The following is a 57500-nucleotide window of genomic DNA, read 5'->3' as shown; positions in this document are numbered from 1 at the left end:
TACTAAGATTATAAAACACTTTAAAAAGTTAGATATGATTATTTTAATGATAACCATTACCATTTCAAATATGTAGATACTATTGTTAGCGTATACAAACAGCTGATTTACACACCACACACCCACCACTTGTATTATAGTTGCTAATCTCCTATTTTAAGTGTTTAAATCCCAGCGCTCATTCACGAATACAGTTATTTCACAGTAATTACGTCGAGTCTCAGCCCAGATTCTTCGGGTGAGATGATGTCGTGTTATATTTAGTACGATAAGAACACAAAAACCCTTCTGTGTTGTTCATTAACTCAGGCTTTGGGGAAGCGACTGCATGAAGCGGAACAGGAAGTGTGGTGGAAGTTAAAGAACGACAGTGTGCTGCTGCCGCGTGGGACATAAACCGGTGGATTCAACAGACAGGACGGATCGAAGCTGCGATCAATCACCAGCTCGCCCTCAATCACAGCCTGCTCTCTAAAAAAAACAAATTCACAGCGAGCAGCAGGCGTGAGCCGGGGAACACGCTCCTTCATCACGCTCCTTCATCACGCTCCTTCATCACGCTCCCCTCTTACTGCCGCCTGCTTTCTTTCTTCTTCTTTTTTTCCTGCCTGTGTTATTTAATTTTTTTTCTTTTTTCATCTTACTTTTCTTGTCTCACTGTGGGCGGTTCTGGTTTTAGGACTGTGAATACCAGCTCGGCCTACTGTGGAGCTCAGCGGGCTCGTGTTTGGATTAACGACATGTCGAGGCTCGCTCTGCCTTTGTAGCTCCATCAAACACCTCCAGTGTTGCAGCCTGTCAGAAACCACACAGCAAAAGAAAAAGAAAAACCACACAGTGACGGGGGACAAAACAAGTACTGCAGCAGAGGCACAAGTAGGACGCTCTGATGTTGTGGTCGCATTTTATACCCAGTTGTGCAGCTACCACAGCGGTTACGTAAGGCCGTGACATTGACAGACATGACCTTCTTCACCACACGCACACACACGGGTGGAGCATGCAGCAGTTATACAGACAGTTGTAGCTTTGTCTGCAGCATTATGGACAGTGGAGGAAATCATTATTTGATTTCCTTGATTTTGTAAGTTGGCCCACAGACAAAGAAATGAACGGTCTATAATTGTAATGGAGGTTTATTTTAACAGTGAGAGACAGAATATCAACAACAACAACAACAACAAAAATCCAGAAAATCACATATAAAAGTTATAAATTCATTTGCATTTGATTGTGAGATAAGTCACAGGGGTCAGATGTTTCTGGTAGTTGGTCTCCAGGTTTGAACATCTCAGGAGGGATGTTGTTCACTCCTCTTTGCAGATCCTCCAAATCCTTCAGGTTTCCAGGCTGTTGCTCGGCAACAGGAAGCTTCAGCTCCCTCCTCAGATGTTCTCTGGGATGAAGGTCCGGAGACCGGCTCGACCTCTCCGTGACCTTCATGTGCTTCTTCTTGAGCCGCTCCTTTGTTGCCTCGTCGTATGTTTTGGGTCATTGTGTCCACGACCCGTCTTCAGTGTCCCGGCTGAGGGAAGGAGGTCGTCCCCCAAGATGTGCCGGTACGCGGCCCCGTCTGTCCTCCCCTCGATGCGGTGAAGTCGTCCTGTCCCCTCAGCAGAGAGACACCCCCAAAGCAGAATGTCTCCACCTCCATGCTGGACGGTGGGACGGTGTCCTCGGGTTCTAGTCAGCGTTTCTCTTCCTCCAAACACGGCGAGTCCAGTTGATGTCAAAGAGCTGGATGTTGTTCTCCTCTGACCACGTCACCTCCTCCAAGACTTCTCTGAATCCTTCAGGTGTTCGTTGGTAAACTTCAGACGGGTCTGTCCATGTGTCTTCTTGAGCCGGGGGACTTCGCAGCGCTGCAGGATTTTAATCCATGACGGCGTCGTGTGTTACCGATGGTTTCCATGGTGACTGTGGTCCCAGCTGTCTGGAGATCATGAACAAGTTCCTCCGTGTAGTTCTGGTCTGATCCCTCACCTTCCTCATGATCATCGATACCCCACCAGGCCAGATCTCCATGGAGCCCCAGACCGAGGAGATCCAGACCGAGGAGGTCCAGACCGAGGAGATCCATGTCTTGTAGTCCATTCCAGCCTCGTGCAGGTCTACGATCTGTCCCTGACGTCCTGAGACAGCTCTTTGGTCTCCATGGTGGACAGGTTGGAATCTGATTGATTTGAGTCTGTGGACAGGTGTCTTTTTATACAGGTGATGAGTTGAGACGGGTGTCTTTTATACAGGTGGCCAGTTGGGTGTCTTTTATACGGGTAAGGAGTTGAGACGGATGTCTTTTATACAGGTGACGTGTTGCGATTCAGAGAACTTTCTCAAAGCGAGAGGATGAATCTAACCGTCTGTAGGAGACAGACGTCTTCCTGGTTGGTTGGAGATCAAATACTTATTTCACAATCAAATGCAAATCATTTTATAACTTTTACATGATGTGATTTTCTGGATTTTTTTATTTTTATATTCCGTCTCTGTTAAAATAAACCTCAGTTACAATTATAGACCATTCATTTCTTTATCAGTGGGCAAACTTACAAAATCAGCAAGAGATCAAATAATGATGTCCTCCACTGTATGTGAACAGTAAATCCTTCATGCACCAACGGTGACTGATTTCTCACCAGATGTCAAGGAGCAGCATAAACTTTATTTAATGTGTCTCACTTTTTTCAGTTCACTTTCACTTAAATGGGGTCAAACTGGAAAATACACCAAATACATGATGACTGGTACATTTTTATCTTTACTTTTGCTTCCAACCACAATATTGTTTCAGATGCACAAAAACCTGCAACAGTCTGACCCCCCCCACACAAAACCAGCTGTTCCTACATGTCGTGTGCCTCCTCCATGTGGGTGTGACGGACTTTTAAACGTCTCAAAGTGAAAAGTACGAAACCCGGAGCAGAGTCACGGTTCTGCTCAGCGTTGAACAGAAGCAGCTCTGTGTTGGTTGAGGGTTTTCCGGTGGGGGTGCAGGTGTCTGACGGGGTGACAGGAGCAGGAATATATCTGAAGTCTGTTCCTCAGACATCAGTGGAAGCGGCGCCATCTTATCCTCTTTCTGTGACGGCGTTTGTTGTCGGGATGGACGTGTTGCTCAGCTGCCACTGTTACTCCACCAGAATATACTGAAGTGGATATGATGATGGACTGTAACTGTGCGTGTTGTCATAGATAAGTGTCGCCATGGTAACCCTGCTTTTGCTCACGTCTGACAGCAGGTGACCCTGGTACTCATCATCATGGCTCCCTTCTTGAGGATCGCCTTCAACTCGTTCGAATTGGGCGTCCTGCCTCCTCTGGCCGACCCGCCCTTCTGCGCCATCAAGATGAAGGAAGCTCTGACGACCGGTGAGAGAACCTTCGAATCTCCCGTCTTTTACAGAAGCTGTTATTTCTGTGGACAAAGTTATCAGGTCAAAATCTTGTCGCACTTCCTGTCAGAACGAGGTAAGACCCTGGTGCAGCGGAAACCCACCATGTACCCGGCCTGGAAGGCCAGCTTCGACGCCCACATCTACGAGGGCCGCGTACTGGAGGTGCTGCTGATGAAGACGGCAGAGGAGCCGCTGGCGGAGGTCACTGTCGGCGTCTCCGTCCTCGCCGAGCGCTGCAAGAAAGCCAACGGCCGCGCTGAATTCTGGGTAGGACGCCGCAGACTGTCCTCTGTGCTGTATGGCGACACCTCAAGGTCTTCTTTAACTGTGTGTGTGTGTGTGTGTGTGTGTGTGTGTGTGTGTGTGTGTGTGTGTGTGTGTGTGTGTGTGTGTGTGTGTGTGTGTGTGTGTTTGGTGTTCAGGTGGATCTCCATCCTTCTGGGAAGGTGATGATGGCCGTGCAGTATTTTCTGGAGGGCGTGGATACAGGTGAAAGGAAATAATAGTTTTTGTAGATTTCCCATCTTTAATGTCCGAGATCCCCTTTTAATAACCAGTTAAAACATTGTGTAGAAATAAACCTATCAGCCACTAATCGTCGTGTTCCTCTCCTAATTTAATGAGATCATTCTCAAGCCTTCACATCCCTACGCATCCCCACAGATCATCACCAAGGCTGTCAATCTGTAACGACCATAAACCGACCTTGTTTCTCCTTCGCCGTGTTGTGCAATGACCGATCTGTGTTTCTCTCCCTGTGTGTCTGGAAGAGAGTAAGCTGGCTGTGAAGGAGGAAGAGGCTCCGACGCTGAACCGCAGACGAGGGGCCATCAAGCAGGCCAAGATCCACTTCATAAAGAACCACGAGTTCATCGCCACCTTCTTCAGACAGCCCACTTTCTGCTCCGTGTGCCGAGAGTTCGTCTGGTCAGTCGGAGTTATAAACGCACCTTGAAGGCAGCTGCAGCTCCCAAAACCACTGGTCAGATAACAGCTGACAGATACAGAGACATTACAAACATGGTGTTCAGGAAACTCCTGACATTTGGCCCCGTTTAACATTATCTCAACTCAACTCTCCAACCTCACACTCTGATTGCTCTTCTGTTTGGACCTGAGAGAGTGCAGGACATGCCTCTTCTCTTTGTACACTTATTGAAGTGTTTGTGTCGCATTTTTAATATGAACAACCAAAAAGCAACATTATGAATATCTGAGAGACCATAAACCAACGTTTGTAATATAACCAACAAGGTTGTGTTCATCCTCCTTTGATTACCACAGAATTATTGGCTTTGTGGCCCATTTTGGTCCCACTTGAAACACAAATCAGGATGCTGCTCTTTATCTGTTCTTTATCATTAATAAGGGATTAATCAGCAGAGTATTCACGTGACCTGAGAATAATACAAATGGACTCGTATCTCTCTCTCTGCCTCCCACAGGGGACTCAACAAGCAAGGCTATAAATGCAGACGTAAGTATGATGGTTTAAATAAGAACCTTTGTAAAAAAAAAAAAAGCTCCGTAAAATAGCAGCCCGATGCATAAATAGTATGAATTAAAAATGTGCACTTGACTGTAGATAAAAACACCTTTTCACTGCAACCTGCTCAACACTGAATCAAAGTGTACAACTCTGTTTTATCTTTGCTTTTCCTCAGAATGTAACGCAGCCATCCACAAGAAATGCATAGATAAAATCATCGGCAGATGTACCGGCACCGCTGCCAACAGTCGGGACACGGTGGTACGTCACTCACGTTTCTGCAGCACATCGTGTACTCTGACTTCACACGAGCAGCAGCTGTGCTCATTTCCTCAGATAAAGCAGGGTCAGAGGTTTGATACGAAGATATCAGGGAGCTTCCACTTCAAATAAAGCTCTATTAGTGGAGGAAGATGATGACCTGGCTGACCGAGATAATAGAGAGCAACCATACCCACGGAGGGTGATACCAGAGGGGGCGTGGCCTCAAGCAGGCATTTTAAATCAGACCCGGGAAGAAACGTTTTAGAAACTTTTTATCCACAGCTGCTAAACAAAACACAGAAAAACAAAGATGAGGCACGTGGACCGGGCTGCGAGACGTTACAGGCCACTGACCGGGATCCAGTTACCGTCCATCATCCATGGAGATAATCAATCCTCTTTGTCCCCGCAGTTCCAGAAGGAGCGCTTCAAAATTGACATGCCGCACCGTTTCAAGATCAACAACTACATGAGTCCCACTTTCTGCGACCACTGTGGCAGCCTGCTGTGGGGTCTCGTCAAACAAGGCCTGAAGTGCGAAGGTACGGTGCAGATACGGTCAACCGGATGGTCACTGCAGTGCCTTTACACGTTTTTAACAGGCCGGTTTTATTCTGTTGGTAGATTGTGCCATGAATGTCCATCACAAGTGTCAGGATAAAGTAGCCAACCTGTGTGGTATCAACCAGAAACTACTCGCTGAAGCACTCACACAAGTCAGCCAGGTGAGTTCATGGAAAACACTCACTGCATGTCCATCAGGTGTTTTAAGAGTTTAACATAAAGTCAGAGGAAAATATAAGAATGAGTCTGACTCAAGTATCATGCTACTTAATTAAATCACAGCATGGCTGTTTGCAGGTATCTGATTACATTATCTGTCTCTCAGATATGAATAAACTGAGATGGGTTTGAAAAAATTCTCATGAAACAATTGTAGATAAGCCCTTAATATATTTGAACGTCGTGCCACAAATAATACGATTTTTAGCCTATTTTCTGAAACATTTGTTTTTACAGAAATTGCATTGTTTTCTCTTTAGGAGTTGTTTGTCTGGAGGCTGGAGTTTGGTAATACTTACTTAGATGTTATCCAAGAGTTTCATGAAAGCCAAAAGTATAATAAAGATTTCACAATAGTTCCACTTTATTATTAATAAAGCAATAATAATTTTTTTTAAAAAAGGTCAATCAAAACATAATATTAATTGGATATCTGCATCATATGATCTGCTAAAAGACTCATGTAAAAAGTCCTTCATGCATTCTGCAGATGCTTTCAGCCTCGATTATGTGTTTAACTTTCTCATATTTTCCTAAAATTATAATTTGCTCCTCGTTTGTAAAATATGTCTCTCCGCTGCCAGCACACGTGTCTGTGTTTGTGATTGTCCAGAGGCTACAAACTCCTCCCCTTTTATGTGAACGCGCTCAGGGCTGGATTGGGAAACTCTTGAGTTGAGTTGTGAACCAGCTCCGTGTAACTGTGTGCGTCTTTGTTAGGTTTTGTTAAACCAGATAATGGAAAGATATCCTATGTTTGTTGGACCTGTTCTAAGTACAGCTCTCTGGAGAAAGATTTTACAAAACACAAATGTCCTGATGTCGACCCGAACTGTGATCTTAACTGTGATCCTTCTCCTGGCTGTAAATTCACTTTTTCTCACAGCCTGTTTTTTGTTTTTTTAACATTTATTCCAAATCTGAGAGCATTTCTCACCCAGACTGAGCGTCAATGACAATATCTTTATTACAACTATATTATTAACTATCAAAAAACTAACTGTCCAACTGAGTGTCACTTGAATGTGAAACTGCTCATCACCCGTGTGAGTTGACTAATAGTTCGGTGACACCTGACCTCCACGTTAACCTGAGCTTCCTGCTCTGCTGTGTTTTAACGACCGCTTTGTTCTGGAACTTCTGTGGTTTTAAGGAGAGTGTTCCTCGGCTGGATGAGTGAGCCGTGCTGGGAAACTGTTTGCGTGGCGGTTTCCTGCTTATTTTTCATTTTTCTTTCTCTGTTTTTGCCAGAAGCCTTCGACTCGTCGCTCAGATCCAAACCTGCCGAATCTATCCGATATTGGAATCTACGATGAAGTCAGCAAGCTGGCCGGGCTGGACATCACCGGTCCGTTTTTAATGTGCTCTCACTGACTGTGCCCTGATAACACTTACAGAATAATACGCAGAGCTTTGAGGTGATTCTGTCAATAAGTTATTTCTATTGGTGGCATTAGATGGATCTCCTTATGGCCGACTGTGGGAGGGGTCCAACCCACGGCCGACGTCTCGTATCACCCATCTGACCCGGCTCAATGTGGACAACTTCATCCTCCACAAGGTCTTAGGAAAAGGCAGCTTCGGGAAGGTACGAAGAACAACGTCAGACTGATGTCTTAAAAACTCCAGAGGGAGAGGAGAACCATGAGTGAAGCAGCAATACTCTCCTCTTCCTCCTCCTCCTCCTCCTCCTCCTCCTCCTCCTCTTCTTAGGTCCTCCTTGCTGAGCTGAAGGGGCGTGGAGAGTATTTTGCCGTGAAGGCTCTGAAGAAGGACGTGGTGCTGATGGATGACGACGTTGAGTGCACGATGGTGGAGAAGAGAGTCCTGGCTTTAGCGTGGGAAAACCCTTTCCTCACACACCTTTACTCCACCTTCCAAACCAAGGTAGTCCCGTCACGCTGTCTCCACCTCGTTGGTTTGAACTCTGACCTCGATACTAACAGTGCAACCTGCCCACAGGAGCATCTGTTCTTTGTGATGGAGTATCTGAATGGAGGTGACCTGATGTTTCACATTCAAGAGAAAGGACGCTTCGAACTCTACCGAACCACGTGAGTCTCACCTGTCAGTTACAATAACGTACATCAGGGAGACGGAAACCACCCACAGTGAGACACACAGAGATCAGAGGACAGAAACACAGCAGAGGTGGAGCTCCGCCCACAGTGAGACACACAGAGATCAGAGGACACAAACACAGCAGAGACTCTCACACTGAGCTGGAAACAAACGGCTGCTCACAAATGAGATCAATAACATGAATACAATATTGTTAGCTGGACCGCAACAGCAGGTGGGCGGAGCTATAAAGAGAGTCTGACACTGAATGAGTAAACAAAGTTACACCGCAGGTCGGATGAACGCTGCGACTTTTCAAATTAAAAACATACAGAAAATAATCATGCACATGCTGTTGAATTTAAGCTGTTGTGATACAAAATGGATCCGTTTGTTATTGTTCACATAAAAGAAGCTGATTCAGCTGGTTGGGTGGAGCTCAACTATGTGAATAAATGTTATTAAACAATGAGTAAGACTTTGATTTTGTCAAAGTGGCTCTCTCACGTCTGACATAAACTGACTGGAAACCGAACACACGATCACGGCTGAATGCTAACATGCTCGTGTTGCTGCTCACAGAATGAATGAAGTGGATGGAAAGCAGAAACATAGAGAAGAGCATGTGTTTACTTTCTCTTTGTCCGCCTCCCTTTATGCTTTTCTTTGTCATAATGTACAGCAGTCTGATGGAGGGGGGCCGGGCTGACATCCTCTACCTCCTATTCACTAGCTGACAGGCCTTGTAAGGAGTGAATAGAGTGTGTGTGTGTGTGTGTGTGTGTGTGTGTGTGTGTGTGTGTGTGTGTGTGTGTGTGTGTGTGTGTGTGTGTGTGTGTGTGTGTGTCAGTTACCTCCACCCACCTCTCATTGAACTGTGGGAATCCCTCCAGGAAAAAACAACAGCAGGCGGGTAAAAGAAAGTGTTACAAAATCCACCGCCAACTAAACTTTTAGAAAGTCGCACTTTTATAAACCTGCTAACGGTTCTTAGGAATAAAGTTTTAAGAAAATAAATACAAGAGTAATGATTGTGTTGTGTGATAATTAGAGGACAAAATATTTGCTTTTGGAACTAGTTTAAAACAAGGAAACGGTACGACGGAGTAAAAGGGACACTTTTTTTATTTTGCATTTCGACAATAAAGTAGAAATGTTAAGAAGAAAGTTGAAATGTCGGGAAAAAACTAGAAATGTCGAAAATAAAGTTGAAATTTTGAGAAAAAAGTTGAAATTCGATTTTCGTGGATAAAGTCAAAATGAGAATCATACGAAGCGTGTTTGGACCTCTTAGTTAGTTTGGTTTGACAGTTGGTTGCTGTGTCGGTTTAAGTTACCGGTTACCGTCACTTTTACGAACCTTTACTGCCTTCAGTGTTAAAACAGCCGTTTGATCTCCGGTAGTTAAACCAGCGGCTCCGTCTCCGACCCGTCGGACCACAGCAGTAATTCTCTACTTTACAAACATGGACATGTGATCCTCCTCACTCAGTGACCGTAGTCATCCTGGATCATTTACTCTCTGTGAGACGGGACGGAGAGAGTGGACGGTTTCATCATCTCTCAATGCATTCACTTATGTGTTTGTTGACATATGTTACATGTATTTAAATGAAAGATGTCACAACACCAGAATTATGCTCGAAAACCAAACCATTGAAATTCTACGATTCTAAATACCGAAAATAATAAATCTATTAAATGAATGTGTTTCAGCATTAATTTGAAAAGTTGCAGCGTTCATCCGACCTGCAGTGTAACTTTGATCTCTCACTCAGTGAGACTATTTATAGCTCCGCCCACCTGCTGCTGTGGTCCAGCTGAAAATATTGTATTTTTGTTATTGACCTATTTTATAAGCAGCTGCTTGTTTCCAGCTCAGTGTGAGAGTCTCTGCTGTGTTTCTGTCCTCTGATCTCTGTGTGTCTCACTGTGGGTGGAGCTCCACCTCTGCTGGGTGCTGAGCAGACACGGGTGGAGGGAGCGAGGGGAGATCAGATTAAAAAAATAAAAAAAGCCAAAAAGTTTGGATAAATATACCTGCACACTGTCACGTTTTCAGAGTTTTGGCATCACGTTGTTGTTGTGACATCCCTCATTTAAATTTTTTATTTTTTGGGGGATTTTATACACTCTATTAATCCCCGAGGGGAAATGTCTTCACTACAGCAGGGGGGCTCTCAGGGGGGAGCTGCTGCAGCAGGCTGCCACTAGCGCGGCGCCAGGTAACCTGACCTGAGGTGCATGTTTTTGGATGATGGGAGGAAGCCGGAGAACCCGGAGAGAACCCACGCAAACACAGGGCGAACATGCAAACTCACACAGAAAGGCCCAGGACCGGATTCAAACCAGGAACCTTTTTTGCTGTGAGGTGACAGTGCTAACCAATGTACCACCGTGCCGCCCCAAAAATGTGATAATCTCGTGTGCTGCTGCTCGAGCTGTCACTCAAATGGTTCGTGTCTCCTGGATTGAGTTATGCAACGTTTCCTCGGGCAGTGAGTGAACTGCAGAGTTTCAGGTGACCTCTTTACCAGGCTGAGGCCTTTTCTTCCAGCAGCTCTGCTGACCATCACACAGAGTCCAGTTCATCATCTCAGTGTCTCTCACAGCAGAGCCCAACTTACGTACACGCTGCAAACTCTGAACACTTTCTACTTTCTGAAACAAGAGCTGTGTTTCTAACGCCGTTCAGTGGGAGATAATAAGTAGATAAAACCCGTCAGTGGGCCGTTTACAGTGACGGACCAGGAAGTGGGTTCAGAGCTGCGTCTGCTCTCAGCACTCAATCGTTTCACTTGACACACACGACGAGAGAAGCAGGTCGGCGACAGGCTAATCCTTCGGCTCCCGGCGGCTCTCCGGTTTCACATTATGAGAGTGTTATTCACCTGTCTGCTCCTCCATACAAATGTCCTCGTCAATAATTCAGGTCTACACTGAGACGAGCGTGCGATGACGCCGGCGTTCAGCTGCCAGCTCCTGTAGTCAGATATCTGCAGCTTCCCGTCAGAGACGAGGCGCTGACATCCGTCTGCTTTCTGTCCTCCCAGGTTTTACTCTGCCGAGATCGTCTGTGGTCTTCAGTTCTTACACTCCAAAGGAATCATCTACAGGTCAGAGCGAAGACATCAATTACACCTGAATGTGCCGTAAAAAATATATTTATATTATTTTCTTTACATCACAGCAGAACATTTTGTCTGAACTCGCCAATATTTCAGTTTATTTACAAGTGCAAAGGAAAAATGAACCTGCAGAGACCCTAAACTTACTTTGTTAGGTAATCCCACAAATTTTCACACTTCATTATTGTGTGGGAATGCAGCTGAGAAAGGTCTGTTTATAAAACTGTTGCAGTGAGTGCACTCCAAATATTCTACGAACAAAACATTTAATGTAAATTAGTTCAAGTCTTATCGTAGAAGAAGCTGCTTTTAAAATGTAAGAATTAGTGCTTTCAACTTGGGAACCACGTAAGAATCATTTCTAATGAATTTACTCACAATCATCGAATTATCTGAAGAAAGTTTAGAACTTTTCACATCACAGTGGAATAAACTGACACCTGCCTGGAAATAAAGGTTTCATGAAAACAGTTATCGATATGACAACTTTACATAAATACAGCTTATAATTTGTGCATAAAATATAGACAACCAGCGGTAAAGTCCTTCTAAACAGGCTGTAAGTTGTGAGTTGGATGGTTGTTTGTGGCTGGAGTGAGAAGGCAGTGGGCATTTCAACATTTCACAGTCCAGCTGGTCAAAATTTAAATTAATTGTAAGGTCTTAATTTTGTGTTTTGCCTTTAATTCTGATAAACAACAAAATAATAGTGAAATGAAATATTGTGAAAATGTGTCCGATGTGTTTCCAGTCCTTTTGTGCTTGTTCTGTGTGCAGAGATCTGAAGTTGGACAACGTGATGCTCGATCACGAAGGTCACATCAAGATCGCTGACTTCGGCATGTGTAAGGAGAACGTGTTCGGGGAGAACCGCGCCACCACTTTCTGTGGGACTCCGGACTACATCGCTCCGGAGGTGACGCTTCACACTCGCTCTCTCTCGGCCCGATACCGTTTGTTTTGTGTCCTTCTGGGATTTCCAACCGTGTGTTTGACCTCAGATCCTGCTGGGACAGAAGTACTCCTTCTCGGTGGACTGGTGGTCGTTCGGCGTGCTGCTGTACGAGATGCTGGTCGGTCAGTCGCCGTTTCACGGAGACGACGAGGACGAGTTGTTCGAGTCCATCCGCATGGACACTCCACATTATCCCCGCTGGATCAACAAGGAGGCCCGAGACCTGATGGAGCGGGTCAGTACCGCTCTGCTCAAACATGAAACGTATTCGGAGAGTTGAACTATCAGCAAACTTCCACGAGCTTCATAAGTGTTGAATAGAAAAAAACTAATATTTTAAACTAACACAAATAAATCAGGTTGTCACTTGAGAAAGCTGGAATGTACCATCCCAACGTGTTTGGACAGCGTTCATGTGATGAAGTTCACAGCTGTTACTCAGCCAGAGACTCCAGTGATTCACATGATACATAAACTATAAATCTCACAACAGGTTTGTTTAGTTTCAGTTTTGCACAAAGGCCAAACTATGACAGAGAAATACTGCAAGTGACATTTAGTGAGGCTACTGTTGGTCCAATGCATTTCTACCTGCATTCTTTTAATTGTATATTTATTTTATTAGCTAAAACTTACCAGACTTCTTTTTGGAGTTATATTTTGATTGACAAGTGATGTTGTTCCATCTTTCTTCACAATAAATGTCATTTCATGTCACAAAAAAGTAACATTTTAAGTGTGAAATGTATTTAAACTCACCTGGATAATTCACACGTCTCCAACTGTAAAGCTGTTGTGTTTGAGATGTACGTTTTATCTTTCTCTTTTAACCTTCCTGACTTTGCTTCCCTGCAGTTGTTTGAGAGAGACCCGACTCGCCGGCTAGGAATCGTGGGTGACATCCGGTTACACCCCTTCTTCAAGGCCTTTAACTGGCAGGCCTTGGAGAGGCGAGAGGTCGAACCCCCCTTCAAACCAAAAGTGGTACGGCCCACACACACACACACACACACACGATTAAACTGTGACGGATACCTGCCTCTGTTATCACTCATGCTGACATTTTGTTTGTGGTCGATTACAGAAAGCGCCAAACGACTGCAGCAACTTTGATCGGGAGTTCCTCAGCGAGAAGCCTCGTCTCTCCCACAGCGACAAGAACTTCATAGACTCCATGGACCAGTCGGCGTTCGCTGGGTTTTCATTCATTAACCCCAAGATGGAGCACCTTTTAGAGAAGTGAGCTGATCCGACTGCGGTTCCTCTGCCTACTGATTATGGGTCGGTTCTGCTCGCCTGCTCCACACTCAGCATTCATATAAACTTCATTTCAAGCACAAACTCCTCGGGTACGTGTAGAAGTAGAGACGCGCCCCTCGTACTGTACATATAGATGTTATCGTGTTTGCGCGCATGCCTATTAAGTGTCTCGGCTGTGAAAAGGCCTGTATGAGTAATTAATCAAATCCTGACATTCCACTTCTGACGTCACTGCTCACCATCAGCAGCCATTTTGTGTCCCTCTCACGTTCAATTCAACCCAAATAATGCCGAGGTAAGAATAAGTGTACTGTGTGCTTCAGATGTCTTGATGAATCAAAAGCAGAAGAATAACTGAATGGTGCCATGTAAAGATCAAACAGCTGAGTTGGCAGTGGGGGGGGGGGGGGCAGACAGTGATGTTACATGACTGTAATCAATGAGCCGGAAGAAGTCACTGACATGCTGTGTATATAGAACATGTATATGTATATTGTTGTAACATGTATATTGGTTTGCTGAGGATGTACTTTTTTTACTGTCTCCATATTTTACATCTGATTAAAAAAAAAACATCATCTCCCAGCTCTGTGATCAAGTTTACATTTCTGCATTTTACTTTGTTTAAAAAAAAAAAAAAAAAGGGACTTTTCATTAATAATTCTGTCATTACTAATGAAAGATTCTGCAGGTCATCAGTTGAATGTTTGATATTGTTGTGGATGATAGTTTTCAGTTTAGTGTGTCGTCTTATAATTCACATTTTAACAGGCTGTATCTGCTATAAAAGTAGTCGTGGTCCTTTGGTAACAAAAATGGATCTCTGGTGCTTCATGACTGCATTAATTAAGAGTTAGAGTTAAGAGTTGTATATGAGGAGAACAAGTACAGTAACATCCGTATTTGTGGACTCATTGTGGTGAGGCTGTAATTTATTCTAATTTATAGTTTTGATTAGGAGGAAGTGAAACTGCCCTACTCAGGCCTGCATGGAGACTTCTTGTACTCTAAAATGAACTTAAGTGTGTCGTGTCCTTCGAGCCTGAAGTGTTTTTATTGGCCTCAAAGTTACTGACTGAATTAAAAAAATATTACGAGTGGAAATTTCAAAGGTTTTTTTACTGTGTCAACTTGTTTTTCACAATAATACTCTTCTTGGAAACAAATATTGACACGTTAATCCTTTTATGGGGGCTGAATTTTGTAGATCTATAAATGAACAAAATCAATAATCACTGTAAAGAACACAGAAGGCAATTTTACAGTTATTCTACTGACAAAAACGATCCTTAAATAGACATCATACAGAGCCACTGAGCTGTTGGAAATATGCAAACATGCTCATTGTTGGCAGGACATTTAATCAAATTCCTCGTCTTTAATTTCAGTTATTTTATTTTATGAATGTACCCATTAGAATTATTATTATTAAAATATTAGAATTAGAATTATTAGAATCATTAGAATCAGCTTATCGCGAACGAACCCGGGATGATTACGTAGAGATGAGCGTTCTCAATACGAACCACAGACCTGTTGCTGTGCCGCACCAATCGGAAGGAAGGTTCCGCCCTCTAGCGGCACCCCGGTGAATAAACATTCTCTGACGTCATCGCGTAACGTAACTGCGTACGGATGTGTACGGAAGTACTTTGACTCCCCGGCTTCGAGTCTCGCTGCTGCCCAACTTTGTCAGCATGCATGCGGGCTGTTGTCGGTTTTCAGGCGGGCACGCGGACGGTTTTCGCGGCAGGACCGGAGAATGATTTCTCTCCGTCGACTTCACACCTGACGGAAGTTTGAGGCGAGTCAGAGGGAAGTCCAAAATGAGCTCCCGGGATGTCCTGAAGAACGCGTCCACTTCGGCGTCCTATAATGTGCTGCTGCAGGTAAGTCGAGACACAACGCAGGTGTGCGTGACGCGCTGCTGCACGTGCTCACGTGGTATCTCCTGTTCGTGGTCTCAGGTGATGTTCCGGCTGCTCACCTTCCTCCTCAATGCGTTCACGCTGCGGTTCGTGTCCAAAGAGCTGATCGGGGTGGTCAACGTCAGGTTTGTTTGTTTGTTTGTTTGTTTGTTTGACACATTGTGGGACGAGTCCAAATAAAACATTACATAATGAATACAAACTAAATATCTTCTTTGGGTCTCGGTAAAATGCCAGTTAAATAATTAAAAATAGTTTAATAATTGTGAGCGTCTCCACTAAAACACTTCCTGTTTACAAACAGGGTGGTCGTGTTGTTGTGATGTTGTTCATGAATACAGACACGTTCTTATACTTTAGTGACTTGCTGCTTTATTCTGAACCAGCTGCAGTTGTTTTGTGTTTTTGTCTGATTTACATGTTTAACAGTTTGTTGTTTCCTGCAACTCTCACAAGTGTTTCTCATTTTAGTTACACATTCCTGTATTTGTTTGTCCCATAATAATTTGTTGTGGACGATTGTTTTCTTCTACCTGTTTAATTGATATCTTGTTTGTACTGAAATCTAGATTTGGTTTTGAATATAAAGAATGCTTTGATCCGATTACAACGCTGGTTGTTTCAGACGCATTCAAAATGAATGAATTACTGTTGATCTCCATCTAAATTGTGTCTTATGGTAAAAATATCACGGAGTCGTGTGGAAGTCGTGAAAGATGCCGGATGTCATCAGCTGTTTGTGCGTCTTCGTCCTGCAGGCTCACGCTGCTGTATTCCACGTTGGTGTTTTTATCCAGAGAGGCTTTCCGGAGAGCTTGTCTGAGCGGAGAAACGGGAACGAACCGCAGCTGGAGACAAGTCGTCAACCTGCTGTGGCTGACGTGAGTTCACCGAAGCGTTTTGTGCGTCGCGTGTTTGTCTCCGACGCTCATCGCCCGGCGTCTCCGTCCTTCAGGCTGCCGCTGGGCGTGTTGTGGGCCGTCCTGCTGGTCTGCGTGTGGCTGTGGCTCCTGGAGGTCCCGGACGCCCGGACCGTCCCGTACTACGGGCCCGCCGTGGTGCTGTTCGGCCTGTCGGGGGTGCAGGAGCTCCTCGCCGAGCCCCTCTGGGTTCTGGCTCAGGCTCACATGTTGGTGCGGCTGAAGGTGGTCGCGGAGAGCTTGGCGATGATCGCCAAGTGCAGCGTGACGGTGGTGCTGGTGGTGTTCGCCCGCGGCTGGGGTCTTTACATCTTCTCTGCTGCTCACGTAAGAAACCAGCTCAATTCTTCCGCGTCCTTTCTCTAAATCCGTCCTTCGGCTTGTGCTGATTTGACCCTCGGCTCCTCTCAGATGGTCTACACCGGCTTCCTCGTCTTATGCTACGCCGTCTACTTCATTCGTTTCTTGGGGTCTGAAGAGGCGGAGAAGAAGAGCTTCCCTCTGCGTCGTGTTGGAGATCTGCTGCCCCGCAGAGCCGATGGAGAGGTAGCGATGGTTTCTGTCCTTTAAATCGTAGTGTGAGTCATCAGATGTCCCGTCCTGTCCTGATCTTCCTGGTTGTCGCTGTGTTTGAAGCCGCTGGTCGACCGGACTCTCGCCCGGCTCACGTGGAGCTTCTTCAAGCAGTCCTTCCTGAAGCAGATCCTCACCGAGGGCGAGCGCTACGTCATGACCTTCCTGAACGTCCTGAGCTTCGGGGACCAGGGGGTTTACGACATCGTCAACAACCTGGGCTCCATGGTGGCGCGCTTCATCTTCCTGCCCATCGAGGAAAGCTTCTACATCTTCTTTGGCAAAGTGCTGAAGAGAGGACGCGACGCCAGGAGCCAAAAACAGGTGAGATGAACACCGACGTGTCTCCGTGAGCGGCTCGGAGCGAATCCTGGGTTTCATTTAACCTCTTGTTGTGGGTTTTGTTTTACAGGAAGACGTTTCCATGGCAGCAGAGGTCCTGGAGTGCCTGCTGAAGCTGGTGCTGGTGATCGGGCTGGTTATCAGCGTGTTCGGCTACGCCTACTCTCACCTGGCTCTGGATATCTACGGCGGCTCTCTGCTGAGCAGCGGAGCCGGTATGTGACACCGACATGTGAAACATGACAGCAGATGAAGGCCTTTTCTGTCGCACGTGTTGGTGATGTAATGTTTGTGCTTGTTGAAGGACCCGGTCTGCTGCGGAGCTACAGCTGTTACGTCCTCCTGCTGGCTGTCAACGGTGTGACCGAGTGCTTCGTGTTTGCTGCGATGAGCCAAGAGGAGGTTGACAAGTAAGAACGGAGACAGACACAGTTATCACACAGCACATTACACGTTTATCCAGTTTGACCAGTTTGTTGGACATGAAAAAGAAACAAAATAAATGTCATTCACAATAAAAGCAAACAAAAGAAGAAACGTCGTTCACATTAGAAAACAACAGTCAAATCAAAAGGATAGAAATCATGTTGAACAACTTTCTTATTTCTACCTTATTGACTGGATATAAAAGAGTTCGTAGCTCCAGGTCTGTAAAATGGTTCCGATGCAGAAGTGTCTTCAGCTGCAATACCAGCGAGTGCCACTAGAGGTCGGCTCCAAAAAGCCTCCGGCTCCATAGACTCCCATTCAACTTCTCTCATCAAATCCAAAGTGAATCAAATGTGTCCATCAGTTATCTCGGTGTTGTTAGCTAAAGTCACTCCTTCTTATTAGTTTTCTGGAGGTCCATCTGAAAATAATCCCTCATTCATTAGAAAAGAAGATTCAAAAAGACCTGTTTTTGGGGGGCGTGTCTGTTTGATTGACAGGCCTGTGGTGCAGTCAGGTTACAGCTATGGGTGGGCGGGACGTAGTACCGTGTCTTTGATTGACCAACACAAAAACAAACAGTCATCACAAATCCATCACATAACCGTTCATTATTTTATTCTGAAAGATTATTTTTAGTTTTGAGAAAGTGGCAGAAGGTTTTAACTCATTACTGCATATATATATATATATATATTTCGTAAGAAACTTGCTTTGTATTTGTCCTCATTCATGTTTTTTTTTTTAACATGTAGGTTCCTTTAAAGTTGTGTTCAGTCTCTCGATCCTAACAAGTTATTGTTGATTTATTACTTTGTACATGATGGTTTTGAAATCCACCAGATCCTTAAATGTTAGTTTGATAAAAAAAAAAAAAAAAAGTGCATTTGACGAGACGTAAAACTCTTTTTTGGGGGGAATGAAGACTGGATGAGTGTTTGTTTTGTATTTGTATGGGAGAATGAGGGAACAGTAAAATGTGTAAGGGGAAGTTTGGTTTAGAAAATCTTTGGCTTTGTTCAGTATTTCAAATAATTTGGATGTTTCTGTTGTGGCATGGTTTATGTGTACTTTCCAACTTATTATTATCACAAAAAAAATTAATTTCCAAAACGTATTCAACTTCTACGTCACTTCCTGTTTTAGGTTACTGTTTCGATTCCCAAAGATTATAAGGTTTTTTTGCTTGAATATAAAGTTAGTTTATTTTCGTCAAAGCAATTCTTCATTTTGCTCAATTCTTTTTCCTCTATATTCAAGAGTTTCTCTAGAAGAGTGAAGCAGTGATTAGAATCATCTTTATGATTGACACTTGACAGATATTGTTTATGATTACTGAAGGCTCCTCCGCCGTCTGTGTTTGGTCCTCAGGTATAACCTGGTCATGCTGGCTCTGTCCGTGTCCTTCCTCTTCCTGTCCTACGTGCTGACGTGGTGGGCCGGCGGCGTCGGCTTCATCCTGGCAAACTGCCTGAACATGGGCCTCCGCATCCTCCACAGCCTGCTGTACATCCAGCGGTACTTCCAGTCCAGCGGGTGGAGGCCTCTGAGGGGCCTGCTGCCCTCTCCGCTGCTGCTGCTGGCTCTGGCTGTCAGTGCAGGAGTCACGGCCGTTTCAGAGGTACCGGAGAACCGGGTTCCAGCTCTCAATATTAACTCGGAGATTTAAATCGGTGCCTCTAACTCGACCTCCGTGTGTCCTCAGGCCGTCTTCTGCTGCGCCGGCGGCTGGCTGCGCCGGCTGGTCCACGTCGCCGTGGGAGCAGCGTGTCTGGTCGCCGTGCTCGTAGCCGTCCTCCTCACGGAGACTCGCCTCGTTCAGTTCGTGAGGACGCAGCTGTTGGACCGATACACAAAGAAACACACTTAAATCAGACGGGAGAAAAACACCAGTTCCTGTTGAAGAAGTGAAGTTACTGACGGACAGTTTGACTCTGAGAAGGCAGGAAACAACTTTTATTTTTATAAATACACCGTGTGTGTGTGTGTGTGTGTGTGTGTGTGCGTGTGCATGTGTGTGTGTGCGTGCGTGTGCGTGTTAACATGCCCGTGTCGTACGTACGAGTATGAAGAAACGTCGTGACTGGCTGAAAAACAAAACATGAATGTATTTGAAGAAAACTGTTGAATGTGTTACAGACCTTCGTCACACAAATAAAACAAGGTCAATTCATTCATATTCGTCGTCTTACAGATGATTAAAAGAAAAAGTATGAAATGTTTTGATGTCAAATGACCAAAACCTGACATTTTTCTATTATATTTGAAAAGTTCCAGACGTTTTTAGCATCAACAAATGGTACGAGACAACAAACTTAGAAAAATAGAAATTACATTTATCAAATAAATTATGTCCACTTGCTTCGGCCTTGTATTCTATCTTGTTTATGAGAATACACTTGGATTGGTATTGTGAGAAGCCCACACTTGTCAGAAACTTGATTTTAGACTTGGTTCAGGACTGATTTTAGACTTGGTTCAGGACTGATTTTAAACTTGGTTCAGGACTGATTTTAGACTTGGTTCAGGACTGATTTTAGACTTGGTTTAGGACTGATTTTAGATTTGGTTCAGGACTGATTTTAGACTTGGTTCAGGACTGATTTTAAACTTGGTTCAGGACTGATTTTAGACTTGGATCAGGACTGATTTTAAACTTGGTTCAGGACTGATTTTAGACTTGGTTCAGGACTGATTTTAGATTTGGTTCAGGACTGATTTTAGACTTGGTTCAGGACTGATTTTAAACTTGGTTCAGGACTGATTTTAGACTTGGTTCAGGACTGATTTTAGACTTGGTTCAGGACTGATTTTAGACTTGGTTCAGGACTGATTTTAGACTGGGATCAGGACTGATTTTAGACTTGGTTCAGGACTGATTTTAGACTTGGTTCAGGACTGATTTTAGGACTGATTTTAGACTTGGTTCAGGACTGATTTTAGACTTGGATCAGGACTGATTTTAAACTTGGTATAAACTAGGTTTGGATTTGTAAATGGTGTCTTCACTACATGTACGTCTGGACAGACATGGGTTTAAACTGTGACCTGACTGGATGTTCTAGTTTACTTCATAACAGCGAAGTGGGTTTGAGTTCAGCGATTATGTTCAGACTCTTGTTGTTTGCTGATGTTTCCGCTGCACTAACTGAACTGACTTTAACGTCCCTGAGGGCTGAATAATGATGTAATTATGGAAAATGAGCTGGAAAGGCCGGGAATGGCATTCTTGTACAGCAGGGCAGCGCTTGTTTATTCTCCTCTAAGCCCCGTTTTCACTTAAATATCGAGTCAGCAGGGGTGTCAAGTTTTCCAGAAAGACAGTGACGTACTTATCTTTTAAATATTATCTTTTGAACTTTGGCTCGCTCGTTATCAGAGCCGTGAGGGAGCGGGAGGATCAGTTAAACACACATTTGTCTTCTTCCTGCATTTCCAGGATTTTATTTGACCAACTTTAATGCCACAAGTTGTTGCAGTGATCTCATCGCCTTCACAGGAAACAGCTGAGAGGAGCTGAACATGAGAGAAGGCAGAGGGAAGAAGACGGAGAAGAGGAGGAGGAGTCCGTGAACTCATTACGTCATTTATTAGTGTTAGGAACAGATTTATTGTCCAGCGGGGAATCACTGCAGGGTTGTGTATAGATGAGAGCGTTTGTTGGGCTGAACCAGACGAAGGAAAACTTCTTACAGCTACTCAACCATCATGTCTCAGGTACGTTTAAAGTCTTTGAAAACAGATTCTCCTCACTGTTGAGAAGAATTTAATTCTCTTTGTGTTTTTCCAGCCTGGACAGGAAGACGAACAGATGCAGCGTCCTGAAGTGAGAGAGGAGGACCTGACGGAAACCAAGAACAAGCTGGGTTTGAGCGGGCCGGCGAAGAGCAAGACGGTGGAGGTGATGGAGGAGTGCGGTGAGGACTCAGAAACATGCCGAGACATTTACAGGTGGAAGAGAAAGAAAAACAGCCTTTAAGTTTCTGAGCTAAGATCACATGTTGGCAGTGAGTTTGTGTGCGAGAGGCGTTTCTCATGAGTTTCCACTCCATATACAGAGAGGACAGACGGGTCGATGGGAACTCCCTGTCCTCCCCCTGTCCTCTCCCTCACAGTGATGAAGGAAAACAGCAGCAGTGAAATGTTCTGATTCTTGTTCTTCAGAGAAAAAAGGCAAAGCTGCTCCGTCTGTGTTCAGCCAGGCGAAGTCGGGATCAGAGACGGTTTTCAACAGCCGCCCCGTCAAGAAGTAGAAGGACGCCGCTGCTCCGTGTTCACTCCGTGTTCACTCCGTGTTCACTCCTTTTCCTGCTCTTCTTCAGTCCATTTAAAATCCTGCTTAGTCTTTTTTTAATGGCTTCATAGTCAGTCAAGCGTGTTTTTTTCTGTAATTATCTAGTTATAAACTCACTGAAACATCAGTTAACTAATAAATCCAAATCATTTAAAGTGAGAATATGATACACACAAAAAAAAGTTTTACATAATTAACTTTATCCAAAAAAAATAAATCCTAAAGTGTGCATTGTTGTCAAAACATTTGTTTATCAGTCATTAAAAAGTCTCTTGCAAATTCTTTCTCCTCCATCTTGGATTTATTTTCACAATAATACGTGTTGGTGATGCAGGAAGTAGTAAAAAAACACCAAAACAGTTTTTATAAAAAATTTTATTTCAAAAATGGAACAAATAAAACTTTTAAATTTATGTGAAGTACAACAGAATGAGAGGGGGAGGAGGAGGAGGAGGAGGAGGAGCAATAACGATGGACAAACAAACGCAGCCTGGGACCGAGCGGCCGTCCGAGCTGCAGCCTCACATTTACTTCATGAACTTGTGGTGCTGGTCTTGCAGGATTTTGGCCGAAGACTTGGCGTCGTAGAACAACTCGTTGATCTCCTCCACCTGCTCTCTCTCCACCGTCTCTTTTCCCTGAACGCGGCCCAGCAGGCTGGCGGGCGTCAGCAGCTGCACGGAGTACCTGACAGGAAACAGGAAGTGAACGTCGGGTGGCGACGGAGAGGAAAGTGAAAAGGAGCCGGAGGCGGCCGGTACCTGAGGGTGGTCTTGGTGCCGATCTCCGCCAGGTGCGCGAGAGCCTCCTCGCTGATGCTGATGCCTTCGGTCTGAGCTCGGATCTTGATGATCTACAAACCGCCGACTCGTCAGCGACACAGACGACGACATCGTATAAATCACAAACGGGTACATCCGGCGACTCGGACTCACCTGCTTCATCTCCTGCGGTGTGTACAACATGGTGCGGATTATCATCACTCTGTCCAACAGGTCCAGCGGGATCCCGTGTGGCGAGCTGATGTCCTCCGTCCCCCTGGTGGATGACGAGGAACTGTTAAACCCGCCCGCATTAGAAGACCGTTAAAAAAAAACCACGTGTCCAACTCTCACCTGATCAAACAGTTCCCTCGGTTGGAGGCGAACACCACGATGGGAGCGATGGTGCTCTCCAGTGCTCGGTGCAGGTAGGTGAAGCACTCGATGTCCAGCATGTGGACCTCGTCCACGAACAGCACGCCGGGGACGAGCTCGGCGACGCCCTGGTCGATGTAGCGGTTCACCACCTTGTTGATCTCGGTGCGCAGCTTATCTGGAGGGAGGACACGACAGAGGACAGACGTCACCGCTGGACGTCGGTGGGCGGAGTCAGCTCGGGCGACTTGGGATGTCTCTACCTGTGATTTCTGTCTTCTTGGGCTTCATCAGTTGTCCCATCATGGACAGAATGTCCTGGCCTCCCTGAGATTAAACATGCAATTATTAAAATGTGACATTATAACAATATTAATAATAATACTTCGTCCTCGGTGCTGCCGTGTATCCGTCGCCTACCTGTGGCCGGGCGTTGGCTATGTCCAGGTCGTGCAGCGTGACATCTTGGACGATCTCTTTCTTCTTGTGGACGTCCCCTTTGGGCAGCGGGACGTACTCCTCCGCCTCGAGGTCGAACTCTGTCGCGAAGGTGTCGCAGCGACCTTGTCTCTGCAAAGACACAAACAACGAACGGTAAATAAAAACGAGCTTTGAGCAGAAAAACGAACGTCTCGCTCGGCTCCGCTGGAGCAGAAAGCTGAGCAGGTGTTTGATTGAAGCCGGAGCCAAAAGATCAAAGATCAAAGAGTCCGAGAGGGAAAGTCATCAGATCGCTGTCAACAGCAACGAATGTGTCACCCGGCCCTCCGAGCGGAGCCGACCCGACCCGACCCGCGGCCCACCCCCGCCCCCCCAGCCCACCTGCGCCGATTAAAGGAACCGTCATCGCAGCCTGTCAACGAGGCCACGAGCCCCGCTGCTGGAAGAGGGGCATTGTGGGAGATGGGAGCGATAGAGGGAGCGTGAAGAGAAGCAGGAATGAGAGAGAGTTCAGATGAAAGGACGCCACCATGAAGGAGGACGGACGCTCAGCGGCGGTCCAAACAAGAACTTTAAACACCATCTGGGTAATTAAAGTCTTCAGAAACACGTCTCACCTTGACGGCGCCGCTGTTCGCTTCGATATAGATGACGTCTCCCACCTCCACGCGCTCCTTCTGAAGACTCTCGTAAATACTGGGATCCAGCTGAGGAGACACCACGGCGTTTTATTAATAGTAAACAAAACAGTTTGTCAGAATACACACGAGGTGGTTTTCATTTGGAGACTCCATCAGAGATGGACGACATCTCGTCGCACCTTAAGAAGTCGTTTCTGGGTGAATTAACTTTATAACCAACAACAGAAGTGTCTCTGAAACAGACTCTCTGACCTTCAGCTGCTTCGTGCCTTTTCCCGTCTTCAGGCCGATGATGACGTGGCTGATGGTTTTCCCGTAGCCCCCCATCGGGTTCTCCGTCTCACAGGGGGTCAGCTCCGTCACCTCCCCCTCATACACCTCCTTCGTCTCTTTGATGCGCAGTCCTGAATGTGGGCGGCAGTATGGACACACACACACACACACACACACACACACACACACACACACACACACACACACACACACACACACACACACACACACACACACACACACACACACAATGATGACTGAGAGCTCAATCGGGTCTTTATATTCCTGTTTCAGCTCAGCCGCCACATCCTTCAAACTAACTGAATGATGGATTTTATTATGGGATGTGGTGTGTGTGTGTGTGTGTGTGTGTGTGTGTGTGTCCTTCACTACGAGCAGCACACAGGTGCCTGATCCTTCGTGCTGAGGGTCACAGAGACCTGCTCAGACTGTCCGTCACATGGTCGTTATTGACACGGTGATGACAACCCTCAGATGACACCCCTCCTCCCACCCCTCCCCACACACACACACCCCTCCCTCCCCCCAGATCCTGTTGAAGGGGTGGAGCGAATGTGCTGATGACTACCTGAGCTCCACTTCCTCCTCCTTCCTTTCAGCTCGTGAGTACCGTGTGAGTCGGACAACGAGCCGTTCACTAAGACACCGTCGACAACATTATGTCCTTTTACAACAAAATAAGAAAAGTCTGAGAAAGTTGGTTTTCCACTGCATCTCACGAGCTGTTTAAAGCTCAGATCAACTCGCCCCTACCAGCATCAGGGCTGTAAAAGAAGCCTGAAGGCTGCCGGGCATTAAGGACTAAATATATAAATATCAATTCACTTGAGTATTGCGATAATATGTTTTGTGATACCGTATCAATTCTCAAAAACACGGAATTACGTTTTATGAGTTTACGTTGTGTTTGAATTGTTGGGAGATATGAATTTAAATATGCGCTGTGATTAAATATATCTGAGACGCTCACCGATGGCCCTCCTGAAATTCTCCATCAGCACTTCTGTTTTTTTGATCTCGGACGAGTAGACCTCGCTGCCGACCATCGGGCAGAACGGCACCTTGTTTCCCAGCTCCTGAGCGACAGCCAAGGCGAGGGCGGTCTGAAGGTCGGGGAGAGGAAACGACGACACTGACGATCTGCTGCAGCAACAGAGGCCACGTTAAAGTAAGCTTCACGACTGAACTCTTACCTTTCCTGTTCCAGGTGGACCTGCCAGTAAAACCGCTCTTCCTGACATCTTCTTGGAGCGGATCAGCTCAACGATGATGCCACACGCCTGGAGAGGGAGAAGTTACACTGTTATGAAGTTCAAAGGTAAAATGTCAACACGAGGGAGGAGTTAGTGTGTTGGACGACTTTTTAATGTGACAACGCCATTTATATTTCAATTTAAATCAGAGCCAACGAAGCTTTTTCTTTTCTTTTTTTATCAGGTTTATATTTTCACTTCTGGAAATCAAACCGTGCCAGTAGCTCCTGCAGAGCTCCCCAAAACATGTTTCAACCGCGGGCCTCTTTGATAATGTGTCATTACATTGCATGCACATTTCAAAATCAATTCCCTTTTGTTTAAAATATTTAGCAGTTTTTAAAAGGGTGCACCTACAACTTTAGACAGCAAAGTTGATGCTGGTTAGAGGCTGGTCCTGAGTCACCCTCATTAAAAAATGAATTATGGGTAACAATGATTTAAACTACTGATTAATGTCTTGATTACTTTCTTAATCAGTTCATCTTTAAAAAAGAAGTCTTTAACAGTTTGTCCAAGTGCAGCCTGAAATGTCTTGTTTTATCCACAACCAGATGTTCAGTTTATTATCGCGGAGGAAATGATTCAAAACGATGAATCAGTTATCAGAATAGGTGCCGATTGATATACTGTCGATCAATTTATCGATTAACAGTTGCAGCTCCAGAGATGAAATATTTTTTTTTGTTTGGGATGTTTTATCCTAATTAATTCTACGTCTTTAGTTTCCGTCGAGAAAGTACAATATCTTCATATTTGAATAAGTTCAGTCTGGTGAACTTTCCCTGAAACAGCGAGCCGCGGTGCTAACGGAGTTAGCTTTAGAGTTAGCTCTCCACAATGAGCCAAACCCTCCTCGGACGAAAACCTCCAGCTTTGATTCATTCCTCGAAACAAAACAAAAACACTAAAACGACACGTGTGCCGTGGCCCGTGAACATCACCTCTCTGGCAGCTTCCTGGCCGACCAGTCCGCATGCCGACTGCTTGGCGTTCCCGGCCTCGTCCAGCCCGAGTCCCTTAACATGACTGTGAGAAGCGATCCTCTGGGTTTTCGTGGTGCTTTTTACCTCCTCGATTTTCATAGCTGTACTTTATATATATATATATATATATATATATGTGTGTATATATATGTGATATAAAGACTTGCAAGACGCGCTAGAGACCAACACTGAACCTCTGATCTGTGTCCTTACCGCCTCAACCGGCGCCGAAACTCAAAACACAAGAAAATCGGTTTCCATGTGGGTTACTAGGGAACATAAGCGGAAGTGATACCCATAAGCACCGCCCATTTTGGACTACCCAGTAAATGCCATTGGGTCTTGTCAAAGCATATCAAACATTCATTGGCTGAAGTTGTGTCAATCATACAAACCGCCTTTCTGAGCTTCCAGTTGTGTTTCAGTAATTCTGTCGTAGTAGAAACAGCTAGAAACGTGTTAATGTGCGTAAAAAGCGTGAGATAAACGCAGTGCAAAAAATAAAAAGGTTTTCCATTGATAATTTACAGCTATGTTGTAATTAAAGCGCCATAATGGAGGACAGGTTTCAGTCTTTTTAATTTTTGTTAGCTGCTAAAACGTTCCGCATGAAGCACGTTGCCCAGCGGATGTTGCCCAGCGGACACCGAGGAAGACGTTCACCTCAACTATCGTCATGCAAAGTCCACTTTAGAGCAAACTGCGCTTCTCTAACTCAGAAACTAGTTTGTTGCCTGAAGAATTTCGGTTTTACCGTCAGCGACGGGAAAGTTTGACTGAGTCTGCCGAGTTCAAGGTCCAGCTCAGAGTAAAGTAAAAACATTGAACAAAACAGTTGACAAAATGTCGGAGTCTGCTGACAGCCGAACTAAAACGTTCAACTTTAACGTCGGGGTCCTCGGACACGTCGACAGCGGGAAGACGTCGCTGGCCCGGGCGCTGAGCAGCACCGCGTCCACGGCCGCCTTCGACAAGAACCCGCAGTCCCGGGAGAGAGGCATCACGCTGGACCTGGGCTTCTCCTCCTTCACGGTGGACCTCCCGGACCACCTGCGGGCCGGCGGAGTGGAGCAGCCGTACGACAGCCTCCAGTTCACCCTGGTGGATTGCCCCGGACACGCCTCTCTGATCCGGACCATCATCGGAGGCGAGTTCAGACACACCATCCCCAGAATACACCGTCCATAACGAGGCTTATATGAGGCAAAGAAGACAGTAGTGATTCATACCTTTACCACACCAATTCATTTCACCGGTTTACCGGTTGGTTGTAGTGCTAAGCGCTTTATATCTCTGTCTAAAGCTTTATAAATAACATTATTTCTGTATAGCTGTTGCTATAGGGCCCCCACCATCCTACTGTCTGTTCAGATATCTCAGCTGTTTTATTGCAGGGCTCTTGTCTAGACTGCCATTTGTTTTTGCCAGATACACCTGATAATGCACTGGATAAAAAACCAAAACCTCCTTAACTGGCCGCCTCATACCATTAACAGCAGCTCTAGTCTGTTCTGTGTCTCAGTGTTTGTCTCTTTCAAATCAATGACCAAAGTCAGATGGGGGTTATTTCATCAGTGTTCAACCCAAATCCCCATTAATGACGGTTCAGATAAGACCTGGGTTCAACTTCACATGTCACAAACCGAAGGAGCTTATGAAGTGATGGAGCTGCCGTGTGGAGGGTTTAGTAGAGATAGAGACCGTGACGATATATATACATCTGCAAATAGAGACTGATTGCAAAGGTGTCTCAGCCACTTTAAGGCATTAACAGTTGTTTTTTTCTTGGAAAAACCCCCCCGTCTAAATGTGTAATTTAATAACCAGGGATGAGTTTTGCAGAGTTTAACTGAATAGAGACTTTAAAATATTCACAACTGTATAAAACAAACATTCACTACATAAATCTGATTGACACATGTGATCAATTAGTGTGAAACAACCCATGTGGTCTTTACATGGTTTCCAGGCAGCATCATCTAAATTTAAAATAGCTATAAACTAGAAATTAATTAAACTCTGTCAAGATATCATCTGACTTTTAATCTGAGGGTGTTTCTAGCTGCTTTATGGAGGTTGCAGAGACAAAGAAATAATAATTTAGCCTGACATCAGTTCAAGTTTTATCTCTGAACAAGTAAATTTGACTTAAAAGCCGCAAAACAAAAACTGCGTAATGCTTAAATTATAACAAACACTGATACTGCTCGATGTTGGTGTATATTATGAAATATTAAAAGAGAATATACTGCAAGTATTATTGTCTTAACTGTCTTAATGCTGCAGTAACAGCCAGTCCAACTCTTTTATCAAAACATCCTCACTGTGATTGAACTCACATTGGATTTATCCAGTAGGGGGCGCCGTCTCTCTGCAAAAAAAAGCCTTGTTGGGGGCAACATGTTGTCTTGGAAGTTTTAGGAAAACAACTGATGTGGTGCTGCAGTCCAGAATGAAATCATAATAACCAGGACTATCTGGAACAGCTGCTTTCTAAACACAAGCTTAATACAAACAGATGTGGTTGTTCCCGAAAGCTTCTGTGTCGTGTCACCAACACGGCAAATTAAACCTGTGAGGGACCGGTGGTGGCACATGATGTAGATTAAAGGGAGGAAGAGGAGAAGTGTGTGGATCGGGGGCGCGTATCAAACTTCCCCTCCGGTCCCAAGTGGGGCGAGCACAGGAAAGAGAGGGAGCCAACACGAAGGAGAGAGAAGAGGCGAGCACAGGAAAGAGAGACTGCCAAAGTCAGGAAAAGGAAAAGACAACCAAGTGAGCTGCGGCTCCGGTTTCAACCCTGCAGCCTTTTTACTGCGTCGGTGCACCCTTCCTTAATTCCTCCTCTTGTTCTGCTGTTATTTTGGGACGTATTGTTGTCGGCTTCGAACTCTCCACTCTTGATTGTTTTTGTTTTTTTATACATCTTCTCATAGATAAACATCCTTTTTAAATAAAACAGAAATGTTTCAGCTGCTTCTCTTCCCCCTCCGCGGTGCGTCCAGGCGCCCAGATCATCGATCTGATGATGCTGGTGGTGGACGTGGTGAAGGGGGTGCAGACTCAGACCGCAGAGTGTCTGCTGATCGGAGAGCTCACCTGCCAGCGCATGGTCGTCGTCCTGAATAAGATCGACCTGCTGCCGCCCAACAAGAGACAAAGTGCCATCGAGAAAATGACCAAGAGACTCCACAAAACACTGGAGAGCACCAGGTCTGCAGTTCTTACTAATAATTAGATTAATAAGTGACTTCGTACCTCCAGTAGCTCAAGTTTACGTCTCTTGTCCACCTCCCTCCTTTCTGTCTCCATCTCTGTATTCAGTAATCAGCCTCAGCTTTTTTTCATTTTAAAGTTTTTTAGTTGAGGTGACTTAAATCAACACTTCAACAACAAAGCATGAAGTCGTTCTGACTGTTTTTCTGGTGCTCAGATTTAAGGAATGTCCCGTGATTGCTGTGGCAGCGAAGCCTGGGGGTCCGGAGGCCCCTGACACGGAGGAGCCACAGGGGGCGCCGCAGTTAATCCAGGTAAAGTCCCCCACTATTGTTCCTAATGAAGCTCAAAACACTGCAGAAGTTTTCATTTATGAACGAGTGCAGAGTCAGTTGATATTGTTCATATAGTGGTAAAATATGAAGGAAGGGATTTCTTATATTTGATTTATCTTCTGACGTGTAATGATTCAAATTAGTTTTTAAAGAAATTGAAGCAAATGTAAGTAAATATTGTGAACTCTTGTCTGCACCATGACTGTGTTACCATTATTAATATTAACCGGACCAGGAGAAAACTAATTATATAGCTGGACTGTGTATGAGATGCGCAAGCGCTTGTGATTTGAAATAAGGGCTCTGTATTTGAAATTTTATTTGATGTTTTTCTGCAACAGAAGCTCCGTTAAAAGTATTACAGCATAAAGTCACCTTTTTAAACAAAACTCACTTCATTAACAAAAATTAACTTGCTATTTTTGCTAATTCCTGCAATTTTACCACAAAAACTCCCCAAATTACATCTGAAGTTTTGAGAAAATCCACCGCAAAATCAAACATCTTTGATCCCAACAAATCACAAAAAAAACTGAGTGAGATCCCGGAGGGACCGCTAACCTCTAATTCCAACTCGAACCTCAACACTCCCACAATATGACAAGCCAATCACAGGCAGAGCGTCCTTCCCATCAGTCATGTGACCTCATCGCTCAGCTGTTTTTATAGGGCTGGAATCACTGTTGGGGTCCAGACAAAAAAGAGCATAAAAGTTTCTTACATAACAAACATGAATATATTTTTTTAGGATCCCTTTGAATTTATTTTGTAGATAACTGTGACCAACATATTAAGTGTGTTATTGTCAGCGCTGTCTGATGTGTGTAATAGACACATAAATTAAATCACAAGGTCACGACATCGTCCGACATTTTCTATTTATATATTTACTGCTCTGAGATGATATTGGGTTTAGTGGTCAAACTCAGCTCTAACGACAGAGAGGGTGTTTATGAAGACTAGATATGGATCAAATTCATGCTTGAATGCATTATTGTGTGCTTTAAGAGCCACACAGGAGCCCTTATAATGTCATGACAGAACTTACTGTGTCTTTTTAACATAGAGAATATTTGTGTCTTAATTTTCTCCGCTCAGCTGTTGAAGACACAGACGTACCTCCCTCGGAGGGACCCCGGAGGAAACCTCCTGATGGCCGTGGACCACTGCTTCTCCATCCGCGGCCAGGGAACCGTCATGACCGGCACCATCCTGCAGGGGTCGCTGGCCGTTAACGACACGGTGGAGATCCCAGCGCTGAAGGTTCGTTCCAGGGAGAGAACGTGGGCACGAATTCATGAATCTCTTGATATTTTACATGCGAGTCTCATTGATGGAAACGTGCCGTGCGGAAGTTCAGGAGTTGAGCTGGCTGTGGGCAGACGGAGGGACGGATGGACGGCCGGGCTCAGAGGATGTGTCCGTTTAGTGCGAGGGGAGGACGGAGGGGGAGGACAGGGGGGGGGGGGGGTCTAGTAATTTAGACCAGATGCAAAACTTTCAGCCGGCTCTGCAGGTCTGTGTGAAGTTGTCATGGTTACCTCTTGGTGGCAGCAAACGGCTGAACTGACGGTCTCTTGTTCCAGACCTGAGACAGACGAGGAAAACAAGTGGAGCCAGCCGGGCCACATGCAGCAGATAGTCGGTCAGATGGATGATAGGCGACAACTGTCATGATGCGTAGTTTAAGAAAACAAAACAATCTGGGTTTATCAGCGTTTACATCATTTTAATCTGTTTTCAACCTCTTCATTTACCTTTTTCTAAACAAATAAAATCATCACCTGTCTTTGTAATGGGCAAAAGCTGTATTTTGAAATATATCTGCGATATCTTACAAAGAGAGACGCAGCCTAAAATGCATGTTTTGTAAACAAAAAAACATTTGTAGTGTATTTAAAATATGTTATAAATATCCCTGTACTGTGGAGATAATAATTGATATTTATTTTGTATTTAGTCGTTTGCTGTCGTCCGTGTTTATTTTCCAGATTTTAATTGTAATATCCAACTTGGACCTGAAGAAATGATTGAAAAGTTCTTTAATTTATTTCAGTTTCATTTCTACGGAGTTTCCTCACAACACAAGTCATCTCATAGTAAAGTCCTTACGACATAATAACAGTATAAAAATGTGTAATAATGTACTTTTCCTTGTTTCTAAATTGTTTATCTTTCAGCCTGTTAATGTGTTCTGTTAGAAATCGGTGTTGTTTGTGTATAAATGTGTTGTTAACTGTGTTATTTATTGTATTTGCGTCATCAGGTGACCAAGAAGATAAAGTCGGTGCAGATGTTCCGGAGGCCGGTGTCCGGGGCCCTGCAGGGGGACCGTGTCGGCGTGTGCGTGACCCAGTTCGACCCCAAACTGTTGGAGCGAGGTGTGGTGTGCACGCCGGGCTCCCTGCGCACCCTCTTCGCCGCCGTCATCTCCGTGAGGAAGATCGGATACTTCAAGGGCTCCCTCGCCACCCGCGCCAAGTTCCACATCACGGTGGGCCACGAGACCGTCATGGCGCGGGTGACCTTCTTCGGCCTGCCGCCGGCGGGAGCCTCGGAGAACGACGCTCCTCCGGCGGAGTCCCGCTCGCTGGAGACGCCTTTCACCTTCGACAGGGAGTACTTCCACCAGGAGGAGTACGTGGCCGGCCGGGGAGACGGGACCTCGGGGCCCGACCCGGAGCAGTGGGCCTTACTGGAGTTTGAGCGGCCGGTCACGTGTCCCTCGCTCTGTCTGGTGATTGGCTCCAAGCTGGACACGGACATCCACGCCAACGCGTGTCGCCTGGCCTTCCAGGGCCGCCTGCTCCACGGGTTTGAAGATAAAAGCTACGCTGAGAGCAGCCTGCCTCGTCTGCGCATCTACAAGACCAAACAGAAGGAGGGACAGGTGGAGCGGGTGAGTCCGACTCGCTCCGGTTCTGGACCTGCCCGGGCCGCTCTGTCCTCTCCCTCACCTTGTTCTCTGGGGATGCTTGTCATTGCTGGTGGCGGTGGAGCGTGCCTCTCAGACAGAGCCCCTATTGTATATTCACAAACACACACGTACACACAAACAAGCGTGCATGCACAGCGCTGGGTGAGCGGCGGCATGGCTGGGTACGCATGCCTTAGCATGTGCTGCGGCGCAGGCATGCGTGGGTGGCCGTCTGACGCCACCCGGCCCGTCTAGCTGTCAGAGGCTGGCGCTGTTTGGACACACCTGAGTGCCACAAGAATACCCACATGACTCTCCTCCCGCCTCTCTCAGCATCTTCCTCTTCCTCCCTCTTGTGATTGCTGCTGCGCTCTGTCCTAAATCTTATCTGCTGTTTTCTAATTGACTTCCCTGTGGATTTGACAGCTCTTTAAGAAGTTCTTCAGCGTGTGCCCTCTGGCAGCGCTGATGATGATGATTCTTGTCTCTCTGTGTGGTTACAGTTCAGTTTCACACCCTCCTGGCAGGGTCAGACGGAGGTCAGGGGTCGGGTGTGTGCACCGGTTTCCTGCTGCAGCACCTCAGGCTGTCGACAGCTCCCCTCCCTGACTCCGCGTGGAGCGCCGTGTGTGTGCGCTCGAGGTCAGACGGTGGTCACGTGACGTTACATTCGTCGCCCGTCCGTCTCCGAGAACGATGTTTCGAGACCAAAGAATTCCCGTTTGTAGAAGAACACATTTCTGGCATTGTTGAGATATGACGGCCTCGTTCAGTCACAATTCATACGGTCTGTCGGACGTGCCCAGGAACTCCGTTTTTTTGGGGGGTATTTTTTTATTTTTTTATCAGCACATCAGTCACGCTGGAGGGCCACCAGGGTCAAACGTTCAAGAATGAAAGAGGGAGAGGGAGAGGAGCTGGTGACGAGGGCGAGTCGGAGACAGAGCGGTGCCCTCCTCTTATCAGATTAGTAGCGGGTTAGATCAGGTTAGCGTTGGATGATAAGCAAGAAATACAAACAAATATACCATAAAATATGCAGGACGATGCAACGGAGTGGGGAGACATTCAGGCGGCGAGCCTGGAACAACGGAGCACAAAAGACCAGCTCTTCTTCTCCAGAGTGAAATCCTGGGGGAGAGCTCCGAGTCATCCGCACCTTCTACGCTCGTAATCAGATCACACGCTCGCCTGCTCGTCAGAAAGCACCGCTCATGAAGTTGGTGGCGTTTTGTGCTTTTCTTGTGTCGTCCATCGCAGCTCATGAAGCTCCTTCCTTCTTCCTCCCGTTGCCCAGGTAACCGATGATTACAGCGTGATCGGCCGCAGCCTCTTCAAGAAGGAGACCAACCTGCAGCTCTTCGTGGGGTTAAAGGTCACGCTGTCGACGGGCGAGACCGGCGTCATCGAGGGCGGGTTCGGTCAGAGCGGGAAGTTCAAGATCCGCATACAAGGTGAGAATTTACTGATCTGAAGTTTCTTTCAGAGATCCTTCACCTCAGTATCAAAACTACCGAGACCGTAAACGCCCGGCGCTCTGTGACGACCTCAACCTGCAACCGGGTTTTATTTTTTAGTTCATTTAGATATTTTTTTACGCGCCGCTCCTGGTAAGAAAGTAAGCACAGAAACAAGTTCACCACAAGATAAAAATACAACAAAAATCAAATACTTTGACAAAAAGACCTGTTGGGTCAATGCAGATAATTCAGTTCAATTCAATTCCTTTTTATCATATAGTGCCAAATCAAAAATTCACTTGTAAAAAGCAAAACCAAAACACTCCTATATAAATAATATAATGATCCACAATGGTTCAGTTCAGTAGACAACAGCGGATGAAGTCGTGGTCTCCGCTGAGGAAACTGAATCTCAGGTTATACTTTAGCAGTGCGAGTTGGACATAAATTTATTGTGGTGTTATTTGGACCTGAGCTGAAGAGAACCCCCCCCCTTTGAGTCTTTGGGGCTCGGCCGACAGTTTTCAGGATGTGGTCAGAGCGGCGGGCTCCACATTCCCAGGATTCCTCCGGGATCGCCTGAGTTCCGGGGGAAGTCTGATCGCTGTTTATTTTACCTTCTGTTGCTCAAAAGCCACGACTCGGCACCGGGAGGGACGAGAAAACACAAACATTTAGAAAGAGAACCTCACCTACATCCTCTCGGCTGCTTCACTCATATTCTGACACACATCCTCAGGCGCGAGTGTCGTGATCGCTCACCGGGGATCCAGGCGGACATCTTTAGTCTAAAAGGTTTCTTTATGGCACTTTGTACATGAGGTTGTTTTATTCTGACTGGATATAAAAACTGAAGGTGCTTCATAACATCTATTTTCACATATGATGAGTAATACAGGACTTGTGTTGGTATAAAGTTGTCATGCTTTTTTAATGGTGTTATTTCACGTTTCCTCTTTCTGTTCTTCAACACGTCAGTAGAGACGTCTTTTCTCCTCGCTGCTTAGGAAGGCAAACGTGCAGGAAAATGTAGATTTGAGGAGCTTTAAATACAAAATGAACACTTCAAAGACTGGCTGATAAAAAAGTAAAGTTTGTAAAACTAATGTAGAACTATTAAATACGGGAGAGAGGCATGCTGGCTTCGTATCGTTCACATTTATACGAATATTTTCCGTTGCAGGTTTTTTGCAGAAGGCTCGGCGTGTTTCTACGAGCACTCGTCCACCTGTGTGTCATCAGAAGTGTTCAGCAGCTTTAAGCAGCCAAACGTTTTGTACTTGTCAATTGATGGGAATAAAATAATGTGTTTTTCTCTTCATTAGAGGCCGCTGAGTTTCAGTGGAGATTTTTAGTCAGCGGAAGTCAGAGTTTGATTTTGAACCCTCTGATGTTCGTTGCACGGAGACACGGAGGCTTTTCAGTAATATGTTGTTGTTACTGAATATATGAAGGCAAGCGGTTGGTTTTACGTTGACATTTAAAACTAGTAACAGTTGTTTTTATAGCAGTTGTACGATATAAAGTATGTTTCAGTGTTTCGTCGTATAAACAATGATACCGAGGTTGCAGAAACATCCTGATATTTATTATAGGACCACACTTCATACCTCTTGTTCCCACTTGTGATTTTTCACTTCAATCAGTCATGGTTTTTTTTGCTGGTATTTTAAAGACACACACATAAAATGATATAAAAGAATGAATGTTTTCATTCATTCATGGGAAATGTTGTTCCTTTCCTTTTTCTGTTGTTCATGTCAGCTGCTCATTATTTCCAGAGCTGCAATGATTGTTTTTATTATCTTTTAATCTGACGAGTGTTTTGTCAATTATCAATTTTTTTGTCTGAAATATGAAAAAGGACAAATACCAATTTTCTCAAATGTATTTTATCAGAAAAAAGGCTGTAAACTTTTACAGAGATGGTTGAACAAGAGTCAGCTGTCACACTGACCTTCTGATGAAATATTACTGATCATTTCTACCAGTGTCACACACACACACACACACACACACACACACACACACACACACACACACACACACACACACACACACACACACACACACACACACACACACACACACACACACACACACACACACACACACACACACTCTCTCTGTCATCATTATGTGCCACCACACATCTACTGTGAGTCTGTAGCTTTTTAATGAGCTCTAAAGATCTATGAAGTCTCTGACTTCGTCATTAGTCCATTAATACTGAATTAATTCACAGAAACAGTAAGAAAACCAAACGCTCCGTCCATCCACGTCCTGTTTTATTCATATTTGGAGTCGCTGGGTGTTAATCTCAGATCCTCTCTGATAAACATTGTCTGACTAGTTCAGGCCACAAATATAACCCCTAAAGCTTCACATGTACTTTACTCGATTTTACCCTTTAAGTGTAGATTTTTATCACAGAAAAATACCAAGAAATGCGTTTGTGGCCAAACATTTTAAAACAGCCGTCCTCGTGCGGCTCTTGAGGTCAAATCGTTTGCGATGGTGTGTGTGAGCGTGTTTCGTGGCGGTAAACGGACGTTTTCAGCTGATCTCAGATAACGGAGAGAAATTTCTGGCTGCGCTGCAACCATAACAACCCTCACACTGGCATAACGATAACAAGAAGAATGCTGGCGCCGCCGTACGTGAGGTCAGACAGCCAGCGAGCAAAGCAGCAAACTGCTCTCGGCTTCATGTGCGCACGACGACCAGCGAAGTTCTGCCCTCGAGTCACGCTTAAAGGAAGACAAGAAGTTGTAATGTGATGGAGGGGAAGAACTCAGCATTCAGCTTAGATTGTCTGAGACAGAGGGGACAGAGGGGACAGAGGGGACGTCCAAACAGATACACAGACGCAGCAGCTGAGACCTGCTTTCCTGACGTTTCTTGAGGAGGATGAAGTTGATCCGAGGTCAACACACTGAACAAGGAGGAACACTGAATAAGGAGGAACACTGAACAGGGAGGAACACTGAATAAGGAGGAACACTGAACAGGGAGGAACACTGAACAGGGAGGAACACTGAATAAGGAGGAACACTGAACAGGGAGGAACACTGAACAGGGAGGAACACTGAATAAGGAGGAACACTGAATAAGGAGGAACACTGAACAGGGAACAGGAAACACTGAATAAGGAGGAACACTGAACAGGGAGGAACACTGAACAGGGAGGAACACTGAATAAGGAGGAACACTGAATAAGGAGGAACACTGAACAGGGAGGAACACTGAATAAGGAGGAACACTGAATAAGGAGGAACACTGAATAAGGAGGAACACTGAACAGGGAGGAACACTGAACAGGGAGGAACACTGAACAGGGAGGAACAGATCCATCAGGCATCAGATTCACCTCCTCTGAGTGTAGGACAACATACAGGGACATTCAGATTAATACACATCTGTAGGAAGCGTCCTGATTGTTGTTTTTGTTTTTAACTCTCCGGCCTGTTGATCTTTCCTTCAGAGGGTCTCCGCCCAGAAACCAAGCAGTTGTTGTCCTCCACCTCCAAGAAGAAAGGGAAGAGCGGCAGCAAAGCGGCACCGGCAGGCGAAGAGGAGCCCAAAGCCGAGTCTCAGCCCGTCGGCATCCATCTGCATTTCAAGCGCTACGTCTTTGATCCCCATAAAAAGATGGTCCAGTCGTGACCTCTGCTGCAGGCTGACGCCGTGCTGCGGCGGGACAGCGGCTCCCAGCCGGTGCTCTGGGCCCACGCTGACTCTCATGGCCAGTCGGCTGAAATGCAATGATTGAGGAATGCATGTGAACCAGTTGATTGTTTTATCTCCCTGCGAGGAGCTGCTGGATGTAATCCTGTTCACTCCATCACACGGGGGTGTGGTGGGGTGGGGGAGGAAGGGGGGGAGGGTTCTGTCTTTAAAGAAATCAGTACGTTTGTTCTTTGCTGATTTGAGTCTGAATCAACTCCTCTGAGGAGTCGGTGTGTTTCTGATTCAACTGAAGCATAAACACATTACAGAACCACCGACGTCCTCTCAGCTGTCTGAACTCTGTTCTCACGTTCTGTTCAGCTTTGGAAAATTTCAGTATCTTTTCTTTACAGCATCATTAAATCCTGATGTTTTCAGGAAGACAAATAAAGCCGACTCCTGCTCCGTCACTGAGCGCACGTTTGCATTTTTGTGGCCTCAAACTTCTCCTGACTGCAGATGATTTGTGTCTCTATCAGCCACTGATGGAGTATTTGTGTACAGGCGTGTCCGTCCTGTCACGGCCGTGTTGTGGGCGGAGCCCTCAGCATGTGGGCGGAGCCCTCAATGTGGGCGGAACCCTCAGCATGTGGCTGGTGATGTCAGCAAACTGTCCCTGTGAACCAGCGACTCTATCTGAGCAGGAATCTGTGGAAATTGGAGAGGGAGGAGGAGGGAGGAGGGAGGAGCAGCAGCAGCAGGAGGGGACACTGGCAGGATTGTTCCTCTGAGTGACAGTCCTTTTAGTCTTATCTCTCTCGTTCCTCATAGAAACCCAGAGAGGAAAAAAAAAATAGAAAAAAATCTGCCGCTTTTTACCCTCCAGTTTCTCTTCCTCCTCTTTCATTATCTGGAGTTTTTATGGAAAACCTTTTTCTCTATTATCATGTGATGGTAATAGAAATGATCTTTTAGGGTCCTAAATATTTACCTTAATGTCGTAACGTGCACGTTTGTTTCATTACATCTTCCAAGTCATGTTTAAATCCATCTAGTCTCCATCGTTACACACTTTTAACAATAAAAAAAACCATGCATGTCAATAAGCTAAACTGTCACGTCTTGCATCAGAACATAAGTGATAACAAAGTGCATTCAGCCTTAATAGAAGTTGATTTCTTTCATCCTTCTTGTCTTGATAAAGATCCTCATTGATGTGCTCTGCGTTTCCTCCACTTTCATTTTAATACTAATCCCGTTGTGAGAGTGAGACGGACGCTTCAGTCCCTCACGAAGGAGGTCTGGACTGAATAATCTGCTTTCAGGAGGCCAGCTGGGACTCCGTTCCCACCTCAGGACATGAAGGACGGCGATCACACCGTCTTCCTGCAGCATTTAGTCCTGCATGTGAAACCCGCCGCTCATATTCTTCACTACAATTTCCCCGAAGACTTCCTGTATTTCTCTCAATCGAGAGATAAGACGCAGCGTTGATGGTTATTTTTCTCCCTTCAATACCCTCCGTCCCTCGTTTCTCTGCCGGTGACCTCCAGGTCAGCCGGGAGTCGGGGGTCACCGTCTGAGCTCCTGGATGCTTCTAGATGGGAAATGGTGGCTGATGAGGGCAGATAGGAGAGGGGAGGAGAGGAGAGGGGGAGGGGGGGGAGAGGGAGGGGAGGGGAGGGTGGAGGGGAGAGGAGAGGAGGGATGGTTGAAGGCAGAAGAGCTTGAAAAGACTAATTAGCAGCTATTTGACTGATAAATAGATGCAACATTAATTAACAATTGAACCAGTGGGGAGACGGCGAGGCTGCTGACGTGCTCTCAAATCCATCATATGTTCCTGTTTTATTGTTTGACAGCAGATCTTTGGAGCTTGAAAGCAGCTGCAGATTTCCTCACATCTCTGGGAGTCCTGGAGCTGCTGCGGTCAGATGTTGTCCGGCTGTGATTTACTTTCCGCCGGTGATGTTTACTGCTGATTGTTTGGTGACTGAAGCGTCACTTTGCCGTGGGACAGCCCCACCGTCCTGATGAGCTCTGCCTCAGATACGATCACCCTCAGCTCCCTCTCTGCTCTCGACCCTCCCGTGCAAATATAATTAGCTCTGATTAAAATGGCCATTGTTTGATTAATACCTCCGCAGCCTCTTTCAGGCGACTTTTCCATTTCCGGTGCTGCTTATCTCCGATTCTTCCTTCTGCTGTGTGATTATATTTTTTTAGGTGTTTTGTTTTTAAGATGCAGCTTTTTAAATCATGGACATGAATATGAGGTCACATAGTAACACAAGTATGAAGGTTAAAAATAGCTTTAACTTCTGCTAAATATAGTTTAAAGCATCTTTCAAATTAAATCCCTGAATTTGAAAAGTAGACAAGTATGAATAATTAAATAAATGTAATAATAACACCTGCTTTAACCCCATTATTATATTGTTAGCATTTTTTGTTATTCTTGATTTATGATTGTGCAAGTATTAACTTATTAACTTATGCTTGAATTAACTCCTTTATTGAAATTTGAGAGTATTTATTAGTAATATATATATATTTTTTTATCACATAAAAGAAAACATTTTAAGTAAATGTTAAGTAAAATTGTTGAGTTTAATAAAACACAAAAGTACCAGTTTCTTTTTGTGGGAGCTACAAAATAAAAGCTGCTATGATTCATGAAAATATGTCGTTTTCTTTATCATCCAATCAGTAGTTGTAAGCAGTGCATGTACAGTGTAAATATTAAATATTTAAACTCAAACCTGAAGTTTTGTTGCTGTTAAGAAAGTGTTTTGCATAAAAAAAGACCTAAAAGGTGGAAAAATGATTCCACATTGTAAGTTTGGCTCTTTCAGTTTGAACTGGAGGGTTAAAGGATTATTATAAAATGATGATAACAAAGTGAGCATCTATATGATTCGGGTTCTTTCCGGATCACCTGCAGTTGTTTTCATGTGATCCTTTTAATTCTACATTAACTTCTCTTCTTTGTGGCTTTTATAAACATGTTGTTTTGTGTTAACAACCTGCTCCATTTGCATTTGATTCATATCAGTTGTCGTCCTGAATGATGTGTTGTCGTGTGTTGATGCCGGGGTGTCCTTTAAGGACAACTCATAGCTCGCAGTGTTGAGTTGTTAAAGGACAATCTGGTATCATATTTTTAGATTAGTGGAGATGTTTAGTCTCCAGTCAGTTTTATAAAAGACCAGAATTCATGCACTCAGCTGCTGAAACCAACTTCTTTTATTTTCTGTCCATTAAAGAGGTCCATTAGCAGATCTGTCCACAGACGTTGTTGTGAGGCGAACGCAACGCGCTACACTGAAAGAAAAGCTTTTAAAACCGCCATTGTTCTCCCGTCATCACCGCTCAGTTGTTTGCATATCTTTTCCTGCCTCATTTACACAAACAGAAAAAAACATGCAAAGTAGAGCTGGCACGTCGATAAAGAAATGTATTGATATACTGTTTTCATACACTGACACACACACACACACACAGAAACAGAGGCGTCATCCTCTCATCACCTTCCTCATCACCTCCGGACGAGGACACGGTCAGTGAAAGGCAGCGGCTGACAGCTGAAGAATAACAGTCGATCGTTACAGCTGAGCTCAGCAGAGTCCAGCCGCTCGGGTCAAAGGTCACCTGCAGCCTCACCTTGAAAAACGCCGGCCAGTTTTCCGTGCACCTGTCGATGTCACGCTGTCTATCACACAGAGGAGGAGACACAGAAATAAAAGGCAAAACATTTTTTTCCACAAGTTATTTTGGTGTCGTTAGCTTAAAGACACGCCCCCAAAAAACACGACTGTTTGAGGCCTGTTTTCAAATTAATGACGGGATCATTTTCAGAAAACTAATAAGAAGGAGAGACTTTAGTGGAGGACACAAGAATGACTCGTGAAAAAAGTTTATTCACTTTGGATTTGATGAGAGAAGTTGAATGGGAGTCTATGGAGCCGGAGGCTTTTTGGAGCCGACCTCTAGTGGCACTCGCTGGTATTGCAGCTGAAGACACTTCTGCATCAGAACCATTTTACAGACCTGAAGCTACGAACTCTTTTATATCCAGACTGTGATTTGTCCACATCTTGATCACAGTTCTTTGAAAAAAAATAAAAGATCCTCATCATGTGTAAAATATGTCGATATCGGATATTTTAACTCTCAAATATCAGTTTTAGAATTAATTCAGCATCTGTCAGGAATTGACCAGATAAAGAGAAATGTTTAAGCGGAGAAGAGAACAGAAATGTTCATAAACATCAAAAATAAAATAAGCAAATCAAAATAGTTCCAGGCTCAGTGGTGTTTCCGTCCTCCTTCACTGGACTGGATCAAAAACATGTTCCTAAAACAACTTCAAGTTTTGAATGAAACTGTAGAGGAGAAGAACGGTTTTAGATGTGATGCCATCAGCTCAGTATAAACAGCCCGTATTGTTTTAAATGATAGGATATTGGTTTGAGATCCCCGAATGTTTCCAATAATTATGTTAAACCAACTCGGTAATGAATGTGAAGGAAAAGCCTGGAGCTGTTCCCTTCGCAGCGTTCTGTTACCGCTGAGGGGACTCAAACTCTCAAACCCTCAAACTCGGGTCATGTGATGTGAAGGGTCATGTGAAGAGTCGCTTCAATAGATTTTCATACTTTGTACAACATACTTTTAAATCCTTTAATGTGGAAAAAAAAAAGGAAAAGTTGTTAATTTAGCAGCAAAATGTTTTGATCTTGCAGCAACAGAAAATATCTGGAATTTGTTTTTAATGCATATTTGCGTATGTTAAATTATTGCAAGATGTCTAGTGTTTATATTTTGCAGATTTTCTACAGTATGCTGCAGCCACTTTAGACAGTAAAAAAAAAGATGAGATATAACATATTTCCAGCAGTAGGAAGTGATTACATCATGCACACGTTGTCTTTACTAGATACTTGTAAAATATAGTCACGTAAAACTCTGCTATTGTGGAAAAAACGCTGCAAAATCAGACATCTTCAATCACAGCAAACAGAAAAAACTCAGCCAAACCTCGGAGGAGGTGCCAACAGGAAACCTACTTATTTATTTGTTCATCACTGCAAATGTTGTCCTTCACTTTAACTGTCTTTATTGTAGCAGCTACAAATTCAATTCAGTTTTATTTCTATTGTGCCAAATCACAACACAAGTTATTTTAGGGCACTTTAACAGAGTAAAGAACTTTACAACATTATAGAGAGAAACTCAACAATTCAACAATTCCAACGTGAGCGACAGTTTGGAGGAAAAAAGTCTCTTAACAGGAAGAAAATGGTCTTTGAAATAATAATTAGCAGAAAGCTATGTTCTTTCACTGCTCTTCTATTTTTGGACCAAATTCAATTTTATTTTTGGATTTACTTATTGAAACGTCTTCACTGCCGTGGACTGAGATTTTGTCGCAGCAGAAAACCAAAACGCACACTTAAGAATCACAAAAGGTTCTTTAGCTGTCAGTGAGAACCAGTTTCCAGATGTAGAGGCTCTTCACAGACAAACACACCAACATAGACTTGAAACCCACAAAATAAAAACAACCTCTAAATGACTTTCTCTTTCCAGCAAACAAAACGTTATCAGATTAAAGAATATGTATTGTTCCCTGAAGCCTCCGCTGAGTGATAACGGGCCCGTGTGAGCTGATCCGGGGCCGACCAGGAGGTTCTGGAGGCCCGGTTCTGTCTGGGACCCGTCTGAGAGGCCGGCGGGGCTTTTAGAGGAGCTGTGAGTGACGGAGGTTTAGAGGAGATGTGACTGCGGCCTGCGGTGCTGCTGTTTATGTACACTGGCCCTCCCAAAACTGTGTTTATGAAAACAGCGGCTCGCTGCCCATCAGATAGGCGCTCCGAGCCCGGGACGGGGACAGCTCCTCCGAGGGAGCAGGACAGAGACACAGAGACAAAGACAAAATCAGCAAAACAGACAATAACACAAACGCAACATAAGAAAACAGGGCAGGAGGTTAATTTGATGCAAATGGTCTGAAATAATGTCTCAAATCAGTTTTGGGGAACTTTGTTCTTCATCCGTCTTCCTTCTCTCGCTCCAAATGTTTTCACTAAACTCCAGAAAAAGTAGAAAGTACTTTGCCTCTCACTAATCTCCTCCTGCCTTTAATTTGATTTCTTCCCTGTTATGCCCCTTCGGTTGTCTTCCTCCTTAATTAGCTCACATCCCTCTGCTTTGCCAGATTGAGGGTGTTGACATGCGCACGGCGAAGCCTGAATCTCATATTTAGAGCTCCTCGCGACCACTAACATCACATGCAAACTCCTTCTGATGCTTTCAAAGAGCCCACGTTGTAGATCTGTGAGGCTTTTTCTCTTCTTCTTGGTGTTTGCCTGCAGCTGCAGCAGTTATCTTCTGTGTTCTGTTTGAAGTGGAGGACGCTTTTAGTTTATGACTATTATAGTCATTTCACATTATTTACTGTTTGTTAACAGCACAGAATCAGCTGAGTGAAACACGCTGTTGTGTTGTGCCTGTCAGTGCATCACAGCCACATTGAGTTTATTTCACTTGTCCTTGATCATTTTAGTGTTATCAAAGGAAAGCGGAGGAGAAAAACTGCTTCTCGAAGTTCACATTTCAAATATTTTAATTGTTTTACGCAGCTTTCATTTATTTTTCTAATAATCCCTCGAGGCGGCTGGAAGACTGTTTACTGTCTTTGATTTGCAGTCCTGTAGCTTTCACTCCAAGCGTTAATTAACCTTCAAATGGAGAAATTATAGCAGGCACACAAGTACGTGTGCACGCTCCACACACACACACACACACACACACACACACACACACACACACACACACACACACACACACACACACACACACACACACACACACACACACACACACACACACACACACACACACACACACACACACACACACACAGACTCGACAATGGAAGAGTTTTTATTCATCTCAGATCTGCGTCCATGCTTCTTCTTCTTCCTCCTCTCTCTCTCACACAACATGCAAGTCGACATTTCTTCTCCATCTTTCTCCTCCTCGTTTCTTTTGTTCACCAAAGTCGAACTCAATCTCGGTCTGCGGATTCTTTGAACTTCTGTCGGCGCTAAAACAACATTACAGGTTGAAAGACGGCGCGTATCTGTTTCCGGCTCGGAGCCCGTTAATCTCCTCTGCTTCTCTCTCTTCAGCTTCTTCTTCTTCTTCTTCTTTTAGTCCTATATATCATCCATGTGTTCCTTCTTTTATGCTCACTTCTTACATAGCTGGTAAAACATTCTATTATTTTGATATAGGCTCTCATTAGCTGTTTCGGTTTAATTAAATGAGCTCATTCATATGAAAATGGGCCGATAGTGATTTCCTTCCCTAGCAACTATCGCTGACCTCGCGTGGCAACTCTTAATTAGAAACCGGCTTGATTGACGTTGCACTTATACACACGTGCACACATAAGCATTTTATAAAAGAATATAAGACGTCTCGAAATGGAGGAAAAAGCCGTTCTTCTGGTGTCTTCAGTCCCTTCATGTTAAACACACTGACTCCATGATGTTCAGGACTCTGTTGCAGGAGGGTTTTTATGGGTTTTGTTTTTGTTGTCATGCTGCAGAATTCTTCTGCTTTTGCATGTTTTGCAGCGTACTGTATTATATTCACTCTCTTCCTTTTCTCCATCTGCTTCCTGCTCACGTCTCCTCTTGTCAGAGCTCTGATAGGTTAATTCATGCAGTGTTTACCGTCCCGGGAAAAAAAAAAAAAAAGATTCCCATCAGGCCTTTCTCTCCGCTCCGTTCTCCTTTTATCCGGCGTGCCTCTTTCTCACTGCTGCATATTAATCATCAGGTGTGTGTACATAACGTCATTTCACACACAGTAATGAGGAGACCGATGGAGGGTGACGGTGAACAGGAGATACAGTGACTGATGATGCACAACCACATATCTCCTTCTTTTCTTTCTTCATCTGGTTCCACATCTGCTTCTGGAAGCATCGATTTATTATGTAACTCTTTAGCATGTATTAATGTATGTGTGGACGCAGCGGTAGCAAGTTAATGTGACTCACTGTGGGACATTTTCGTGCAATTTATACATTTCTGTTAGTTGACTTTCTATCAAAACTTTATTCAGCATTTAATGGCCTTTAAAAAGACACAGAGTAACTGTTAGAAGTATTCCTGCTAAATATTTGGACTAAACTGACACTCAACCATAAATAAAGTACAAAGAACAAAGACTTACAGATAAACAAATTAATATTAATCATTCATCAACACAGTATAACCAGTACAATGAAAGAAATCAATACGGTTTCTGACCACAGACAGTAAATAAAAGAGTTCGTAGCTTCAGGTCTGTAAAATGGTTCCGATGCAGAAGTGTCTTCAGCTGCAATACCAGCGAGTGCCACTAGAGGTCGGCTCCAAAAAGCCTCCGGCTCCATAGACTCCCATTCAACTTCTCTCATCAAATCCAAAGTGAATAAAATGTGTCCATCAGTTATCTCGGTGTTGTTAGCTAAAGTCACTCCTTCTTCTTAGTTTTCTGGAGGTCCATCTGAAAATAATCCCTCATTCATTAGAAAAGAAGATTCAAGAAGACCTGTTTTTGGGGGCGTGTCTGTTTGATTGACAGGCCTGTGGTGCAGTCAGGTTACAGCTATCGGTGGGCGGGACGTAGTATCGTCAGGTTTCCGATCAGATCGGTCAGATCCACCTCTGGCTCCTCCCCCAGCTCGTCCAAATATGGTCACTTCCTGCTCCAAACCGCTCCGAACTAGCAAAGATGGTGACGGACAGAATCTGAACTGGAGGATTCATAACGTTCACAAACCAACGATGACGTCATCGTTGGCTGCCGCTTGTTTTCTGACTTGCAATTTTTTTCTGATTTCCACGATTTTACTGCAGAAAACTCCACAAATTACATGAAATAATCTTCTGCAAAACCACATTTTTTTCTATTGAAACCATCACAAAAAACTCTGGAGGGTCTGACTACTTTTCTGTAAGTTTTGTATGTTTCAATAAATCCAGTTTGTATCTTGTAGCTGATTCACACAAACAAAACAAAACAAACAAACAAACAAACAAACAAACAAACAAACAAACAGGAGCCAGCAGCGGTCCGTCTGTCCGTCTGGAGGACCGAACGGAAAAATCCGATTCGACATACTCCCGACTCATGTTGCTGCTCGGACTGAGCGTGGATGGAAGATTTAATGGAGGACGGGGTGGAGAAGTTCTCTCTTCACTGATGTCAGGCCGAGAGCTGCAGGGTGGGTTCCCATGGAAATGAGCCATTCAAATTGAGGATTTATTTATTTTTCTCGTCCCCTTTTCCTTGTCTCCATTTGGCATGGGGTGCAGAAGTCAGGCGGGCTGTTTGGGAATGATTTGGGGGGACGGGACAGACGTCTCCGGTGGCGGCCCGGCCGCTCAGTTAAATTTCATAACTGGAAACGCTGCTTGGATTGTCATGGTGTTATTATTTGATCAGCGATATCTGGGAGCGGGTCGGGTGTCCTAAATGCTTCCGATTTGCCCAGACTGTAGTTAAAGCGTGTAACTGGATCTCTTCTTGTCGTAGACGGGCATTAAGTGTGCACATTATTAACGACCTTCTCCTTGCTGCTGTAGTTTTCCACCTTCCAGCACTTCTCTGCCATTTTGTTTTGTATTTTTGGAAACCAGCGGTGGCCGTGCAGGTCCAGGCGGGTTTCAGGCCGATGGGACGATAAGCTCAGAAGTGAGGGATGCGGTTGAAGTCACGGATCAGGTGTTGTTTTATCGGCCGGCGGGAGAACAACTTTGATGTGAGCTGCGATGCAGACGGCGAGGAGGTGAGCTATCGCTGGTGAGGGCCGATGAAGAGCTGCACAGGAACAAAACAAACTCAACCCACATCCAGAAAATCTACAACAAGTCGCAGCTTCAGAGACGTCGTCGGCTCCAGTTCGGCACATTCTCACTCGTAAAATAGTTTTGTTGTTTAACTTTCGCTTCTATGATTCAAAACAAATTATATTTACATATTGCTTGTCCAGAAGCAGTGTACACACTGATTCATGCAATTAATCTATACAGGTTTTTGTTTAACATCATGAAGTTATTTAACAAGTAAAAAAAACTCCAGATATTCTCTGGTTCTCAAAAATAAAGTGTTTCTGCAAAGTAAATTAATTTATATTAATTCAAACTTTTGAACTGTTGGCTGCACAAAACGAGAAAACCTTTTTTTTTTTAAATGCATAATATAAACAAATCAGCAGTTGGAGATCAGCAGGGATCATATGAAACCATTCCAGCATCAAATGCACGATATTATATGTTTCACTGAATTCATGCTTTTATCATAAATGATGACAAGGAGGAGAAACGTGTTTTCAGGGGAAACTTTCTACTTGAAGCCTGAAAGTACTGAAAGTATCTGACTGACCCTCATCTGATGTTTCTGCTGTGATGAACACAAACAGAAAGAAGACAGATTGTTGTTGGTGTGTTTTGTGTAAACAGCAGCGATGTTGGTTGGTGTTGCGGTGAATGTTTCGAGTCTTCGTCTCCGTCAGTGTTTGTTTCCCGGCGCGGTGGATGTGAGACTTCAGCAGACGGACGTCGTCCCTGGAAGCTTCGCCGACTGTCGCTCATCTCCGGTGTAGTTTGGACGTCTGGATTCACTTCATTTCGTTCCCTTTTGCACATTTGTTTCTGTTTTCAAGCACAAACATTGTTGTTCTTCTCATTTTTCTGTCTTTGTTTCTCCACTCTTCTGCCTTCTCTCACTCATTTTGTCATCATTTTATTTTGACAGTCCAGTATTGATTTTGTCACTTAAAGGCAGCAGATCTGCTGACTCGGGCATCGTTGAGAGATCCGTCTGGTACGATAACTCTGAAACTACTGCAGCATCCTTTATCCGATCGTCACCGACCAGCGTGGGAAGAGAGCTGTTCGCCGAAACTCAACTACCGTCGCCATGGTTTCAAGTACGTTTAGAAACTAACGCTTGAATTCAGCGTCACCACGTTTAGGCTCCCCGACTGCTCTCTGATTGGTCCGAGCGAACCTTCACGTGAACAAAGTTTCCAGACAGTCGTACCTGCTGCTGCCCATCAAAAGCGTGTTGGGTTGCATGTCGTGTGTTTACAGTCGGACATCCGTCGCAATCTGGAGCGCAACATTGGAAGTAAAAGGGAAAAGTACGCTTCCTTTTAATGCCTCCTCTTCTTCTCCTTCTTCTTCTCTCTTTTACGACTTGAAAGCTGGCCGAGCTTCAGCGCCACCAACTGTCTCAGCGGCTCAGTCGATGCTACGTATCTGCCGCCGCAAAGGATTGTGGGTCAGAACGGCCAGACGAGCGTGCTGACCTGCAGACTGCAGAATACGAGCGGATGTAGTAGAACATCCTGGTGCTTTTGGTAACGCACAAGTAATGTAGCACAGCAGCTATTTACATACATAAACAGATAGTTATATTCAAATATGACCTTACTTATTGTAATCATATCTGTGGTCATATTCCAACCGTGGCCCGGCCGTGGCCTTAGTCTTCCTGTTTTGTTCTGTTCTGGATGATTTTCCGCCTTCAGGGTTTCTACATTTCTGTTTCCTTTGTATAAATATGAATGAAGCACTATTTCATTGATTATAACAGGTTGGAAAAAGAGTTAATTTCTCAGAGTTGAGCTGCTTGTGAAAACACTGCAGGCGAGGTTTGAGTGTAACCGACTGTACACATGAATAGGCTCGTAATTACTAACACAGGAGGGACGGACACGTGTGGACATTTACAATCAGGATTCTTTCTGCTACTTTGATCCAGCGGCCTCGAGGCTTTTTAAAAAGAAAAACCTGTCAGCGTCTCGCTCTTACAGCTCAGACCATATGGTTATTGTGGTGAGTGTAAAAGTGTAATATGGAGGCTTAATGACATAACTCCCACCTGCAGCAGCAGCCGTTATTAAGCTGCTGCAGAGATAAGGCAGCCATTAGCTGAGCTGCATCATTTCATGGCTACTGCAACAATAAGAGTGACATCCCCTTAACGTTTTACTACGCCCAGCGAGACCCCCCCCCCCCCTCTGTTTTGGGGCACGTCTACAGTGATGTGGTGGAGGTTATTGTGTGTGGGTCAGAGGCCGTTTTAAATAAGCAATAAATGTTAAATCTGCCTGACATCTTCAGTATCCATTACTGCAAAGAGCGAAGCGGCGAGGAGACGCAGACGAAAAGAAGCGGGAGTGAAACTGGTAGACGGAGATGAGATCAATAGAAGCAGAATGGAGGATTGATTCGAGCTCTTAGATCTTTCAGATTAGTTGGCTCGATTAGAGACAAATATGGAGGCTTATTCATGTGACCTTAGCAGTGACAGCCTGAACTAAGTGGCCGTAGAGTAATTACATTCAAACCCCAATATCCCACTGATGCTGGAGATTTGGAGACGACTGCTGCAGTGGATTTTCTAGAAACAAAAAATGTTTGTGTGGCCCAGTTTTAGACGACGCTGGTGCTCTGAATGTGTCTCCGTGTGTCCAACTTCTTTCTTTGACTTATAACCCATCGTGATGTTATCTAATGCTCGAGTTGAGTTTCTGTTTTGCAGCCGACCTGAGTTGTTTCATGCATCGGTTACGAACAATGGAGGCTTCATGCAGTCTGGATGTTCCAGTATGAAAACAGGCGTCGATGCAAATGTAAGCAAATGCATCGTGTGCAAGACAGTTTGTTATCTGTCGGCTCTTGTCTGTAAGAACTCGTCCGACCGGTGGACTCATCACCTCAAATGGTCCAACACGCCATACTTCAACCATGGAAATCAGACATCACAGTTTATACAGTGGAGGAGAGAGACAGCAACGACGTGAAGGGAAACACTCTCTGAAGACAGAAATACTACCAATAGAAACGCATCAACGTTAACATTAAGACCGAAACACATACAAATGGGTAACAAATCAAAGAAAAGCAGTTCCTTTAATGTTTGTCCTTCAGTGTATTTGTTGAACAGAGTGTTGGTTCATATCAAAAATGGTTTTGCTTCTCCTTAGAAAGTGGAAGTTACTCCGCCTGGCTTGCTGACATCAACAGATAGACGTTTTTCTGGGTGTTATTTAGTGCTACAATCAATCTCCTGCACACTCAAGGCTGTTTATCCCACAGACTGTTTATAAAAGAGTTCGTAGCTTCCAGGTCTGTAAAATGGTTCCGATCCAGAAGTGTCTTCAGCTGCAATACCAGCGAGTGCCACTAGAGGTCGGCTCCAAAAAGCCTCCGGCTCCATAGACTCCCATTCAACTTCTCTCATCAAATCCAAAGTGAATAAAATGTGTCCATCAGTTATCTCGGTGTTGTTAGCTAAAGTCACTCCTTCTTATTAGTTTTCTGGAGGTCCATCTGAAAATAATCCCTCATTCATTAGAAAAGAAGATTCAAGAAGACCTGGTTTTGGGGGCGTGTCTGTTTGATTGACAGGCCTGTGGTGCAGTCAGGTTACAGCTATCAGTAAGGTTGTCGGGCGAGTGGCCAGCCTGACTGATGTCTCAGCCTGTGAGATATATCTGATGTGTGTTGGCAAGACAACGGAACATAATATAGAAAAAGATTCATGGGTTAAATTATTAATATATATATATATACACATTTTGGACAGTAAACTGTAAAACCTGCCTCCGGCACACAAGTCACAAATCACAGGTGTCAAAAGGTTTTTATTCAGTATATATATTTATATAAAGAGGGTGATATATCGATATCCGAATTCTTTTCCTCCCTAATATCGACATCATTCGGGCTCTTAAATTCATGGAACATTTTTTTCTCGAGATTCGAATCATGACACAAAGTATTAAAGATCTCAAATCACTGCTGGAACTACAAAACAAACACAACGCGACTATTTTAAGTGCCATCCTGCACCAATCACATTACAGCAACAACGTCGTCTGTCGCTCTCAAAAGTTTGGACCGAGTTTGTCTACAATTCAAAATCAAACATATTCGACACTAAATTCTTAGCAGACATAAACTCCGGTTGTAGATCCGCCACAGTGCAGTCGTTGTGTTGTTGTGTGTCTCCACCATCGTCAGTGTTTACTGAACGTGGCTCTCGGCTCGTTAATGATTGACAGCTGAAGTTTGTTTCTGTTGCCCACGCTGATATGACCGAGAGAGATACGGCAGTAAACACTCACAGCTAGAATTAGCGCAGGAAAACCCCTTCCCACCGCGTTCAGACGGCCATTTTAAATTAGATGAATAAATTTGGAGGCTTAATTATTTTTGCTGCTTTGAGCTATTATTCTCCTGCATGGGAAAGTGAGGGATGAGATGAGAAGGCGAGCATGATCCCTAGAAAACAAATGCAGATGTATTTTGCTGAAAATCTTCTGTCCCTCCTTCCTGTCGCCGGCAGCCACAACTTTTATTTTTCTCACCCTCCATTGGATTGGCACCAAACAAAACATACTCAATTAACCTCATTTGTCCCCCTTAATTCTGAGTTTCTCCGACACACATGCAGACATGTTTACTGGCTCTGATACTTTAATGTTAACAATGTCGTAATCAGCGTCCGCCGTCGTCGTTCACCGCAGCCGGTCCGTCTCGCCGCTCTCAGACCAACACATGCTGTTTCTGGCCAAGTGTAATTCAATCAATTCACACCAACTCTCTCCTCCTCCTCCTCCTCCTCCTCCTCCCCCTCTTTTCCTGCTGAACCTGCCGGGTCATGTTCTGTGGCTCATATGTGATTGAGGCCTCTCGTGTCTGGGAGAGCGAGGAGGCGAGCTCCATGGGGAGAGACGGACCGGTCGCATCGGGACTGAACTTCCCTGAGCTGGGAAACAATTACAGCTCCCTCCTCCTCCTCCTTCTCCTTCTCCTTCTCCTTCTCCTTCTCCTTCTCCTTTTTCTTCTCCTACTACCCCCTCCTCCTCCTCCTCCTCCTCCTCCTCCTTCTTCTTCTTCTTCTTCTTCTTCTTCTTCTTCTTCTTCTTCTTCTTCTTCTTCTTCTTCTTCTTCTCCCCCCCCTCCTCCTCCTCATCCCTCCACTGTCTGTCCTCCACTTTCTCTTTTCTTCCTCTCTCCTTCTTTAACACTGTCTCTTCCATCCAGTCCTGCGGCACTACATACCCTTTTATTTATTTATGTATTAGGAGACGGAAATGGACTCCCACCCAGAGAAGAGGGGTGACAGGGAGGTGAATTGTGACTCCATGCTCATGGATGTGTGTGTGTGTGTGTGTGTGTGTGTGTGTGTGTGTGTGTGTGTGTGTGTGTGTGTGTGTGTGTGTGTGTGTGTGTGTGTGTGTGTGTGTGTGTGTGTGTGTGTGTGTGTTGAAATGTCTGGGATGACGTGCTGTAATATTCAGTCCCTATAGGAATTCTAGCGATCACAATAATTAACGCAAATTCAAGCACTAGTTGCAGTATTTTTCAGCTCTACATTTTTCAAAATTCCAGCATTTTTTCCACAAAAAATGTCGTCAACAGAAACTCTGCTGAAAGCATTACGTCATAAAGTCACCTTTAAAAACAAAACTCACTTTATTAACAAAAATAATTCCTATCCAGTCAGCGAGGCTCCGCCCCTCTCTCATCTCACCATCAAAACAAACTGCTGCTCGTTAACGGGAACAACAGGAAGTGACGGGGTTTGTGGGAAATGTGATCTTCTCATTAAAATGATGAATAATAATAATAAATGATAATATTAATTGAACAGCATGTTTTCTTTGTTTCTATATTTCAGTCACAGACGGTCTGTTCTGGAAAGATTCGTCACTTTAGAGTCTTTTTATCGCTGAGCTCCGTGATGGTTCTCTAAGTTCAACAAATACATCAAAAATGATTAGAACTAAGATATTTCTGTGATGTGCAGCAGGATTATTATCACAGGAAGTCAGCTCATGTTACTCTTTATCAGGTAGTGCTTCAAAAGATTTTTTTTTTTTCTTATTTCAAGTTTTACTGCAAAACATTCACTTAAAACTACACAAATTATGTCCGTTTTTAGAAAACCCAACATTTTTATTTGCATCAATCACAAAAAATGTGCTGAAATCATGGAATGACTGATTCTTTAAAGTATGCTGAGGCGTTTTCATTGTTTCGTGCAGCTGTTTGTGTCTCTGATGTGCACGAGAACACATGAAGTCGCTGTTAAACACCTTCAACGCTCTTCTGCTGATTAACAGAAGTGGAAAGATGTTGGGGAGCAAATGTGCCAGTAAAGATCTGTAGAAGATATGAATGTAAACGATGCTGGGTTTAAAATACACATACGAGGATACATGCAGTGCATTATGGGTAGGATCACTGACCATAAAGGGATCTTTTTGGTTTAGAAAAACTCAACTGGGCGCCTTTAATTCACATTTAGATTTGCAGATTTAGCATCTCGTAGAGCAGATGAACCACAGATGATGTTGCCATGGCAGCAGCGCTCCCGTCTCCCATCCTGTCTCAGTCTCTGAATTCTGTTGATTCTTTTAATCACAGATTCGGAGCTCTGTTAAAAAGAACATATTTTCCAGAGAATAATTTATTTTTTTTATTTTTTTTTTAAACGTTAAAATCTGCGCTCTGTGACTGCGTTATAAAACAACCCAGATGTGGTCGTCATACTGCAAACTTTTCCTCTAACAGGGGCGACCGACTGCTGGACACGCCTGCATGTAAAACCTCTGCCAAACAGTCTCAGCTACAAAAAAAACAAAACAAAAAACCCCCGAACAATCAGCGAAAATGAAAAAGACACAAACACGCACACACAAACGAAGCCGACTCACCGTCAGATTAGAAGTCCTGATTGCATTGTGGACTTCCCAACTGCTTCCTGTACGTGACCTCTGGCTGACCTCGGGGAGACCCCTCTGGAAGAAGCTGCAGCCGCTGGAGGAGGAGGAGGAGGTGGTGGTGGTGGTAGAGGAAGAGGAGGAGGAGGACTGGGTGGGGGAGGAGGAGGGGATGGTGGAGGAGGAGGAGGAGGTGGTGGTGGTAGAGGAAGAGGAGGAGGAGGACGGGGTGGGGGAGGAGGAGGGGATGGTGGAGGAGGAGGAGGAGGTGGTGGTGGTGGTGAAGGAGGAGGAGGAGGACAGGGTGGAGGAGGAGGAGGACAGGGTGGAGGAGGAGGAGGAGGAGGAGGACGGGGTGAGCCCAGGTTCAGAGTGGCAGCCTTCAGACTGCAGCGTTATCGCCTCCATCGCTGCAGCGCTGCTGTAATTGCAGCCTGTGATCTCTCCTGTGAGCTTTTGCTGTTTTTTTTTTTTAGGTCTTTCAAACGTTCTCGTCGTCACTTTTCAACCTTCAAGAAGAAAGTCGGGTCTTTGTTTAAAAAAGCAGAACTTCTGCCGGCCTGTGTTGCAGCTACATGTTGGCTTTCTGTGACGTGGCTTCTCGATGATGTCCTTTATTGACATGATTTGGTTGAATCCAACATGTTTGAATGGTTTGAATGCAGCTGATTGGAGGAGGAGGGGAGGGGGGGGGCTTTATGTGGTAATCTCACAGCTTTCCAAAGAAAACATGCTTTGCTGAGGTTGTATTTGCACGAAGCTTCAAAAACACTGGAGCAGAGCAGAGCTGTGGTTTGCCGCTGCTGCACCTCAGCGATTACAAGTGTTTTTAATTATTCATTATTAAAGTGTGATTGTCGGCATTTTCTCCTGTTCAGACATCTGGTTGTCAGATTAAAATAAAAGCTGGACGTCGTGCTCCTTTAATCAGGAGGCTGTTTGTGTGATGACAGACTGTTTATCGTTCAAACACTTTGAATGATATTAGTGAGGATCGTTAACGTTTTTCACAATCAGAATTTTATTTTATTGTCAAGGAAATTAAAGAAAACAATTTAGGTCGGTGCAACACGAGAGAAATAAGAAATTAAGACAATATTAAATTATAAATAGTTATAAAAATACAAAACATGTGTGGATGTGTTCTTTCTTTCTTTCCTTCTTTGTTTTTTGTTTGTTTGTTTATGTGTTTGTTTGTTTGTTTGTTTTTCGCTGCCCTATCAGAAGAGTCGAGGGAGTATTTCACCGTGTTGTGGCTTCTATGTACAATTTTTATGTACACATGTAGTTGTTAGATAATATGTGCAGGACTGCATACGTGTGGAAATGTACACGTAAAGTGCGAGTTTGGAATTTCACTGTTTACAAATGATTATGTGCTTTGATCTTTCCACGTTGGATCGTCAACTTGTTGTACGGTGACTGTGTTTAGTTTGTTGCGTAAACACACAAGAGTTCAGTTCTCTCATGGAGTCAAAGCTCTGACGGACGTGAAGCTTCGGTTTAAAGGCTCAAGTTAACAGCTGGGACTCAATTTAGAAAAGGAAGCCTGAATTTTACTGTTATGACACCAGTTCTTACAACTTTTATATTTTATTGAACATAGTTTTGTTTAAAAATGAATAAGAGGAAGATCCTGGGACTTAAATAACTGTCCAGACCGTTTGCAGGAGCTCTGCGTGGCTCGGAGGCCGGAGGTCATCACCTGCAGGACCAGGTCTGCTCTCGTATCACCTTCTGCCTCTGTGATTGGCTGTTATCAGCCCTCTGAGCTGTGATTGGCCGTTATCTCTCCGCCGGCTCTGATTGGGAGGTCGTAACGCCTCTGTTTCGGAGCATAAATACCCCAATAAGACACTGATACCAGAGTTCAGCTCCATCACGCCGATAACCCTCCACATTATATCCTGACTCACCTGCCTGGCCGTTAGCAGGCGACCTCGTTGGTAAAGTTACGTAACGTCAGCTGAGAGTGAATTATGAAAAGGATCATATTTTGTTCTGTGCTTCAGAACTTTCTGCCACTGAAGAAGTTCATTTATAAATGAGTCACTGCATTGTGCGCCCATAAAACTACATCCTGATTTTCAGCTGATATAAGTTTAAATAAATTTAATTAGTTTAAATTTCCACTTTCCATTCTTCTAAAACTGCTATGATTTATGTTTTTGTCTTAACAGCCAAACAGAACAAAGATTGAGGGCGGAAAATCAGTATTTTCTGTTTTCAATCCATATTTATTTTACTAATTTGTTTGACTTTACGTGTGTGTGTGTGTGTGTGTGTGTGTGTGTGTGTGTGTGTGTGTGTGTGTGTGTGTGTGTGTGTGTGTGTGTGTGTGTGTGTGTGTTTGTTTGTACACAAACACTGACACTCCGTAAAGGCCTCTTATTGATTAGTGATCATATAGACTTGTTAATTATCAGTGATTCTGTTTGTTATATTTTTTGTCCTTTTGACCAAGACTTTAGAATAATGTTTAAAAATGTTCCTCCCAAAATGTGGATTTTTTTTTTTTTTTTTTCCC

General features: G+C 44.5%; 5 protein-coding genes across 7 annotated transcripts in view; 4 read left to right on the top strand and 1 right to left on the bottom strand.

The window, feature by feature from the left end:
• Positions 1 to 13536, top strand: part of prkcda (protein kinase C, delta a) — a 15071-nt gene extending 1535 nt beyond the window's left edge. The window contains exons 2-18 of one of the 3 annotated variants that reach the window (XM_069707758.1): positions 3240 to 3369; positions 3463 to 3662; positions 3818 to 3884; positions 4166 to 4322; positions 4841 to 4872; positions 5060 to 5145; positions 5561 to 5690; positions 5773 to 5873; positions 7183 to 7279; positions 7389 to 7519; positions 7645 to 7818; positions 7894 to 7985; positions 11046 to 11108; positions 11898 to 12036; positions 12122 to 12310; positions 12931 to 13059; positions 13160 to 13536. In XM_069707758.1, coding sequence (XP_069563859.1) covers positions 3261 to 3369; positions 3463 to 3662; positions 3818 to 3884; positions 4166 to 4322; positions 4841 to 4872; positions 5060 to 5145; positions 5561 to 5690; positions 5773 to 5873; positions 7183 to 7279; positions 7389 to 7519; positions 7645 to 7818; positions 7894 to 7985; positions 11046 to 11108; positions 11898 to 12036; positions 12122 to 12310; positions 12931 to 13059; positions 13160 to 13318 — 2055 coding nt within the window. In that variant the 5' untranslated portion in view covers positions 3240 to 3260 and the 3' untranslated portion in view covers positions 13319 to 13536. Of the gene's footprint in view, positions 1 to 3236; positions 3370 to 3462; positions 3663 to 3817; positions 3885 to 4165; positions 4323 to 4840; positions 4873 to 5059; positions 5146 to 5560; positions 5691 to 5772; positions 5874 to 7182; positions 7280 to 7388; positions 7520 to 7644; positions 7819 to 7893; positions 7986 to 11045; positions 11109 to 11897; positions 12037 to 12121; positions 12311 to 12930; positions 13060 to 13159 lie in introns of all 3 variants that reach the window. The other 2 variants (XM_069707767.1, XM_069707749.1) reach the window with 2 other exon arrangements.
• Positions 13537 to 14983: 1447 nt separating this feature from the next.
• rft1 (RFT1 homolog) lies at positions 14984 to 20303 on the top strand. Its single transcript, XM_069715060.1, has 10 exons — positions 14984 to 15224; positions 15303 to 15388; positions 16022 to 16144; positions 16219 to 16510; positions 16595 to 16729; positions 16820 to 17080; positions 17169 to 17313; positions 17403 to 17508; positions 18899 to 19148; positions 19233 to 20303. The coding sequence occupies exons 1-10, from the start codon at positions 15162 to 15164 to the stop codon at positions 19395 to 19397; spliced, it is 1626 nt and encodes a 541-aa protein (XP_069571161.1). The 5' UTR covers positions 14984 to 15161; the 3' UTR covers positions 19398 to 20303.
• A 150-nt stretch (positions 20304 to 20453) lies between these two features.
• On the top strand, positions 20454 to 22097 carry mustn1a (musculoskeletal, embryonic nuclear protein 1a). Its single transcript, XM_069715047.1, has 3 exons — positions 20454 to 21244; positions 21318 to 21444; positions 21692 to 22097. Exons 1-3 carry the CDS (start codon positions 21236 to 21238, stop codon positions 21778 to 21780), a joined length of 225 nt encoding a protein of 74 aa, XP_069571148.1. The 5' UTR covers positions 20454 to 21235; the 3' UTR covers positions 21781 to 22097.
• An 81-nt stretch (positions 22098 to 22178) lies between these two features.
• On the bottom strand, positions 22179 to 26842 carry ruvbl1 (RuvB-like AAA ATPase 1). Its single transcript, XM_069707696.1, has 11 exons — positions 26531 to 26842; positions 25527 to 25613; positions 25304 to 25436; positions 24292 to 24443; positions 24016 to 24105; positions 23378 to 23527; positions 23221 to 23284; positions 22937 to 23135; positions 22757 to 22859; positions 22583 to 22674; positions 22179 to 22508 (listed from the first exon to the last, which is right to left on the bottom strand). The coding sequence occupies exons 1-11, from the start codon at positions 26669 to 26671 to the stop codon at positions 22349 to 22351; spliced, it is 1371 nt and encodes a 456-aa protein (XP_069563797.1). The 5' UTR covers positions 26672 to 26842; the 3' UTR covers positions 22179 to 22348.
• Positions 26843 to 27312: 470 nt separating this feature from the next.
• On the top strand, positions 27313 to 38206 carry eefsec (eukaryotic elongation factor, selenocysteine-tRNA-specific). The gene is made up of 7 exons (XM_069707685.1): positions 27313 to 27719; positions 29578 to 29785; positions 30006 to 30102; positions 31222 to 31386; positions 32390 to 33022; positions 34338 to 34494; positions 37985 to 38206. The coding sequence occupies exons 1-7, from the start codon at positions 27416 to 27418 to the stop codon at positions 38164 to 38166; spliced, it is 1746 nt and encodes a 581-aa protein (XP_069563786.1). The 5' UTR covers positions 27313 to 27415; the 3' UTR covers positions 38167 to 38206.
• The last annotated feature ends 19294 nt before the right edge of the window (positions 38207 to 57500 follow it).

This window comes from Brachyistius frenatus, unplaced genomic scaffold, assembly GCF_029030835.1.
Source record: "Brachyistius frenatus isolate BFR_SWC_R1_liver_20210118 unplaced genomic scaffold, ASM2903083v1 Contig_4, whole genome shotgun sequence".
Taxonomy (NCBI): domain Eukaryota; kingdom Metazoa; phylum Chordata; class Actinopteri; family Embiotocidae; genus Brachyistius; species Brachyistius frenatus.
This window is presented reverse-complemented; position numbering and strand designations above follow the sequence as displayed.

Coding starts and splice junctions, on each gene's coding strand:
- rft1 (XM_069715060.1), top strand. CDS start 15,162: ATGAGCTCCCGGGATGTCCTGAAGAACGCGTCCACTTCGGCGTCCTAT. Junction 16,511..16,594: donor ACATCTTCTCTGCTGCTCAC/GTAAGAAACCAG, acceptor GGCTCCTCTCAG/ATGGTCTACACCGGCTTCCT. Junction 17,081..17,168: donor ACGCCAGGAGCCAAAAACAG/GTGAGATGAACA, acceptor TTTGTTTTACAG/GAAGACGTTTCCATGGCAGC.
- mustn1a (XM_069715047.1), top strand. Junction 21,445..21,691: donor GGAGGTGATGGAGGAGTGCG/GTGAGGACTCAG, acceptor CTTGTTCTTCAG/AGAAAAAAGGCAAAGCTGCT.
- ruvbl1 (XM_069707696.1), bottom strand. CDS start 26,671: ATGAAAATCGAGGAGGTAAAAAGCACCACGAAAACCCAGAGGATCGCT. Junction 25,437..25,526: donor GTCCACCTGGAACAGGAAAG/GTAAGAGTTCAG, acceptor CCCGACCTTCAG/ACCGCCCTCGCCTTGGCTGT. Junction 22,860..22,936: donor CGAGGGAACTGTTTGATCAG/GTGAGAGTTGGA, acceptor GTCATCCACCAG/GGGGACGGAGGACATCAGCT.
- eefsec (XM_069707685.1), top strand. CDS start 27,416: ATGTCGGAGTCTGCTGACAGCCGAACTAAAACGTTCAACTTTAACGTC. Junction 29,786..30,005: donor AAAACACTGGAGAGCACCAG/GTCTGCAGTTCT, acceptor TCTGGTGCTCAG/ATTTAAGGAATGTCCCGTGA. Junction 34,495..37,984: donor GTTCAAGATCCGCATACAAG/GTGAGAATTTAC, acceptor TCTTTCCTTCAG/AGGGTCTCCGCCCAGAAACC.